Here is a 72,089-nt window from a genome sequence, read left to right as displayed (position 1 = left end):
GGAATCCAACAGCGGACCATGAAAATCCCTTCCATTCCAAGGAAAAGTATCTTTAACAAGATTTTGTAAAATTCAAATGAGACATAAACCATGGAAAGTATTGGCTACCTCAAGGCACAACTCAAGATTTTTACCTGTTTCACGAACTCTTTCCTGCCTGCCCCTCCCCTAGGCTTCTCAGCACTGATATTTCCATTACTTTGCATTTTTCTTGGTTCTAACCATGTACTGTGTCTTCCCTTAAATTATGTTCTCTATATATTCTCTCTAGGATGCAGGCACTGTCTTAGGGGAGGGACGCAAGAGGCCACTCAAGCTAGAGGAGACACACAAGGAAGGATGGTGTTGTTTTTTGTCAAGTTTACCACAGGGCATCAGAATGGACAGAGGCCGTAAGTCAGGGCACCAGACACAGACGGGGGGGGGGCGGAGGGGAGACAGGGCAGCACAGTTTTCTGTTAGAAGTGATGCCACAACTGCCCCTCCACTGTTCACCCAGGTGGAGTTCCTATTCCCAATGGCTTAGAGGTGGGGAGTCCCATTCCCACAACAAAGATTTTTCTGAGAGAACATGCAAATATAACATTTATTAAGTATTACATTTTATTTATATTATCCTTCAGTTCCATTAGGGATTACACAGTTTTTGTAGATCAGCCCAGGAACCTAACCACACGTAGCTTACATGCGGTGGGGGGGGGGGATCTTTACAAGATTACAAACTGTTAAAATACAAGTCATTCGTAAGTTAGAAACCACTTACATATGACCAAAGTGGCATTAATAAGTTGAATTTGGAAATATGCTTCCTCTCCCCTAACATTTTAAGGTTGTCTACTCTGAGAATAGGTCTTCTTCAAATCGAACAGGTTTTTTTAGGTTTTTAGCATATGCAAAAACAAAATCATTTACAACACTTCGGAAGGTGAATATTATAATCATGAACCGTTAAAATACAACCACCATTACCACCAAACTAACAGATGAAAAGAATTCTTAGAGGGGCGCCTGGGTGGCTCAGTGGTTTGGGCTGCTGCCTTTAGCTCCGGTCATGATCTCAGGGTCCTGGGATCGAGCCCCGCATCGGGCTCCCTGCTCCGCAGGAAGCCTGCTTCCCTCTCTCTCTCTCTCTGCCTGCCTCTCTGCCTACTTGTGATCTCCGTCTTTCAAATAAATAAATAAAATTAAAAAAAAAAATAATTCTTAGAGAAAAGCCGACGAGGACAAAAGGCGTCAGAGCAGACTGTTTTCATTAATTGGGGACTTACCAGAACTTCTCGTAACTGTCGCAAAGGCACAGAAAGAGGATTGAGGGCTTTGTCCATGCCAACCTAAAGGGGCACTTCCCCTCTACCACTGTTGCCAGACTAACCTTACCTATCCTGCAGGGTCAGGTTGGCCTGGCCCTTTATATGTTGCTCTCCCCTGAGTGGTTAGTTTTTCATAGAAACCGTGCTTTGCTTTTGTCAGGATTTACCCTGGATTATCAAAACCCTTTCCTTGTGCCAGTGAAGCCTAAGAAACAGTCCTAATGAGAGAACCAGGAACTCAAACAGATCATATTTATCCTGAATGTTCTGTCCAAAATGAAAAATTCGTTTCTGAGGAGCCTCAAGATCTCTGAGAAGGGAAGTTTCACCAACTCTGTCTTGTAGGGGCATCAATTCCGATTCTGTGTCAATTTTACTAATTTCCCAGCTAGTAATTCTCTACATCAGAAAGCCCACTCTCAACCGTTTCCTCTTTCAAAGGCAGTTGCTCTTAGAGTCTGCACATGGCACTTGGGGCCTGCTGGTCGTTGGCTACTGCCCTCTGTACCTTGGGTCTAACAGCTGCAAGGCTTCAAGATGAGCACGTCTCTTGTTCTAGGACTTAATATAGTTTGGGGCACATGGTAAGCAATAATCACTTCTTTAGTTGATCCAAGTGTTGGATCTTTCTTAATTATTCTACTACCACAATTTACTTGTTCTAAGATTTGTCCCCCCCTCCATTTTAATATCTCTTAAGGTGGCACTCACCTTGCACTTGATGACATATCGTACTTTAACTGACAGCATTTCTCTTTCTTAGTCGAACATAAACTATAGTGCATCTTACACTTGATGAAAGCTAGGATGCAATGAAATACTCTATTATGGTTACGATTCTGATATTTGAAATCCTCCGGTAGCTCCCTGTGCCCCCACGGTGTAGTACCTCACCTCCTCGCCATAGTATACAAACCTTCTCACCCCCAGTGTTAACCCCGGGGCTCAGCCTCCATCCCCAGGTGATGCTTCCAGATCAGCTGTCGGTTGTCATGAACTTGCTGTAGTTTCCCGAATGCACTGTGCTGCCTCCTGGCACTTTGAAACTTGACACACTCATCCGCATTCTTCGCTTTGCCCTTCTCTATCACCTCCCCTGACAATCTGTTCCTAAGTGGCTTTTCCCAGCTCCAACCTACCCTTGGCAGTCTTTTATCTCCCTGTGGTAAAGCCTGTCACACTGCATCATGGACATGCCCGTTGTCCCCCTGAGAAGAGAAAAGGGACAATGAGGGACCCAGCATTTGCAGCTCTAGTGCAGAGCCCCATGCCTGGCTTGCAGGAAATGCCAGATCATAAAGACAAACGGAGATCATCCTCTGGCTAAAACCAGCTCTTCTTTGCCTACCGGAGGATCTGGATCCATAAAGAGCAGCCAGTTATTATTGCTGTTTTTCTAGGGATTTTTACCCCATACATTTCCCAGGTCTCTACTCTTTTTGTAGCACTTTAATTCAGGCTTCAACCACTTCCTAGTCAGATCAGGTGAAATCATTTTCCTTCCCATACCCTCGATGTATTTCACATCTAGTAATTCTTTATTTAAAGATCTTATTGACCCATTTGACAGACAGATCACAAGTAGGTAGAGAGGGAGGCAGAGAGAGAGGGGGGAAGCAGGCTCCCCGCTGAGCAGAGAGCCCGATGTGGGGCTCCATCCCAGGACCCTGAAATCATGACCTGAGCCGAAGGCAGAGGCCTAAACCACTGAGCCACCCAGGAGCCCCCATATCTGGTAATTTTTAACCAACGTGGATTTGCTGCATCAAATAGTTCCTTCTTCTTCAAATATAAATATATAAATAAAGTGATCAAGTCACTCGCATGCCTTATGAGAATGTCATACCTTTAGTAACAAAATTGAAATCTTGGCCATTGGTTTTGATTTTTGTTTTGGTTAGATTTGGTTCGGTTTTTGTCATTTGAAAAATCCCTCCAGCCCTTGGCTCTGTCTGACCTGATTGCTTTCAGCTGTTTCTGCAACAAAATTGTCCGGGCAGCGAAAACTCTCATTGTTTACAGTGGCGCCCCCTTCTGAACACTTTGTTAATAAAAAGCTTTTTGTTTGTTTGTTTGTTTGTTTTTCGGCTATGGTAAATGTGGAACAACAATGAGGTACTTCAAAGAGGTGAACCACAGATAAATTTCTCTAAGGGTGGGGTGAGTGTTACTCAAAAAGGAACTTGACAAGGCTTTTAAAGATATCGACAATCATTATAACATAACGTGACTGATTGTTACCGCGCTCTTAACTGGGCAAACACTTGTTGGCTTCCAAGAAAAACTAACATAGTTGAAATGGTTCTAGTGGCCTTCTAGCACAGGGTATGATGGGGTAGGTATTCTAGCCACTGGCTGTGCAAGGCATGAGGCCTGTTAGTGATTCTATTTTTTCCTCTGCAGAATGGGTCTTTCTACATTCCAGGTCCTTTCTACCCCAATAAATAATGCGGCGATTCTCTCAGTGAGTTGTACTTTTGGTTTAAACAGCCAACTGTCTCTTAAAAAGGTCTTTTGTTTAAATTCCTTTAAAGAAAAGTCCTTTCAAAAAAATTTTTTTATTTTTTATTTTTAAATCCCATATGTTTACTCTGATCATGGAACTTTGTCATTTTAACCATCTCTGCTGATTAAAATATTCTTTTTTTTTTTTTTAAGATTTTCTGTAATTTATTTGACAGAGAGAGAAATCACAAGTAGGCGGAGAGTCAGGCAGAGAGAGATAGAAAAGCAGGCTCCTGCTGAGCAAAGAGCCCGATGTGGGGCTCAATCCCAGGACACTGAGATCATGGCCCGAGCCGAAGGCAGAGGCTTAATCCACTGAGCCACCCAGGCGCCCCTGATTAAAATATTCTTCATCATTAGCACCTACTGCTCTCCTCTCTTGGTGGTCTCTCCGGAAGGGGTCTTCTCTAGCTCTTCTAGCAGGAGATGGGCAGTTCCCAAATACCCCTGTTGCCAGACTAACCTTACCTATCCTGCAGGGTCAGGTAGGCCTGGCCCTTTATCTGTTGTTCTCCTCTGAGGGGTTAGTTTTTCATAGATACCGTGCTTTGCTTTTGTCAGGATTTACCCTGGATTATCAAAACCCTTTTCTTCTGCCAGTGAAGCCTAAGAAACTGTCCTAATGAGAAACCAGGAATTCAAACAGATCATATTTATCCTGAATGTTCTGTCCAAAATGAAAAATTCATTTCTGAGGTGCCTCAAGATCTCTGAGAAGGGAAGTTTCACCAACTCTGTCATGTAGGGGCATCAATTCCGATTCTGTGTCAATTTTACTACTTTCCCAGCTAGTAATTCTCTACCTCAGAAAGCCCACTGTCAACCGTTTTCTCTTTCAAAGGCAGTTGCTCTTAGAGTCTGCACATGGCACTTGGGGCCTACTGGTCGTTGGCTACTGCCCTCTGTACCTTGGGTCTAACAGCTGCAAGGCATCAAGATGAGCACGTCTCTTGTTCTAGGACTTAATATAGTTTGGGGCACATGGTAAGCAATAATCACTTCTTTAGTTGATCCAAGTGTTGGATCTTTCTTAATTATTCTACTACCACAATTTACTTGTTCTAAGATTTGTCCCCCCCCCCATTTTAATATCTCTTAAAGTGGCACTCACCTTGCACTTGATGACATATCCTACTTTAACTGACAGCATTTCTCTTTCTTAGTCGAACATAAACTATAGTGCATCTTACACTTGATGAAAGCTAGGATGCAATGAAATACTCTATTATGGTTACGATTCTGATATTTGAAATCCTCCGGTAGCTCCCTGTGCCCCCACAGTGTAGTACCTCACCTCCTCGCCATAGTATACAAACCTTCTCACCCCCAGTGTTAACCCCGGGGCTCAGCCTCCATCCCCAGGTGATGCTGCCAGATCAGCTGTCGGTTGTCATGAACTTGCTGTAGTTTCCCGAATGCACTGTGCTGCCTCCTGGCACTCTGAAACTTGACACACTCATCCTCATTCTTCGCTTTGCCCTTGTCTATCACCTCCCCTGAAAATCTGTTCCTAAGTGGCTTTTCCCAGCTCCCACCTACCCTTGGCAGTCTATTATCTCTCTGTGGTAAAGCCTGTCACACTGCATCATGGACATGCCCGTTGTCCCCCTGAGAAGAGTAAAGGGACAATGAGGGACCCAGCATTTGTATCTCTATTGCAGAGCCCCATGCCTGGCTGGCAGGAAATGCCAGATCATGAAGACAAACGGAGATCATCCTCTGGCTAAAACCAGCTCTTCTTTGCCTATCGCAGGATCTGGTCAATAAAGAGCAGCCAGTTATTATTGCTTTTTTTCTAGGGATTTTTACCCCATACATTTCCCAGGTCTCTACTCTTTTTGTAGCACTTTAATTCAGGCTTCAACCACTTCCTAGTCAGATCAGGTGAAATCATTTTCCTTCCCATACCCTCGATGTATTTCACATCTAGTAATTCTTTATTTAAAGATCTTATTGACCCATTTGACAGACAGATCACAAGTAGGTAGAGAGGGAGGCAGAGAGAGAGGGGGGAAGCAGGCTCCCCGCTGAGCAGAGAGCCCGATGTGGGGCTCCATCCCAGGACCCTGAAATCATGACCTGAGCCGAAGGCAGAGGCCTAAACCACTGAGCCACCCAGGAGCCCCCATATCTGGTAATTTTTAACCAACGTGGATTTGCTGCATCAAATAGTTCCTTCTTCTTCAAATATAAATATATAAATAAAGTGATCAAGTCATCTGCATGTCTTATGAGAATGTCATACCTTTAGTAGCAAACTTGAAATCTTGGCCATTGGTTTTGATTTTTGTTTTGGTTATATTTGGTTCGGTTTTTGTCATTTTAAAAATCCCTCCAGCCCTTGGCTCTGTCTGACCCGATTGCTTTCAGCTGTTTCTGCAACAAAATTGTCCAGGCAGCGAAAACTCTCATTGTTTACAGTGGCGCCCCCTTCTGAACACTTTGTTAATAAAAAGCATTTTTTGTTTGTTTGTTTGTTTTTGTTTTTCGGCTACGGAAAATGTGGAACAACCATGAGGTATTTCAAAGAGGTGAACCACAGATAAATTTCTCTAAGGGTGGGTGAAGGTTATTCAAAAAGGAACTTGACAAGGCTTTTAAAGATATCGACAATCATTATAACATAACGTGACTGATTCTTACCGTGCAATTAACTGGGCAAACACTTGTTGGCTTCCACGAAAGACTAACATAGTTGAGATTGTTCTAGCGGCCTTCTAGCACAGGGTCTCATGAGGAGGGATTCTAGCCACTGGCTGTGCAAGGCATGAGGCCTGTTAGTGATTCTCTTTTTCCTCTGCAGAATAGGTCTTTCTACATTCCAGGGCCTTTCTACCCCAATAAATAATGCGGCGATTCTCTCAGTGAGTTGTACTATTGGTTTAAACAGCCAACTGTCTCTTTAAATGACTTTTGTTTAAATTCCTTTAAAAAAAAGTCCTTTCAAAAAAATCTTTTTTTTTATTTTTTATTTTTTAATCCCATATGTTTACTCTGATCATGGAACTTTGTCATTTTGACCTTCTCTGCTGATTAAAATATTCTTCATCACCAGCACCTAGTGCTCTCCTCTCCTCCTCTCCGGAAGGGGTCTTCTCTAGCTCTTCTAGCAGGAGATGGGCACTTCCCCTCTACCGCTGTTTCCAGACCAACCTTACCTATCTTGCAGGGTCAGGTCAGCCTGGCCTGTTATCTGTTGTTCTCCTCTGAGTGGTTAGTTTTCATAGATACCTTGCTTTGCTTTTGTCAGGATTTACCCTGGACTATCAAAACCCTTTTCTTGTGCCCGTGAAGCTTAAGAAACAGTCCTAATGAGAGAACCAGAAACTCGAACAGTCATATTTATCCTGAAAGTTCTGTCCAAAATGAAAAATACATTTCTGAGGAGCCTCAAGATCTCTGAGAAGGGAAGTTTCACCAACTCTGTCATGTAGGGGCATCAATTCCGATTCTGTGTCAATTGTCCTACTTTCCCAGCTAGTAATTCTCTACCTCTCAAAGCCCACTCTCAACCGTTTCCTCTCTCAAAGGCAGTTGCTCTTAGAGTCTGCACATGGCACTTGGGGCCTGCTGGTCGTTGGCTACAGCCCACGGTACCTTGGGTCTAACAGCTGCGGGGCATCAAGGTGAGCACGTCTCTTGTTCTAGGACTTAATATAGTTTGGGGCACATGGTAAGCAATAATCACTTCTTTAGTTGATCCAAGTGTTGGACCTTTCTTATTTATTCTACTACCACAATTTACTTGTTCTAAGATTTGTCCCCCACCCCCATTTTAATATTTCTTAAGGTGGCACTCTCCTTGCACTTGATGACATATCCTAGTTTAACTGACAGCATTTCTCTTTCTTAGTTGAACATAAACTATAGTACATCTTACACTTGATGAAAGCTAGGATGCAATTAAATACTCTATTATGGTTTTGATCCTAATCCAATCCATTACTCTAACACTGACTACTACATAACCCTGTCATTGATACTAATGTGGACTTTAAACCAATACCTGATCCTGACTGTAAACCTGACCCTGGCTCTAGACTTCACCTGACCCTGACTAAGGAAAACACCAGAAACCTATCCCTGAACCTAAAAGTGACCCTGACCCTGACCCTAACACTAACCCTGACACTGAATGTGAGCCTGACCCTATCTCTAACCCTAAACCTAACCCTCCCTGACACTAACACGGGCCCTGACCCGAAACCCTACGCTGAACCTAACCCTAAAACTAACCCCTAACATTATCCCTGACACTGACCCTAACCCGGTCTAACCCTAACCCTCAACCTACCTCTACCCTAACACTAACCACACTTTTACAATAATCCCGGACCTCTCCCTGACCATGATCATAACCCTAACTCTGAAATTTGCCTTTGTCAGATCTTAAACTTAAACCTGACCCTAGCCTTGACCTTAACTCTGACCCTAACCCAGACTGTAATCCTAACTCTGACGCAAACCGTGATGCTGAACAGAATCATAACCCTAAAGCTAACCCTGATCCTGAACCTACTCATAAAACAGAACCTAAACATAAAGCTGACCTTACCATAACCATGAACCTAACCCTGACCCTGACCGTACCGTGACACTAAACCTGTCCTAAACCTAACCCTGAACTGACATGACCTTGCCCCCAAACAAAAACTTGAACCTGACCCTAAATCTGACCATCATCCTGAACCTGACACTAAACCTAATAGTCACCCTAACACTGACCGTGACCCTGACTCTGACCGAAACCCTAACCCTGACCCTACTGTGAGCCTGACCCTAAACCTAACCATGAACCTAACCCTAACCCTGACCCCTACCCTAAGCCTCGCTAACCCTGACCCCAACGAGGTCTAAACCTAAACCTGACCCTAAGTCTTTCTTCTCCCTAACCCTAACACTAACCTGGTCTAAACCCAGCTCTGTTCCCTCCAGTGGGGACAGCAGCTGCACCCAGGCCTCCCAAGGGCTGGGGGAAGGCTGTATGGGGGTCACTGGATGGGCACTGCATTGAGTGGAGTGTGAGCCTTGAGCAGCTTGGGGACCAGCAGCTCAGGGAGCTCTGGTGGAGCAGAAAGTTTGGTAAGGTGCCCCCAGGCAGTGGTGACCTTACTTCCCTGACGACAGAGCCCAACAGAATTGGAACCCACGTATCCAGGCACCCCATAAAGAGAAAACCCTCCTGTCCAGCTCATTTCTAGAAACATCCTAAAGAAAGCGACATGTTCTTCTGCTGTACTGAAGCCGAGAGGTTGCAGGGAGAAGAGAGCTCGCCGCTTGACACGTCCCCTCCCTGGCAGGTCATATCAGGTTTCACCAACGCCTCAGGCCCTTTGGCTAATAAAATCAAAAGGTGACACCAGGGGGCTCAGAGTCAGAGAGTCCCACACCTTCTGATCCACTGGTGTAGCCCTAGGTCTCTTCGCAGTCTCTCTCTCACTGTGTGTGTGTGTGTGTTTGTGTGTGTGTGTGTGTGTGTGCGCGCCTCTGAGTGTCTGTGTCTTTGTGTGTATAGAGGACCTGGCCATGCCATCATGGGTGGAGATGACCCAAGCAGGATCAGGCTGATGAGGGTTTAGATGTCTGGTGGGCAAGTCATGTTCACACCCCAGTTTAAGGCTGGTTAAGTGGGATCGGGTGTAGGGTCTACACCCTTCTGCCCAGGGATTATCCTGAGACCTTGAAGAGATGGGTCCATAGCCAGGAGCGGGGCTAACCCCAACAGTAACCACTAACCCTGACCCTGACACTGACTGTGAGCCTGCCCCAAACCCTAACCCAAGCCCTGACCCTGACCCTGTATGTGATCCTGACCTGAACCCTAAACCTAAACCTAAGCCTGACACTCACCCTGATATGGACCCTGAACTAAACTTACATCTGACCTTACCGTAACCATGACTCAAACCTAATCATGACACAGACCCTGACCCTAATCCTAACCCTGACGCTGACCTAACCCTGACACTAACCCTAACACAGACCGTGACTGTGAGCCTGACCCTTACCCTAAACCTAAAGGTAACTCTAACCATGACCCTAATACGGACCCGGAACCTAAACCTAACGCTGACCCTGACCCTAACACTAACCCCTACCCTAAACCAAACCCTAACACTGACCTTACGCTGTCTAACTTTAACCCTATCATAACCCTACTTCTAACTCTAACCCTAACCCCAATCCCAAACCCTACCGCCAAAACCTAACTGTGACACTGAACCGAACATTGACCCTAAACCAAAGCCTGACGCTAAACCTGACCCTGTCCCTGACCTTCACCTGACCCAGACCCTGACCCTAATCCTAACCATGACACTAACACTGACCACTACATAATCCTGTCCCTGACTGGAATGTGAACTTTAAACCAATACCTATACCTGACCCTAAACCTGACACTGGCGCTAAACTTCACCCTGACCCTGACCCAGACCATGACCATAAACATAACCCTGACCCTTACAGTGACCCTGACCCTGACCTGAACAACAAACTGACCCTGACTGTGAGCCTGACCCTAACACTAACCCTAAATGTAATCCTGACCCTGACATTAACACGGGCCCTCCCCAGAATCCTATCGCTGAACCCAACCCTAACACTAACCACTAACCCTACCACAGACCCTGATCCTAACAAGCTCTAACCCTAAACGTCAACCAAACGCTAACCCTAACACTAACCCTAACTTTAACAATAACCCTGACCCTATACCTGACTATGATCATAACCCTACCCTGATCTTTGCCTATACCAGACCCGGACCCTATATGTGACCCTGGCCCTGAGCCTAAACCTAACCATGACCCTAACACTGACCACTACATAACCCTGTCGCTGACCCGAATGTGGACTTTAAACCAATACCTGATCCTGACCGTAACCCTGACACTGGCCCAAGATTTCACCCTGACCCTGACCCAGACCATGACCATAAATCTTACCCTGACCCTAACAGTGACCCGTCCCTGACCTGAACACTGAACCTGACCCCGACTGTGAGCCTGACCCTAACTCTAACCCTAAACGTAACCCTGACCCTGACACTAACACGGGCCCTAACCCGAAACCTAACGCTGAACCTAACCCTAAAACTAACCCCTAACATTATCACTGACCCTGACCCTAACCCGGTCTAACCCTAACCCTCAACCTACCTCTAACCCTACCCCTAACCCCACTTTAACAATAATCCTGACCCTCTCCCTGAAATTGATCATAACCCTAACTCTGAACTTTGCCTATGTCAGCCCTTAACCTTAAACCTGACCCTGGCTTGGACCTTAACACTGACCCTAACCCTGACTGTAAACCTAACTCTCACCCAATCCATGATCCTGACAGAATCATAACACTAAAGCTAACCCTGATCCTGAACCTACACATAAAACAGAACCTAAACATAAAGCTGACCTTACCATAACCATGAACCTAACCCTGAACCTGAACCTAACCCTGACACTAAAACTGTCCCAAACCTAACCCTGACCCTGACATGAACCTTGCCCCCAAACCTAAACTTGAACCTGGCCCTAAATCTGACCATGACCCTGAACCTGAACCTAAACCTAACCGTCACTAACACTGACCCTGACCCTGACTCTGACCATAACCTTAACCGTGACCCTACTGTGAGTCTGACCCTAAACCTAACCATGAACCTAACCCTAACCCTGACCCCTACCCTAAGCCTTACGCTAACCCTGACCCCAACGAGGTCTAAACCTAACCCTGACCCTAAGTCTTTCTAAACCCTAACCCTAACACTAACCTAGTCTAAACCCAGCTCTGTTGCCTCCAGCGGGGACAACAGCTGCACCCAGGCCTCCCAAGGGCTGGGTGGAGTCTGAATGGGGGTCACTGGATGGGCACTGCATTGAGTGGAGTGTGAGCCTGAGCAGCTTGCGCACCGGTGGCTCAGGGAGCTTTGCTACAGCAGGAAGTTCGGTAACGAGCCCCCAGGCCATGGTGACCTCACTTCCCTGACGACAGAGCCCAACGGAATTGCAACCCATGTATCCAGGCAACCCATTACAGAGAAAAACCCCCTGCCCAGCTCATTTCTAGGCACATCCTAAAGGAAGCGACATGTTCTTCTGCTGTACTGAAGCCGGGAGGATGCAGGGAGAAGAGAGCTCGCCCGCCAGACACGTCGCCTCCCTTCAGGTCATATCATGTTTCCCCAATGCCTCAGACCCTTTGGCTAATAAAATCAAAAGGTGACACCAGGGGGCTCAGAGTCAGAGAGTCCCACACCTTCTGATCCACGGGTGTAGCCCTAGGTCTCTTCCCCGTTTCTGTGTGTGTGTGTGTGCCTCTGGGTGTCTGTGTGTCTGTGTGTAAAGAGGAACTTGCCATGCCATCGTGGGAGGAGATGCCCCAAGCAGGATCAGGTTGATGAGGGTTTAGATGTCTGGTGGGCAAGTTATGTTCACACACCAGTTTAAGGCTGGTTAAGTGGGATCGGGTGGAGGGTCTACACCCTTCTGCACAGGGTTTATCCTGAGACCCTGAACAGATGGGTCCATGACCCAGGAGCGGGGCTAACCCTAACAGTAACCACTAACCCTGACCCTGACACTGACTGTGAGCCTGCCCCAAACCCTAACCCAAACGCTGACACTGACCCTGACACATTATGCCCCGCCCATGCTTAAGTACGAAGAGGGCACAAACACGCATTTTGACCCTCAGCGTGAGTCCTGTCCTCTAGTAAGTCTTCTCAGTGGCTGGACCATTAGACGTCATAATGGGCTTGCCATGCCCCTAGGCCCCAAGTTTTAACCAGCTTTCTGGTTGTCCCCTCGCCCCTCCCCAGGGCTCTGCTCTGGAAACTCTCTTTTGGTGGGACACCTGAGGTAAAAACAAAACAAAACCAACTCCTCCCATCTCAAAGAATAACCCCAAACTCTTCGGATCGGGCCAAATGCCCAGAGAGGAAGACTCGTCCATGGCCCATGAGGCCACCCGGACATTCCACGGCCATCAGTGACACAATATCCAGAGACAAAATCTTGAGCAAGCGTCTCACACTTGCCCCCTTGTTCATATCCTGAAGAGTTCTCCTCACTGTCTGTAGATCAGTCCTGCAATACCTACGACCCGAAACCTAAGCCAAGTTTGTGTTTTCAGACAACTGTCCCCACAGCCCTGGCCCACAAAACCTACAGGCACAGGTTCTTAGAGCCAAACCTGAGGACTGTACCTGGGAATTCTGCCCATTCCATTGGCCACAAACCTAGAAATAGGATGATAAACCTCCAAAGTGCCCGGGGCCATCCCAATAGTGTTGACTGCCCAGGAAAAACAAGGGCGGTCTGACACCAGCTGAGCATCTACCTGCACTTAGACCCGTGGACAGATGTCCCCAGAGGTAAATTGCAGTGAGCAGGCCCCTAGATCCTAATCGGATCCATTGCTTTGTTGTCCAGGCATCTCTCCTCAGAGGCCTGGATTCCAATAGCAGCATATGGCTGTTTCTTGAGGCACCCATCAGAAGAAATCTCGTCTCCACGTGGGAATCTTGCACGTTGGAGCTGAGTCAAAGCCTCTGGTTAGGAGAACCCTTCAGGGACCCTGTGCCACTGCCTCATTCCAAGTTCTCCATGGACACAAACCCACATTAGGACCCATCCACAAGAGAGTCCATTTCAACTCAACCCTCTCAGTTTCTCCCCCAGATCCAGCAGATCTAACCTGTCTTGTCACTAGGACACAAGAGGAATGAGAGTCGGGCTCCCCAGCCATCCATCCTTAGAACCCTACTTGGAATCGATCCGTATGGGAAGTCCTGGAGCCAACCAACAGGTCTCAATCGCCCTGCAGAAGAATCTTTATGGTTTGGAGAATCTCACAACTCCTATCGTGGGAAAAATTCCATGGCCTCGTGATCCACCACCTCTTCATGAAGAGGGCCATAAGGGACAAAAAATCCAACCTGAGCGTTTGTCAGATCTTCACCTGATTTCAGATGCACGAGATCTTGTTTCATCTGCAGAGCGTACCTGCCATGCCCTTGCCCAGACCCTAAGATTCCTTGTGTTCTCAGACTTCTGTCCTCAACTCCTGGCCCACAAGCCCTCCAGTTTGGCAATTCCAGAACTACAATGCATCCCTCTGCCTGCCCTCCAGAAGAAAAAACATTGCCCTCTGGGGCTAACAAGAAACCCCCGAAATATATGGGGGAAATATCCCTAGAAAAACAGCTATAATAACTGGCTGCTCTTTATTGATCCAGATCCTGCGGTAGGCAAAGAAGAGCTGGTTTTAGCCAGAGGATGATCTCCGTTTGTCTTCATGATCTGGCATTTCCTGCTAGCCAGGCATGGGGCTCTGCACTAGAGCTGCAAATGCTGGGGGGGCCCTCACTGTCCCTTTTCTCTTCTCAGGGGGACAACGGGCATGTCCATGGTGCAGTGTGACAGGCTTTACCACAGGGAGATAAAAGACTGCCAATGGTAGGTTGGAGCTAGGAAAAACCACTTAGGAACAGATTTTCAGGGGAGGTGATAGACAAGGGCAAAGTGAAGAATGAGGATGAGTGTGTCAAGTTTCAAAGTACCAGGAGGCAGCACAGTGCATTCGGGAAACTACAGCAAGTTCATGACAACCGACAGCTGATCTGGCAGCATCACCTGGGGATGGAGGCTGAGCCCCGGGGTTAACACTGGGGGTGAGATGGTTTGTATACTATGGCGAGGAGGTGAGGTACTACACTGTGGGGGCACAGGGAGCTACCGGAGGATTTCAAATATCAGAATCGTAACCATAATAGTGTATTTAATTGCATCCTAGCTTTCATCAAGGGTAAGATGCACTGTAGTTTATGTTCGACTAAGAAAGAGAAATGCTGTCAGTTAAACTAGGATATGTCATCAAGTGCAAGGTGAGTGCCATCTTAAGAGATATTAAAATGGGGGGTGGAAATATCTTAGAACTATAAATTGTGGTACTAGAATAATTAAGAAAAGTTCGAACACTTGGATCAACTAAAATTGTGATTATTGCTTACCATGTGCCCCAAACTATATTAAGTCTTAGAACAAGAGATGTTCTCATCTTGATGCCGCGCAGCTGTTAGACCCAAGGTACAGAGGGCAGTAGCCAACGACCAGCAGGCCCCAAGTGCCATGTGAAGACTCTAAGAGCAACTGCATTTGAGAGAGGAAACGGTTGAGATTGGGCTTTATAAGGTAGAGAATCATTAGCTGGGAAAGTAGGAAAATTGACACAGAATCGGAATTGATGCCCCTACATGACAGAGTTGGTGAAACTTCTCTTCTCAGAGATCTTGAGGCTCCTCAGAAATGTATTTTTCATTTTGGACACAACATTCAGGATAAATATGATCTGTTCGAGTTCCTGGTTCTCTCACCAGGACTGTTTCTTAGGCTTCACTGGCACAAGAAAAGGGTTTTGATAGTCCAGGGTAAATCCTGACAAAAGCAAAGCACGGTATCTATGAAAAACTAACCACTCAGAAGAGAACAACAGATAAAAGGCCAGAACGACCTGATCCTGCAGGATAGGTAAGGCTGGTCCGGCAACAGGGGTAGAGGGGAAGTGCCCATCTCCTGCTAGAAGAGCTAGAGAAGTCCCCTTCTGGAGAGACCACCAGGAGAGGAGAGCAGTAGGTGCTGATGGTGAATATTTTATTCAGCCGAGAAGGTCATAATGACAAAGTTCCATAATCAGAGTAAACATATGGGATTAAAAAATTAAAAATAAGAAAAAGATTTTTTTTAAAAGACTTTTTTTTTAAGGAATTTAAACAAAAGTTCTTTTTAAGAGACAGTTGGCTGTTTAAACCAAAAGTACCACTCACTGAGAGAATTGCCGCATTATTTATTTGGGTAGAAAGGACCTGGAATGTAGAAAGACCCATTCTGCAGAGGAAAAAATAGAATCACTAACAGGCCTCATGCCTTGCACAGCCAGTGGCTAGAATCCCTGCCTCATGAGACCCTGTGCTAGAAGGCCGCTAGAACCATCTCAACTATGTTAGTCTTTCTTGGAAGCCAACAAGGGTTTGCCCAGTTAAGAGCACGGTAACAATCAGTCACGTTATGTTATAATGATTGTCGATATCTTTAAAAGCCTTGTCAAGTTCCTTTTTGAGTAACCCTCACCCCACCCTTAGAGAAATTTATCTGTGGTTCACCTCTTTGAAATACCTCATTGTTGTTCCACATTTATCATAGCCAAAAAAAAAAAAAAAAAAAGCTTTTTATTAACAAAGTGTTCAGAAGGGGGCGCCACTGTAAACAATGAGAGTTTTCGCTGCCTGGACGATTTTGTTTCAGAAACAGCTGAAAGCAATCAGGTCAGACAGAGCCAAGGGCTGGAGGCATTTTTAAAATTACAAAAACCGAATCAAATCAAACCAAAACAAAAATCAAAAATCAAAACCAATGGCCAAGATTTCAAGTTTGCTACTACAAGCATGACATTCTCCTAAGACATGCGAGTGACTTGATCAATATATTTATATATTTATATTTGAAGAAGAAGGAACTATTTGATGCAGCAAATCCACGTTGGTTAAAAATTACCAGATATGGGGTCTCCTGCGTGGCTCAGTGGTTTAGGCCTCTGCCTTCGGCTCAAGTCATGATTTCAGGGTCCTGGGATTGAGCCCCACATCGGGCTCTCTGCTCAGCGGGGAGCCTGCTTCCCCCCTCTCTCTCTGCCTCCCTCTCTACCTACTTGTGATCTGTCTGTCAAATGTGTAAATAAGATCTTTAAAAAAAGAATTACTAGATGTGAAATACATCGAGGGTATGGGAAGGAGAATGATTTCACCTGATCTGACTAGGAAGTGGTTGAAGCCTGAATTAAAGTGCTATAAAAAGAGTAAAGACCTGGGAAATATATGGGGTAAAAATCCCTAGACAAACAGCAATAATAACTGGTAGCCCTTTATTGATTCAGATCCTGCGGTAGGCAAAGAAGAGCTGGTTTTAGCCAGAGGATGATCTCCGTTTGTCTTCATGATCTGGCATTTCCTGCAAGCCAGGCATGGGGCTCTGCACTAAAGCTGCAAATGCTGGGGGGCCCTCACTGTCCCTTTTCTCTTCTCAGGGGGACAACGGGCATGTCCATGATGCAGTGTGACAGGCTTTACCACAGGGAGATAAAAGACTGCCAAGGGTAGGTTGGAGCTGGGAAAAGCCACTTAGGAACAGATTGTCAGGGGAGGTGATAGAGAAGGGCAAAGCGAAGAATGCGGATGAGTGTGTCAAGTTTCAAAGTGCCAGGAGGCAGCACAGTGCATTCGGGAAACTACAGCAAGTTCATGACAACCGACAGCTGATCTGGCAGCATCACCTGGGGATGGAGGCTCAGCCCCGGGGTAAACACTGGGGGTGAGATGGTTTGTATACTATGGCGAGGAGGTGAGGTACTACACTGTGGGGGCACAGGGAGCTACCGGAGGATTTCAAATATCAGAATCGTAACCATAATAGTGTATTTAATTGCATCCTAGCTTTCATCAAACGTAAGATGCACTATAGTTTATGTTCGACTAAGAAAGAGAAATGCTGTCAGTTAAACTAGGATATGTCATCAAGTGCAAGGTGAGTGCCACCTTAAGAGATATTAAAATGGGGGGGTGGAAAAATCTTAGAACTATAAATTGTGGTACTAGAATAATTAAGAAAAATCATACAAGAACACTTGGATCAACAAAAAAATTGATTATTGCTTACCATGTGCCCCAAACTATATTGTCTCCAAAAATTTTATATCATTTGATAGGTCAGATATATATAAAATTACATTTAAAGTTTTAAAAATATCAGCAAATATTTTCATTTAAATGCAAATTTCAAAGAAAATCTACTTTTCCAAACACGACTTTTTATCCTATTGTTTTTTAATTTTGTCGACAACTGATAAAAAGTTTAGCGAGACTATAAATGTTTGATCGAAAAAAATGATTAATACATGTAGGTTCAAATTATTATGTTCCATTAAAAATGATTTATTTTTTGATGAACATCTGTTTGGTAATATGTTGTATCCAGATATAGTAAATTAATGACATATATAAAATTATAGGGAAATGACACCTTCCGTTCCATTATGAGTAGAGCTTTTAAAATGCTATTTGTCACAACCTGTCATCTTGTCATTATGTAGCATTACGTAACATTTAAAAAATGTATACTCTTCACTTTGAAGTCTTTTAGAAATCTAAAATATGACTTTCTATGGTTTGTGTTTCCATATTCCTTTATTGCCAGTTTGAACAAATCCACATGCTTTGATTCAAAGGTAATAAATTCCTCTTATTTGGAAAAATGATGTTTATTTTTGTTCTCTCCCCCTTCGCAGGTGGTTTCATTTTAGCACACTTCAGAGTTATAATTTCATGCTTATTGAAAACATTTATTATGATCTACGTAGATGAATGAAACTTTTATTTATTAAATTATTTGCCAAAAAAAATCTGTCATTTTTAAAAATGTATTTCCTTTGAAGGGTTATTTTAGAGCATTCAGAGAGGATTGAGGAGTGTGGTATTATGCAATTTTTAAGTAGGTATGAAATGGTTATTTATATGATTGTTTCTTTAAGGCTTATGTATATTGTCCATTATATGCTATAAAATATTTTGAAAGTAAATTTAAGGCATGTTTTACATAGTTTCTTTTTTGGAAAAAAATATTGAAATGACTTATGAAATTCAGTATACTCTCAACATTATTTTTTTCTGAAATTTACAAATTGTCTACTGAACCTATTATATGGCAGATATTTTCCAAAGTGGTGGTATCATGATATATGCCAACAACAGTTTAGATTTTTTGTTGCTTCTCAATCTAGCTCAGACGAAGTACAATTAGCCTTTATAATTTTAGCCATTCTAATAGATATGTAAGCATGTCTCATTATGATTTTAATTTGTATTTCTTTAATGTCTAAATGTTGAGAAATTTGTCATGTGCTTATAAGCCATCCATAACCTTTTGGTGACATGTCTCTGCAATAATTTTCTTCACATGTAAAATTGGATACTCTGTTTGGTTATTAGTAAGGTTTTTTATTTTTATTCATTTTTTAATAATCAGAATAGATGTCCATTATCAGATATATAATTTGCAAATCCCTTCTCCATCTTTACGGTTTCTCAACGGAGCTTTGATAGCTGTGTCTTTCAAGAAATATGCTACTTCTTTCCTGGTACACGGATGTATGACTAGAATATTATCAATGTTGACCTTTGCAAAGAAAATCAAGGCTTAAGATATATGTAGTCTGCGGTTGTTGGGAGTGTTCTGTAATATCAAGCATATCTAGTTAGTTGATAATTTTGTTCAAGTCTTACATATCTTACCAATTTGATGACCATTTGTCTATATAATCTTAAAATAAAGGTGTTGAAATTTTTTTCCATTTCTCTTCTAAGGTAGAAGTTATGATTTTTGTTCTTAGTTTTTCCCTATATATCCCCAAATCTGTTATTAAGTATTAAAAGTCAAGAATTATTATACTCCCTGAGGAATTCATCCTTTTACTATTCTGTAATTTTGACTTGATCTTTATGTCTGATAATGAAATTTGCTTTAAAATCACTTTTCATTATCTTGATATAACCACCAAAGTTATAGTGTGATTAGTGTTAATATAGCATATTTTTTCTTTTACTTTTTAAAGCACTTCTATATTTAATCCGGACAAAAAAAAAAAAAACAAAACAGCTTTTTAGCTCTGGAAGCACATTTCTAAATTATCTTTTTTTTTTTAAATGAAGCAGTAGCAATTTTTGTTAAGGGACCTAAACTGAAAGTAGGTTTAGAAATTTATTTATTTATTTATTTATTTATTTATTTATTTATTTATGAAAAGATTTTATTTTGTTTATTGACAGCAAGAGAGAGAAAGAGAGAGAGAGAGTGGAAGCGCACAAGCGGGGGGAATCACGTGCAAAGGGAGAGGAAGAAGCAAACTCCTTGGGGTGCAAGTAGTCCCATGCAGGGCTGGAGCCCTGTACACTGGAATCATGACCTCAGCCAAAGGCAAACATCTGCTTAAACAACTGAGTCATCCAGGCACCCCTAGAAAATTAAAAAAAAAAAAGACTTTTTAAAAACATTTTGTTTCTTTCTTTTTTTAAAATATTTTATTTATTTGAGAGACAGAGAGATAGGAAGAGGAACTATAAGCAGGGCAGAGGGAAAAGGAGAAGCAGGTTTCCCACTGAGCAGAGAGCCTGATGTGGGGCTCCATCCCAGGACCCTGGGATCATGACCTGAAAAGAAGGGACACTTATGGAGGAAGCCACCCAGACACCTCTTTTCTTTGTTTTTAATATATGGCAACTGATGCTTCCCAGCCACGAGGAGCATATTACCCATTGATTAAATCTTTTATAACAACCTATTTAAAAAGGTGTGTAAATATATACTTACAGCTTATGACGTAATCTGGACAGGAGTAATAGGGATACTAGTCATTTGAGTCCACCATTGGCAAGCTTGGCTGGGTGTCAGGGCAGATAGGCCTCTCTGGGCAACGGCACATGAGAGAAGGTGGAATTCTTCTCTGAGGAGCAGGTGGAGCTTCAGGTGTTGGGAAAGCATAGACAGTATTGTTCCAGGGCCAAGGACAGGTCCAGGTACTCCTGGTTGGAGGTCAAGGCCACAGTATGATCCAGGTCTTCTACCAGAAGCTTGAAGGAACCACATGCCAGCCACCCCTCATTATTGTGTATAACTGGTGCACTTATTGGCTTATCCATCAAATGACTCCTTCAGCAGCTTGAAAGCCACCTCCACAGGCACTCCAGGATATGGGAAGCTTCCAGATTGAAGATTTTGCACAGGATCACCCCAAAAGACCAGAAGTCAGTCTGGTGGATGTAGCTCTGGTCAAACATGGCCTTAGGGACCATCCACTTCACAGGCAGTCCACTGTTGGTTGTCTTTTTATAGTAACTGATGTGGTGATATCTCTGGCTAGGCTGAAGTCTGAGATCTTCATCATGTTGTCCTTTGTCACCAGCACTTCCCAGGTCTTGGTGTATGCACTTCTTGGAGGCAAGGTACTCTATGCCTCAGGCTACCTGATAGGCACAGGATACCAGGTCCTTGGAGGAGAGTTGCTCTGCTGCATTGCGGCTGATATTGTAACAGTACTCCAGGTCAGGAGGCCTCTGGGCCTGCAGGTACTCCTGTATGTTGTCTTTGGAGGCATATTCCATGAGAGTGTACGAAGGACCATCCTGTGTGCAGAACCCAGCAGGTTGATGGTGTCCTTGTGCTATCCAATCATCTTCATCATCTCCATTTCTGAGATTAGATTTAACAGGTCTTTCTCTGTTGCATCTGACTTCAACATCTTCACAGACACTTTAGTCAAATGGTTGGATTTGTCTTTGTCCAGCCCAATGGCCTCCTCCAACACCACCTGCCCAAAGTAGGCCTGTCTTAGGGGTCTGCCTAAACTGCCTACAACCAGCCTGTCTCAAGGCAGTTATGAACTCTAGATTATCCTCAAAAACATTAAACCACAAGCTAAAAATTCTATTCACTAGGTCTCTCTCGCAGTTCTAATTTTCTTATCTTTCATCATTTATCTTTTTCCTAATTCTTATTTTCAGTATAGTTTATTTTGCTTCCAGGTGTTTCCCCTGGTTTCTGTATGCTGTTTCATAGGGAAGAATTATCCTGTCATAAAATTATTTCTTGAGCATTCATTACATCTCTCAGTTAAAATGGGTTCTTTTATGGTATTGATTCATTTGAGTTTTCTCAAAATGGGAAGAATTTTCAAAATGGTGTTTTCCTCAAGGTTCAGAGTATGTCTTAGCCTCATCTTTAAGCTTTTTGAAATTCACTTTACAAATTCTTGTCCCTCTTTTTATCTTTTTAAAATAAAATGTTTTATTTTTACTATTTTTTTATTTGAGTATAGTGATATTCAGTGTTACATTGGTTTCAGGTTTTCAATATCTCCATACATTATTCTATGATTACTATAAATATAGCCACCATCTGTCACCATATAACACTATTATAATATCATTGATTATATTCTCTACATTGTCCCAGATCTCTTTTTAAAATCTCTAATTTTTATGTTTTCTGTTATTCCAATTTTCAACCATCATTTTACATGGTTACTTTAATAAAATATGCCTGATTACACACTCTTTACTGAAAACCATAGCATTTGATTTATAGTAGTCTTCTTCTTCCTCTTTTTTTTTTAAATTAACATATATTATTAGCCCCAGGGGTACAGGTCTGTGAATCGCCAGGTTTACACACTTCACAGCACTCACCACAGCACATACCCTCCCCAATGTTCATAACCCCACCACCCTCTCCCTACCCTCCCCTCCCCCCGGCAACTCTCAGTTTGTTTTGTGAGATTAAGGGTCTCCTATGGTTTGTCTCTCTCCTGATCCCATCTCGTTTCATTTACTCTTTTCCTGTCCCCCAAGCACCCACATTGCACCTCTAGTTCCTCATATCAGAGAGATCATAAGATAGTGTCTTTCTCTTGTTGACTTATTTTGCTAAGCATAATACCCTCTAGTTCCATCCATGTCATCGCAAATGGCAAGATTTCATTTCTTTTGATGGCTGCATAGTATTCCATCATATATATATATATATATATATATATATATATATATATATATATAATTCATTTGTTGATGGACATCTAGGTTCTTTCCATAGTTTGGCTATTGTGGATATTGCTGCTATAAACATTTGGTGCACGTGCCCCTTTGGATCATATACTAGTCTTCTTTACCTCTATCAGAAGCCCAGGAAGCTTTATTTATTTATTTACTCACACAAACACATGATCCAACACAACGTTTTTTGTTGTTCAAATGTATTATAATATCTTACCGCTTAACACTATGCTTACTGTTCTCTTTCACTGTCTGACTAAATCCTCATCATCACTATGCCATTTAATGACAAAGAACAATTGAACTCAGAGTTCTCTCCATATCAGGGAATGAAGACTCCACCCTTCTGTTTGTGCAGGTAAAATAAATGTTGATATTGTCTGTCCTGCACATACCCCATCCTGTTCACCGGAATATTCACCATCAAAATATATACAAAATAAAAACCATACCTCACCACTTCTATTACCACCCAGCATGCTAAAAACACCATCATATGTTCCTGAATTATTGACTTGATTGATAGCCCCACTTCCACACATACTGCACTCCTTTCTCCCTGCAAATTTATTTTGGTACAGCAACTTAACCTAAAAATCAAATCAGATGATTTTATTCTGCTGTTGAAAGTCTTTTGGTATCTTCCACTTTCATATTAAATAAAAACTGAAGGCATTTCAATGTACTAGAAGGTACAATACGTTCTTCCTCTCTCCACCACTATGAACTCCTCATTGGCCTCCTTGCTTTTCCTCAAAAGTAACAGACAAGCTTTTCACACAAAGTATATATACTTACTTGCTCTGCCTAGAGCAATCTTTTCCTTTGATATTTGTATAACACCCTCCTTCACTTCCTGGGTCTTTGTGCAAATAACATCTCCTAAATGAGATATAACCACCCGACACAAAATAAAATTAACTTTCATCCCAGCATTCTCCAATGGCTTTTACCTTTCTTGTATTTCTTTGTAACACTTATCGCCATCAACCATCAATCATTATTCTATTACTGGTTTATTTCCTTATTTGAGACAGAGAGAGAGAGAATTGGGAGGGTGCGCAGAGGAAGAAGAAAACACCCCACTGCCTAGAAAGCCTGCTGCGGAGTTACATCCCAGGACCCTGAGATCATGACCCAAGCCAGAGGCAGTCACTCAATGGACTGAGCCACTGAAGCGCCCCTCTATTATTGGTTTATTTCACTATTATATTTCAAAAGAATGTAAGCTCTTTGTGGTCAGCTATTTTATATGTTTTATTAATTGAAGTATTCTCAGAAAGGTAGCTGGCAGATTGTAAGGGATCACTAAACTGTATTTTGTTGTTATTATTGGGCTCCTTTATGGGCTTTACCTCTTACGCTAGAAGTCTATCCTTCAGATGTAAGCAATAAGAATAGAACCCTGCTGCCGGGTTCAAATGAGTAAAAAGCCTGTATTAAGTGGATATTTTAAAAGCTAAATGAATGGCTTAATAATTGTATATAGGGAGAAAGGGAACATATTTTCCACAGTTTAGAAGTGGAGTTCTTTTATAGAGTTCTTGTACAAGCCTACACTATTGAACGCTAATGGGCAGTTGTACATTACAATTATACAAACACTTTGGTATTTATATCATTTTTTTGTAATTCATGACTGGATCATTTGATTCCTTAGGAGCATTACAGCATTTCAACTTTTCACGTTCAATAAACTTATTGGAGTTGCTACCTTTTTTATTCAAATGGAGAAATAGTCATGATTTAATCTAAATAAAGTGTTATTGATTGTGTTGTTTTCTAGGAATGAGTCGCACATGCTAGTTTAAAAGTTTTGTTAAATTCCCAAGTCGGTCACCGATAAAAGCCTTTTGTAGATTATTAACTTGATCAAAACAGAAAAGTTATGTAACACTCAATTGTTATACTATCTTTGTTTCCATCTTGCATTGTAATAACGCCCATCTTAACTCTATTTAAGACAAGTCATCGACAGATGGCTTTCTGGCATTCATGGCATGATATGAAATCTAGTATAACTAAAAGTTTTTGGTTTTAGTAGCATATAAATCAATTTAGAAAAATATATGTATTTGAATATAAGATAAAGTTTTAAATTATTTGGCAATAGTAAACTAAACATTTTTTTTGTAAATTTTTTTTCTAAAATTTCATTGAGCTCTTTTGCATATTGAAACAAGTTACAAAAAGTTAAGGTTTATTTACCCCAATTCAAAATTATTAGGAATATAATCATAGAGGTTGAAGTATTTAAAATATTGAACCCAAAATATTTTATTAGGTAAATTCATGAATGCTGAGCATTCACTGTTAAAATATACTAATACTATTGATAGACTGGTAGAAGCCTAAAATCAAATATTTATTAAATATTTATATCCATATCTTTTCATGGCTTGGTAATTCATTTCTCTAGCATTAAATAATATTCCATTGTTTGCATGTACTACACTTTATTTGACCTTTCACCTGTGGAATGATATCCTGGTTGCTTCCAAGCTTTTGTCAGTTATGAATAAAACTACTATAGACCTCTTTGTGGGTATAGATTTCATCTTCTTTGGATAAATACCAAGAACTGCTACTGCTGAATCATCTGGCAAGAATATGTTTAGTTTTGTAAGAAACTGCCAAGTTTTTTTCCATTCTTTATTCTCAATAGACATGGAAGAACATTCTTGTTGCTCCACATCCTCACCAACATTTCGTGTTCTGTTTTCAGTGTTCTGAATTCTGGGTATGTACGGGTGTCTCTTTTTTGTTTTAATTTGCATTTTCCTGATGACATATGATGTGAAGCATCTTTTTATATGCTTATTTGCCATCTGTAATATTTTCTTTTGTGAGGTATCTGCTAAGGTCTTTGGCTCATTTTTAATCAGGTTTTTCCCCCATTGTTGAGTTTTAAGGGGTCTTTGTGTATTTTTGATTAACAGTCCTTTGCCAGATGTGTATTTTGCAAATTTTTTCTCATAGTCTGTGCTTTGCCTTTTCATTCTCTCGGCATTGTGTTTCACAGAGTAGACATTTTAAAATTCAGTGCTTGTGCTTTTGTAGCTAAAGTTATTGCCAAAACCAAGGTCATTTAAATTTTCTTCTATATTACCTTCTACATGTTTCATGTTTAGGTTTATAATCCAATCTGAGTTAATTTTTGTGAAGAGTGTATGATATCTGCCTGGATTTATTTTATTTTATTATTTTATTTTATTTTTATTTTATATTTTTACATTTAGCTTCACCATTACTCCAGAACCATTTGTTTAAAAGATTGTATTTTGCTCTCTTGTATTGCTTTTGCTTTTATATTAAATATAAAATATAATTGATAATATATATTCGGTTCCTTTAATCTAGTCTTTCTGTGGTATTACAATATCTTGCTTACAATTATCATTATGGTCAACTTTTTTTTAAAAAGATTTTATTTATTTATTTGACAGAGAGGGATCACAAATAGGCAGAGAGACAGACAGAGAGAGAGATGAGGAGAAGCAGGCTCCCTGCTGAGCAGAGAGCCCAATGCAGGACTCGATCCCAGGCCCCTGGGATCATGACCTGAGCCGAAGGTAGAGGCTTAACCCACTGAGCCACCCAGGCGCCCCATCGTTATGGTAAACTTTGAAGTCAGTCCTCAGTCTTTGTTCTCCTTCAACACTATGTTGACTATTGTGAGTCTTTGCCTCTTCATATAAACTTTAAAGTAAGTTTGTTAATATTAAAAAACAAAGAACTTGCTGGAATGCATTAATTGTATAGATAAACTTGGAAACCAGTGACCTCTTGAGCTTAGAAGGAGATAGACCATGGTTATCAGTTGTCACAGTGGTGCCTCTGGCAGAACCTTTTGCAAATCCCTAGGTAAAACGAGACGTCAAGGATCTGAGAGATGTCTAAGAAGTACTTGATACATCCCTTGGGTATGGTTTATTGAAGTGTCCACCTGTCTGAAAGCTGGGGAATCTAGATAAGGGAGGGAAAATTAGTTATGATAAAACATATCAACAAACATGAATAAATTTTGTAAAACTAATTGTCATGGCTCATATACAGTATGACCAACAGAGGGACAATCAAAAGGAAAGCATCAGTTATGTTTATTGTGAAATTTTTTTTTATTCAAAATAAAGCAATGTGAGTGGAACACACTATGAGAAAATTACCATTTTTTAAATGGTAAATATCTTACCAAATGGAATAGGTTTTATATTCTAAGTAGTATATTGAACAGTAAAACATTGGGGTGCCTGGGTGGCTCAGTGGTTTGGGCTGCTGCCTTTGGCTCGGGTCATGATCTCAGGGTCCTGGGATTGAGCCCTGCATCGGGCTCCCTGCTCCGCAGGAAGCCTGCTTCCCTCTCTCTCTCTCTCTGCCTGCCTCTCTGCCTACTTGTGATCTCCGTCTTTCAAATAAATAAATAAAATCTTTTAAAAAAAAGAAAAGAAAATTAAAACATTAAAAAATAAAATTTTAATTTAAAAAATTATGTAATTTTTAAAAAATGTTAAAAATAGCAGAACCATTTTTCTTATAACTGGAAAATACATTGTATATATAGCTATCAAAAATAACTTGTCATGGGGGCGCCTGGGTGGCCCAGTGGGTTAAAGCCTCTGCCTTCGGCTCAGGTCATGATCCCAGGATTTTTGGATAGAGTCCCACATTGAGCTCTCAGCTCAGCAGGGTTCCTGCTTCTTCCTCTCTCTCTGCCTGACTCTGCCTACTTGTGATCTCTGTCAAATAAATAAATAAAATCTTTTATAAAAAAATTTAAAAAAATAACTTGTCATGTCTGGAATCAGGAGCATATGGAAAAAAATAATATCTGAGGACAATACTTCTGCCGTTTTGTGCCTTGTTAATATTTTTAAACAGTCAGGCAACTTTTAGCTTTATTGAAATACCTGCTAAGATACCAGCAGTGCCTTTTGGAGCCCTATGACTATAAAAATTAATTGCAAATATTCAAAATGTTTACTATGGTGTCACTATTTAGGGCCACCACCAAGTATGTTTCAGAAGTAAGCATAACTGTTACTCTTCTGTAAGGCAAAAGGGCATATTTTCAGGAGTTCCATCTGCTGTACCAGGAGGTGAATCAAGTAATGATTTTGTCTATAAAATAATTCACTTTTCAATCTAACATTTCTTATTCCACATTATAATAATAAAAACCAAGAGGAGACTAAAACAAACAACTACAACTACAACAACCAGCTTTTCCTTCAGTGGAAAAGTAAATAGAACCTTATGAGTAGCCTGAAATTTATTTTTAAATATTTTTAAGATAAACGTTTTTGTTAGAAAACCATATATTTTATATTACTAAGAAGTAACAGGCAAAGTTTTATTAACTTCTAAAAAGTCTAGTTACTTCTATTTATCTATTAACTCATCTCTTTTTGAAGTAGAACATGATCACACCTATTGTATCTACCCAAGTTTGTATGCTTTGGTTATTTTATGTTTGCTATTTCCTTGCTTAATTTTTACAATATTTGATACATAATAGTATCTTTAAGTCCATCTATGGTTTCACAGAATTTGTTTGAACTTCATAAAAATGTACCATACTTTTTGCACTGCCCTTGTTTTACTTCTCTATTAACTTTCCAAGATTTATTCACTTTAGAGTGTGTAGCTATCATTTATTTTTATTCCTCCATAATGCTATGTTTACAAATTTGTATTTATCTGTACTTTTAAAATTATCTTAATTATAAACCATTTCTCATCTCACGTAACACTCATGTTACTTCTACACTTATCAGATATTATGTAACTGAAAACCACAACTCAGCAACAATATAGCACCATTTTTCAAAATTAAATGGCTTACCAGAATTCTTTAATTCTATCCTTTATTTGTATTAGATGACCCTTTATTCTGGTATTTGGCATTTTTCATATGGAGGAAAGCTTATAAGTTGATATTCCATAAATAGAAGGATTTATTATGATTGATTAATTATTTTCATTTAGAATGCATAGAATATGGTTGATTTACTATTTCTTTCTTACTCTCTGCCTGGAACATAGTGCTATCTATGTAATAGCCACTAAAATATTAAGTTAATCACCTAGACTTTAAACTGCATATTAATAGGAATAACATACAGAACTCTTCTCAGATTGGGACACCTGGGTGGCTCAGTCAGTTAAACGCCTGAGCCTTTAGCTCAGGTCATGATCTTAGGGTCCTGGGACTCAGTTCTGCAACAGAATCCCTGCTTAGCCGGGAGTTTGCTTCTCCCTCACCCTGCTGCTCCCCCTGCTTGTGCTCTCTCTCACTCACAAATAAATAAAATTAAAAAAACAAATTCTTCTCAGATAGCTAATATAGAATATCGTCTTTGTATTCATCAAAGGGAAAGTGCCATATAATAATGAAATTCAGACTACTTCAAATTCATTTTTTAACCAGTAAGAAAGTACTGGAAACAAGCCAAAAATGTCTTTAATGAATCAAAGAAATAGATTGATTTTCAATATCTTAATGTTTCTAAAATAAATTGCAAGATTTTTATACTAGATATCAGTGTAAATATTCATTATACAAGGATATTCTAAAAACAAACGTGAGAAAACTACTTGTCATATATGATGACAAAAACGAGTTTGACAAAAGTCAGTTTGGGTAAAACTTACAACACCTACCACCTGAAACTCTTGTTCTATAATTTAATTATTTTAATTTACAAAAATACAAAAATAATATATCAGAGTAAGTCTATTAATAGCTTTGAAGGTATGCTCTGGTTGTGCACTGTTTACTATTGAAAGGGGAATCAAATATGTGATGCTTATGGTGTGACTATATTAAAATTCAACAAGTTCAGAAGCATGCGAGGAATAGAATAAAGACAAAAGATGACCCTTACTTATCCTAAAGATAGACAATGGTATATATGTGTTAGTTGGGGAGAGAATCCAGTCAGTAGATGGAGGATGTGGTAGTGGAAAAAAAAAGACACAACGTTTTGGTTGAACGTTTAGCACTATATTTAACAAAGTGAAATTGTGAGTTAATAGCCTTGAATAAAATCCAAAAAATATTTTCAATTCATTGAAGATTATTTAGGAAAAACTTGAAAAATACAACTTGATAAGGATTCCAATAAAAGATTCATAAGCAATACAAGTTTCAGAATTTTTAGTATATTTTCCCTAAAAAGCCATTTGATTTAAATTAAAAAGAATTCTATTTACCTGCCACTTAAATAAGAGGAAATTATTTGGTTTTGTAATACGTCAATAAAATAAATTAACATATCTTTAGAAAACAGATATGCACACTAATTTAAAAATAATAGTGCTTAAGCTGTTCAGCAAACATTTGTAAAATTCCTTGCCATCAGCTAGCTCTGGAGTTCTGCTAGGTGAGTAAGGCCATGTATGTTACTGCTCAGAGTACTGACGCAAAGCAATTGTCCCCTTCACATCCATTTTTTGCTGTTGATAGGTCATGCTATGTTGTTTAGAGATACATAGATGGCCCTACATGAAGGCCTTTTTTTGTGTGTATACGGGTGACTGTGATTTAACTTTCAAATAAGATGGCTCCTGATTTACAATGATTCAACTTACAATATATTTGGCAATAATGTGAAAGTGAAAGTGATTCAGTAGAAACTGTACTTTGAATTTTGAATTTGGGTCTTTATAAAAAGGGCCAGTGACAATGGGTATGGTGCCGTCTTGTGATGCTGGGCAGGGGCAGTGAGCCACAGCTCCCAGTCAGCTAGAAGATTACAGGGATGAACACCTGATATTCTTACAACCATTCTATATAGAACCATTCTTCTTTTTTTTAGTGTAATATTTAATAAATTGCATGTGATATTTGATACTTTGTTATAAAATAGGCTTTGCTTAAGATGATTTTGCCCAAATGCAGGCAAATGTAAGTGTTCTGAGTATGTTGAAATAAGCTTAAGGTAAGCTATGATATTTGATAGTTTAGGGGTATTAAATGCATTTTCAGTTTTTTATGTGTTTCTCTGTACATAGCCCCCTTGTAAGCTGAGGAACATCTCTATATGTATATGTAGCCTTGGTATGGCTTACATATTATTGGCATGAAACATCTAGAACAGTACGTGTGCCATATAATTGTCTACAACATCCAACAAGTTTCTTGAAAACTTGTGCCAAAGGGGTTATGTCTTTAAGGATTCTTATTTCAGAAGGGTTCTCTCAAACGTAAGATTTTTCAGAAGTTAAGTGAAATTCTGACCAAACTAAACATTTTTCCATTTTCCCTACTGAGCAAAGATAGCTAAAATCTATCTGCCATTTTCAACACTGTACTCAACGATTGTAATTCTAATTTAAGAACAGATGATTTATATCAAAACCACATGTTGGCCTAATCTTATACAATATTCATAAATCTCACTCAGAGCCTTGGACATTTTTATTTGTTGAGTCTATATGGTACTACGGACATTCATCTTTTTTGACCTCATAGCTTCATGTATGTCTATACTTTTGAAAATACATGCATCATAGTTCCATTGTAAAATGTCTGGGTTATAAAATGTGCTATGCTATCAAAATGGTAATAAGAACATACAAATGACCTGATGTAATGAACTGGACCAGATTGCCAGATATCACATTTCATACCAGAAAGATTCAGTGGTAAGTTTTAAAATGGCCAGCTATACTTCGACTGAATTATAACTCATTTAACTTCTTTCTTTGTGTACAGTATTATACATTAGTCAGTATGATAGTAAATAAGTACTTTGGACAGATGTAAATATGCTGTAATAAAAAATGTTTTTCTTCTTTCTTTTAGTCCTTTTTACTTTTAAGACTAGCCACAAATACCATGCCTCCTCCCAAATAATTTGCAATCTAAATTTATCTCTAAATGAATTTATTGCACAGAAAAAAAAAATATATATATACACTTACAGTAGACATGTTCAAAAATAGTTACACAACAGCAGGGCCCTAAATGTAAGCAGTATAGTTGTTTTGTTTTGTTTTTTTTTTTTCTTTTAAAAAAGAGGTTATGTGAAATATTGGAATTTTATTTCGAGGCCTAGTATTTCAAGACAGTTAACCACACTTACGATGTCAACAGCCTCTTGTTGGCAGTATGATTTTATTGGCTCCATGGAATAACAGCAAGAATTTACTATTGCTTCTTTCTTTTATTACACACACAGAAAAAAAATAGACACATTTGCTCAAGACCATCCAGAATCATTTTAACCTATCAAAATTGATGGGAGGCCTTCACTGCCAAAGTCACTGCTGGGTTTTCACAATTCATTGCAGACAATCTGCTACTCCCATTATGATAAAGGAGAGAAGAGTCATAATCAGGGAAGAAAGCTAGATTAATACTTGTAATTATCATTGAATTATTTAGCCTGCTATAGGATTATTATTATTAGTGTCATTTGATAATTTTCTCTCATTTTATTAAACACAACTGTGAGTAATTACCCTACCTAATATTTCTCTGTATTGGCTGACTAGCTAGCAAACATTTATGAAAATATCCATTAGCCACACATATAAAATGCTGCATTATGATGCTGTTGAATCAGAACATACCACTACCTGATCCTGTAGCTCTTTGAGGATTTGCAAATCAATTAATTATATGTTTCTTTGATTCTTCCCATACAATTAGAAAATTTATAATAGAGTCCATAAACATTATTAGTTTTACCATTTTAAACCAGCAATCACACTTTGATTTTTACAACAAAAGCAGAAATATAAACACACACATTTGGGTCAGTTTTCTGTTAGTCTGTCTGGACTTCAAAATTCTATTCCTCAAGATAATGCACACCAAAGTTCTGGATTAAACAAGAAATTAGATGGCACCTGAACACTTGGTTTCATATTCTCAAAAGGACTATGCAACCTATTTCTTACATTATGACATTGTTTTACAAAGATCCACACTTTTATAATGTACTAACATTATTTTTAATCATGATTAAAAATCAAACATAAAAATTTCTACTTTTTGCTTTTGCCCCCTCCATTTAGAACTTATTTATAGCCTGATAATTCAAAGGTCCCTATGTTTATGAAAATCTGGACAGAAATAGCTCTAAGATCCCATTCAGAACTTGATATTAATCTAAGTCTTTTGGCTCCATTTATCCTGAGAGCAAAGAGTAGGACAAAGGATTTGAGTACTGTTAGTTTATCTGGGAGATTATCCAAGGTAGAAAAGAATGGGAAAGTGATACAGTGAAGAAACAACTTTGTCAAAGAGGTTCATTGTTGATATAATTGTTGTGGATAGAAAATGAAGGCTTGCATTTACTGAAAGGTCCTGAGAAACTTCTTTAAGTTGTCCTCATGAAGACCTGAAAACTGACAATTTTATCTATGGCTCTTATTTCCACTTCACTGAGAGCTGTCCTCAGAGGACATTAACTCTCCTACACTTTTGGGTTGTGTTGGAGACATTCTAAAATGAGAGAGAGAACATGAGATGCTATCAGTGTTAAGTAACTGCAATTTCCCATGGAACTATCCACCACAGGTTTGGCTATAATCAAGTGTTGGGCCTTGATATCAGAGGGATTTGAGGCAGTATCATTTTAGGTTAATCATTATATCTGAAATTTCCAAACACTTCAACTGATGAAACTTTGATTATAAATCTATAAATATAACAATAAATCTACAGTATTCAAATTATTATCATAGAAATACACAGACAAAGCATCAATTGATTAATATTTAAATGTTACAAAATACTGAACTGAAAGGATTTGGTCATAGAACAACGTGTAAGAAGTAGAACTTAGGTTTAGGTTAGAACTCAGGATGCATTTGAGACTCAGTTAAGAAATTGAATGGAGGGACGCCTGGGTGGCTCAGTGGGTTAAGCCACTGTCTTCGGCTCAGGTCATGATCCCAGGGTCCTGGGACCGAGCCCCAAGTCGGGCTCTCTACTCAGCAGGGAGCCTGCTTCCTCCTCTCTCTCTGCCTGCCTCTCTGCCTGCTTGTCATCTCTCTCTGTCAAATAAATAAATAAAATCTTAACAAAAAAGAAATTGAATGGATGTCTGACTATCTTATAGGTTTGCTAAAAATCAGTGACTTTGTGTTCACGTGTGGCTATGCAGGAATTTTTAACTTTCTCTAAGAAGTCATTAGATTTGATTATATAATGGCAGTAAAGGATGGGGAAAAGCAAAGTACAAACCCCATAAAGACAAAGACACTGAGTATGAGAAAAGAGTAATAGATAAGAAGAATCAATGCATTTGAGGAAAATGGGAATTGAAATACACAATGATTGTTGATTTTTTTAGATGGAGAAAACAAAACTAGCTTGCAAGAAGGAAATAACAGAAGACATGTTGTGATGTGAGACAGAATCCCGGACAAGGCAGTAACGTGGAATAAAGGAGTAGGGAGAGCATATCAGGTAATTTGGATAGGAAGGAGTTAGGAGATAATTGCTTGATAAATTTTATATGGCCCACTTAAATGCACAGATTTCTCTTCTTTAATTTATATGGAGAACAGGGTGTCCTTTCTCTTCCCTTTCTGAGCACCAGAGGTGTACTCTTTCAGACTGAAAACCTGAAAAGCTCAGGACTCAGTTGCTTAAGCACAGCTGAGAGGACATATTTCAATTAAGATTTACATTTTGCTGTAGGTAGTAGACTTTCAAAAGTGGTTTAACCATATTTTTTCATTTAACAAGAAGACTACAGAGAGTGTTTTCTGGTGTTGGTTCAGCGTCTTAAGAAAGTGAAGTGAACTATCTTAGAGGTTTTCATGGCTTTTTATTCACAGTTGCAAAAATTGCTGTTGGAGTTCTCACTATTAAGCCCACATTTCTGGCAGAAAGATAGAGGTAAAGAGAATGATATATTGTACGACTGATACTTTGTCATGTGGTTACAATATAAATAGAAAAGAGACAATAAAATATTTGATGTTGTTTTAAGTTTCCTTGTTGTCAATCCCTCAGTGCTTTCTGAGATTCAAGGAAAAAGTAAATGGATATTGACCTGGCAACTATCAACACCTGTCAGTCTCTCTTGGATAACCAATATCTCTATAATCTCTTCTTCCCAGTAAAAAAAATAAAATATATTCATAACCCACACTGTGCCATATCAAGTTACTGCACCAAGATAAAATTACAATGATTTTCAGTTGTTCCAAATGGACAGAATACCCTTCCTTATGATACCATGTCTTATAAGATAGATAATTGGCTTGCTACCAATATACCCAGATGTGACTGTGGAAGAGACAGGAAAAAAATAATATTTATTTATTCCTTGGGTTGACTCTGTTTACACAGATGCATTAGTATTAGAAAAGGTTGGTTTCGGACATTGGAATGAATTTACTTAATGGGTCTGATGTAATTGTGTTGGAGGAAATTTTTAATTTCTACAAAAATTATTAGAATTCTATCTTATTATCTTTTGTTAATTTTCACATGTTAACAAAGCCAATGTTTTTTCTAGAAGACAAGATCTTAAATCCTAACAAAACTCAATTTTTTCCTTTTTTTTTTTTTAAGTTTGAGAGCCTCATGTTCTCTCATGCTGCTTTAAATACCACTCAAAAAAAAGGAGCTAAATGGGGCAGTAAGACCAGACTTTTTATTTTATTTTATTTATCTTATTTTTAATTAAAAAATTAAAGATTGTATTTATTTATTTATTTGAGAGAGAGAGAGAGCATGAGTGGGGCAGGGGGAGGTAGCTGCAGAGACAGACTGAGAAGTATACTTCCTAATGAGCAAAAAGCCCGATATGGAGCTCGATCCCAGGATCCTGACTGAGATCATGACCAGAGACAAAGGCAGATACATGTGCAAAATCCCTTTTTTTCTGGGAAACAATACTTTACAAGAGATGTTTGAAAAAGTACTGGGAAATCCACTTTAATAGGAGATACAAAAATTTTATTGACTTTTGTAAAGCTACAGGGATCCAAATGATGGAAATCCCAGCCCGTTTAGGTTGTGGACCACAGAGTATTCCTCTCTGTAATATTTTATTTTCTTCCATGTCTACTAACTCCAGTCCAAGTTCACTGATCTCTTTTTAGATAGTGCAAAACATGGCAAAGAATACCAAACGAGTGCCCAATATTCTACATTTCTTATATCATTTCTAACATATAGAAGTGTGTTATCAAGGCTGGTTCTGTGAACAAACATAGTTACGTTAAAGTGTGTTTTGTTCTCCAAGAAATTAAATGCATGATTATCACACAATTATAAAATACTTGTGTCAAGAATTTTTATTCAAAAATTAATAAGAAGCAGATATTAAAACTAGTTCACATGGTTATTTGGGATATAAGCAGAGTTGTGCAGCAGAAGTGCTCTGGGCCCATCATTTGGGTTATAGAATTTATGTTTTCTAATGAAATATCACTAACTTGCATTATTGTTAACAAGAATCTTGTGCATTACCATCAGTTTTCTACATTATAACCTCTTGCTCTACAGTTTGTAAATAACTTTGTCAATAGCAAGCTAGTAAACAGGGTGACTCCAATGGATTGAGATAATCTCCAGAGTTTCTGCTACATAATGCCCAGGACTCCATTGAAAGGACACCTAAGAATTTATTTTGCCCAAAAATTTGATCATTTTTTTCACTGTCCTTACCTATTTTCCAAACCTAGTCCTTTTGCTTCACCTTTGAGTCTACGAACAACCCTGTATCTGACTGACTTGTTAATTCTGGGAATGTCTTGCAGATTAGTTTGCTTGCCAGAGGTGGTTCCTCTAATTGATGTCTAAGAACCCTAATTAGTTAAGAAAACTTTTTTTAACATTTTCATTGCTATTTATTATTATTATTATTATTATTATTATTGCTAATATCTCTATTATAAATAATTCACAAGGGCATCTTTCTGACAAAAGACAAAGAGCTGGCTACTAGTAGAAAAAGTACTTTTGACTCTGTCAGTGAAAGTGGTAAAGGGATTTGAGAAAATAAGGCAAAGCACTGGAATTATGTGTTAAAACTTTAAATATTATAGACACATTTACTTAATTTCTAATACTGTTGTGCTTATAATTAAATAAGATGTTTTCCATGAACCACGCATTACAGCAAATATATTGTTTATACAGATTAAATTTTCATCAAAAGGGACGCCTGGGCGGCTCAGTTGGTTAAGCAGCTGCCTTTGGCTCAGGTCATGATCCCAGCATCCTGGGATCGAGTCCCACATTGGGCTCCTTGCTCGGCCGGGAGCCTGCTTCTCCCTCTGCCTCTGCCTGCCATTCTGTCTGCCTGTGCTTGCTCTCTCGCCCACTCTCTCTAATAAAGAAATAAAATCTTAAAATAAATAAATAAATTTTCATCAAAAAATAGTAAGTGTATTTTATTGTAGGATCATGATCAGCATTTTGCAGATGAGAAAAGTGAAATTTAGAAAAGTATGTCTCTTCAAATCCCTCATACAATATCTGGCCTAGATAGAAGGATATACTATCACAATTGAGGAAGATAATTGAGATTACTTAAAATGATAAACTTTACTGTATAGGGTTTTTAAAAGTTTGCCACAGATTCAGATTCTTTTAAAATATATATCTATTTTGTGTAAAGAGAATGCACTGAGAAGTAAAAAGAAAGTGATATATCAGTGCTACCAACTAATGGCTATAATATCATCACCTTATTTATGAACAATGAAACAGTGTGCAATATTTAAATAAATTTAAATAAATTCCTATTTATTTTATATATTTATAAATTTAAATAAATTCCTATTTATTTATTATTAAAGAAATTCCTCTTACAAACAGTATGTTTTGAAGGTTGCTAGCAGGAAAGTGTTGTACTACATGGAAGTAATCAGAAAATATGATCTAAATTTCTGCTTTCAAGGGCGCCTGTGTGGCTCAGTGGGTTAAAATTCTGCTTTCAAGAAGCTATAACAGTAAGTACTGAGCATTAGCTATTATATGCTATGGATGAATAACTGAAATCTACATTTGAAACTAATGGTACACTATATGTTAACTAATTGAATTTTAAAAAGTTAATAAAAAAACCACTATTTTATAAAACAATATTCCCAACAGGCTCTTTTGCTTTAAAATACTCACTCTGTAATGAGAGTCATTACTTTTGTCCAGCAAATTCTTACATCACTGTTTATCCCTTCCCTGCTTTATCCCTTCCCAGTATCAATAAAGGCTCACTTGGATTACCTAGAAGCCATGAGAAAGCTTGTAATAGATCTGGCTGGTTTTCACCAACAATTTGACCACCATGTGCACAGGGAAGTCTATTGATAAAGGCTTTATTGCAATAAATTGCAAATACATGGATGATTTTGAATTCTCTTTCTTGAGGTCTTGTTTCATGATAATAAATGTAGGGTGGCTTATTGGAATGGATGTTATTAACATATCTTCATAGTTCTAAGTACATGGAATTGTAAAATAGATTAATGAAAGTGGCATTACTGACAACCGTCCTCATTTTGAAATCAAATTACAGTGTACTGAGCTGAGGAGGCAAAGCAGATTTGGGATTATGAGTGAAATAATTTTAAAAAATCTTAGGGGTATGATCAGACTATTGGGTAATTCAGTAGGAAAATATCAACTGATTGAGATTCTGTGTTCCCTGATTTCAGAGAGACGTTAAGATAAATAAGTAACACGAGGAGACTAGGAAGCCAAACATAAGTGATACTTTTGTGCCAGGGTGTGTATACATCTGTTTATCTTCTTGCTTTACCACTAAGGTTGCTCCTAGAGGAGAGTTTAAATATGTGTTGGAGCTAATCTCTGTGGATTACACAAGAAACCACATCCTATAGCTCTCCCTGAAACACCGCTTATGATTTCAATGTAATTTGGTTTTTGCATTTTTAGAAATAACAAAATACTTTGCAAACTCATCTACTTTATTACCACCACAAGTGAGTCAGCTGACTCCACATTTTAACACAGTGACAGTCACAGAGGAATGGAGGAGTGAGTAGAGTTATCAATATATGTGCTTTAAAGAAGTATGACAGGGTAGCAGCTATTTCCAGGAACCAAAACATGGGTCAGCAGCTGTGCAGGAAAAGTGATGGAATAAATGACTCATTTCAGAGGAGTTCTATAACATATTAGTTCTATAATGGATCTTCAGCACCCAATTACCCGCTTTGATCTAAAGATAAGGATTTACAGTTAAGATCTCATTTATGATTTGTCTGGTAGGGTCTGAATCATGTTTACTATTGTTTTGACTATTACTTGAAACCTATAGTAGTACTTGGGATATGTGTTGTGTATTCTGTGAACATGTGCTATTTTTAGATTAGATAATTCCTGTCTCGAACCCCTGTTAATTTGTTTGCTTTTGTTTATTTGATAGTGCTTTCAGTAAATGGATATATCTGAAAAATTGCAAAGCCATTATTAAAATAAGTTATTATTATATATAGCATGGAATTGCACATTCCTCCTTTGAATCCGACAGAGCTTCACCATATCCTTAACAATTTGGGAAAAACACGCTATTATTTTTCTTCATAAAATTTCTCCTGTTAGGCTGTGATGGTTGTCATCAGCAGTAACTCCTCTGAAGGCTTTGTCAAAAGAGTTGAAAAAATTGGAAAGGTGTGAATGAAGCTGTTTGCTGAATATAAAGAAAAGAGCATTGAAGTACAATTCACACTCTTACTTCTCCTTCTATGCTTTCAGATGTTTGACATTTGAAAATTTTGCTTCTAGAAGAGATGCCCTATATAATTCTTACTTAAAGGAGCAAGTTGCTTTAATAATTTTTTTTATTATTCTACCATTCCAGTATTTCCATTTAAATGAAATTCAATACCATTTAAAAAAAATCAAAAGTGCAGCCAGTATTCAATTCCTGGGCTAAATAATTTTAGAAAGCTTTGTGTTATTGAACCTACGGGGTTTTTCTGTAGTTTTAACTCTTTCTTTCTGTGATTTTTCCCATTAGTCACATAAGTGACTGCAATATAACAGACATTGAGGATAAAGGACTGAATAGAACAATCCTTGGCCTCATGAAGTTGAGAATCTAGCAAGGGAGTCAAACAATTCAATCATTCAGAGACAATTTATTGAGTGTCTGGCCTAAGATGAGCACAACAAAACCCCAACCCAGAGGAATCATTTTAATGGGAGAGATAGATAATAGGTAAGCCAACTTTAAAAAGAAAAAAATAGTACTGGTTTTTCTTTAATAGTGATGCATATTTGAACTAAATAAGCACATTTTATATAAGAGCAGTGATTGAGAAGAGGTTTTGTAACTGAGTGGTCCGAAAGGGCCTCCCTGAAAAAGTCTGTTTTGAACAGATTTCTGAATAATATCAGCCAGGAAGCTGCGTAAAAATCTCAGGGATGGGTGATTTTTCCAGTCAAAAAACTGTAAAGGCTCCAAAGTCACAATACAGCTGTAAGTTTCTCTAATAAAGTAACTTCTGACAAAGAATGAGAAGAAATAACTAACCCAGGTTTGAAAGAAAAGGGACAGAATTCTATGGAATTCATATTTAATTAAAGCTCTAAAGGACAAAAATACAATAGAGCAAAATTCTGGTCCCGCTGATATACCTAATGAAAGTTCATAAACAAGGTGTGGGTAGCAAAGAGTGTGTGGGAATGTTGGTAAGGACAGTGGGCAAGAGTCATCCCTGAACATGTTCTTAAATGAAGCAATTCTTGTGTTGTTTTAAAGGGTAACTTGGAGTTTGCCTAAGTGATTAGAAAAGGATGCCTCGGCTTATGGAAGTTCAAAGCCATAAAGATGTGATAAACTACTGCAGATATTTTCATGTATATTTGTTGTTGCTTCTAGTAATGGTGATCTAAAAACTCCTACTTAAGACAACTTAAAAATCCAGACAAAATAGCTTTTAAAGTTAAAAATATCAGAATGATTATAAAAATAAGTGAGGGATTACTGGGCCAATACGAAACACAATGAGAGCCTAGAGATATATGCCCTGAAGCCATTTTAGCTATGAGAGCATTAGAAACTGCTAAAACACACTGAGCTGTGTTTTTAATAGACACTTGATACTAGAGAAAAAAAATTCAAATCCAGCAGCAATCAAATTTGAGGACTTTGGTACAACCCAAATTTAAGTTGAGATCCCCAAAGCACAAGGAGAAGCAGAAATAAGACTAGAGCCTACCTTGCCTTCTGTGTAAACTGAGAAAGTCAACCACTGAATTTGGAGTATGATTGTCTTGTAAAGTCTCAGATATAAGAGAAAATCCTGCCAAGGAGGACCATACCATTATTATAGCTCTTAATTATTCCTACTCAATAAGAGTTTCAAATATAATGTCTTGAACATACCAAAATGTAACAAAGCACACAAAGAAAAACCATTAACAAGATTTGATAGACAAAATGGGATTAAGTATGATATTAAAATGATCAATAAAGATTGTAAAATGGCTTGATTACTCTGCTCAAAGAAATGAGAGGGGAAGCAAATTGAACAAAAAACTGAAACTAAAAAATGATATTGAGAAAGATTTTATAAGTGAACCAAATGGATACTCTAGAACTTTAAAGATATGACAGCCAATTTAAGATACCACAGAGGTGCCTGGGTGGCTCACTTAATTAAACCTCCAATTCTTTTTCCTTTTTTTTTAACACCTTAATTTTATTTTATTTCTTTCATTTTGGCTCAGGTCATGATGTCAGGCTTGTGAAATAGAGCCCAGAGTTGGGCTCTGTGCTGAGCCTGGAGCCTGCTTAAGATTCTTTTCCCTTCTTTTTCTATCCCTCCCTGTGCTCTCACTCGCTCGCTCTCTCTTGCTTGCAAATAAATAAATAAATAGATAGATAATAGACAAAGCAAAATAAAAGCAGATTATGAAAATAAATATAAAGTTTTTGAAATGAAAACAAGTTCAAAATAAAATAGAGGAGACCTACACAGCTAAAAGTTTATTCAGGAAATCTATTATTAAAGAAGTCAGTATGACACAATGTTAAGATATCAAAAGATTGGAGCATGTACTTTACAGAAAGGGTAATCCAAATGGCCACTCATAGGTAAAAACTGTTTATCTTTATTATGAATCTGGAATTAAATTAAATTAAATTAAAAATAAATTAAAACCTAGAATGGCATACTATTACACACTTACCATATTGGGAAACAGTAAAAATGTCTTGCAAGAATGTGAAAGAATGACAGTGCCCATAATAAAAACATTTGAGGTAGGTTGGACAATATTTAGAAAACTTAAAAATTAAAAAAAAAAATTTGGTCCATTCCTGGAAATACAACATTGAATTAAATGAATATTTTCACCAGGATATGAAAACAGATGATTATAGTTATTTCATTCATAACGGCAGATCAGCAGTGGTCTATTTGCACAATGTTACATTAAATAAGAGAGAATATTAACAAACTGGGAGAAGGGGCTAGGTTGTTATCATAAACAGATCTTCTATGGTGCTGATTATGTTCTATTTCTCAAAATCTTTAAGTTAAAAAATTTTCAAATTTATATCTAAATAGATAGATAGATAGATAGATAGATAGATGATAGATTGACAGATATCCCAAAAGCTGCAATGCTAGGCTAAGACCAGGCTTTAAAGGGCTTTTCTATATTCTACTAAATACTTTAAACCATTCATTATATTATAGCTCAGTGTTCGAATCTCCATTTGTTTCCTCAGTTTTCTAATATTTATCTTAAGGTGACCTGATCCAGACTTTTGATCACCTTTGTCTGAATATTTCTATTTTAACAAAGTCCTTTTTAATACTCAGAGACTAAAACTTAGAAAAACACTCTGATTTTTATCTCACTAGAGTGGAAAATATATGGTTACCCATTAACTAATGATATCCATGTCTACATTAGCTCCATGACATTTTTCATTCTTGGGAGCTTTTGGTTAAATGAATTTTTTTAAGCTTCCTTTAAATGAAGCTTTAAGCCATCACCACATGAATAAAATTAAAGAACTAAATGAAAACAAGCCAAGTAATAGAGTAATAGAATGTGCAGTGGAAAGAGTACAATTCTGAAATCATAAAGCCTAAATTAGTGTGATGCATCTTTACTAGCCATGTAATCATAAACCAGTTATCTAAATGTGTTAGCCTCAGTTTTTTCACCCATGAAATGGTGATGATAATACTTATTATGCAGAGTTGTTGTGTGGATGTGATGAAGCATGGAGCATGAGAGTCTCATATTCCATGCTAAAATGATAGCTATTTTTTACTTATAATAATTTAATAATAGTAATTAAATTGTTCAAAATGATAATATTCATTTATATTGAGGCATTGTATTGACTATTCATAGACACATTAACCAAAATAAATTTCATTTTACTTTACCCCCTCTGAGGCTATATATTCCTTAATTCAATATGAATCTTATTATGAATAATAATTACCATCATAAATATGCTGATTTTTCTTCTATTTAATTTTAGGGAAGTATCCTTTACTGTTGAACATAAAGAAACTTAAGCAAGTCTGTCTTATTCAAAATTTGCATGCTGCTTTCTTATGAAACTAGATTATAGAGTTGTATGAAATAAATTCATGCAGTTAAGACATTTATGTTTGGAAAACTGGGTGGTCAGTTTAGTATTTCAAAAGAAGATTTTAAATTTAAACCTTAAAACTGAGCTCTTTCAGCCTTATTTATAGATCATCCTTCATGCTTCATAAGTATTCCTTCATTGTAAACTAACTAATAGTGTTTGTCACAGTGTATATAACTAAAATGGATTTTGTATTCTATTATTTCAGAGTTAGTTGCAGTTTCTACTTCCTTACTTCCTCTTTTGAAAAATAGATTAATTCTACAAAAGGTTATTTCCAGCTTTATTGAAAAATAATTGACATATTATAATTTGTAAATTTAAGAAATGATTTCTTATAACACTGCAAACTTTTAACATTGTGTAAATTTTGTACCATTTGATAAATTGGTATACATCTGCATTGCAATATAATCTACATAAAAATGTTAATACATCTACTATCTCATATAGTTGCCTCTGTTTTTTATGCATGTATTGTAAGGAATTTTAAGATCTACTCTCTTAGCAACTTTTATGTATATAGTACAGTAGAGATAAACTTCAGAGGTCTTGTGGGTTTTGTTCCAGACCGCCTCAATAAAGTGATTATTTCAATAAACTAAGTCAAATCATTATTATTATTTTTTGGTTTCCCAGTGCAAATAAAAAATTATGTTTCCCAGTGCATATAAAAAATAAACACTATACTGTACTGTTCAAAAGCATTATGTCTTTAAAGAAAAACAATGTATATACCTTAAGTAAACTAGTTCTGAGTTTTCAGTGGGTCATAAATACTGATCACAGATCACCATAACAAATACAATAATAATGAAAAAACTTGAAATATTGCAAGAATTACCAACATGTGACAAAGAGACACAAAATGAACAAATGGTGTTAGAAAAATGGTGGCAGCAGACCTATTTTATACAAGATTGCTATAAACTTTCAACTTGTAAGAATGTGATATATGCAAAATTTAATAAAGGGAAGCACAATTAAAAAAGTATGTATATATTATTAACTATGACCATCATGCTGTACATTAGATCCCCAGAACTTTTTCCTATTATAGTTGCAAGTTTGTACCCTTTGACCACCTTATTCCACCCCAGGTTCACCCCTTGTCAACTCAACTCTAAGTTTCCATTAGTTTGCTTTTTCTTCAGATTCTGTATGTAAGGGATATCGTAATACATAAATTAAAAAATATATAAAATCTTTGAAATATTTCACTTAGTATAACACCTTCAAGATCCATCCATGGTATTGTAAATGGCAGTATTTCTTAATTTTTCATGGTTAAGTAGTATTCCATAGTATATATTTACCATACTTATTTTATTCATTCATCCATTAATGGATACTGAAGTTATTTCCATCTCTTGCTTAGAGTTAATAATTTTATAATGAACATAAGTGTGCAGAGATGTCTTCGAATAGTGACTTCGTTTCCTTTAGCTATATCCCTAGAAGTGGGATTACTGAATCATATGGTAATTTTACTTTTAATAATATGAATAGTCTTCATACTGTTTTCCATACAAATTTATATCCCTATCACAGTGCATAAGTTCCCCATTTTCCCCAATATTTACCAAAATTTGTTAGTTTTAATTTTTTGGTAGTATATATTCTAATAGGTAGTAATATCTTGCTGTGTTTTTCAGAGGTAAACAAAAACAACAACATAATGACTTTGCCCTGAGTTTTTTACGTTGAGCACTTTTTAATGCTCCTGTTGGTCATTTATATAACTTTTTTGAAAAAAAAGTCTATTGAGATCCTTTTGCTATTTTTTTAATTATATAGTTTTTTCTTTTTGTATCTGTTAGTTGGTTAGGGTTTGGCGTAGGCTCACAGTCAGTGTCAGGGTCAGGGTTAGTGGTTACTGTTGGGGTTAGCCCCGCTCCTGGCTATGGACCCATCTCTTCAAGGTCTCAGGATAATCCCTGGGCAGAAGGGTGTAGACCCTACACCCGATCCCACTTAACCAGTCTTAAACTGGGGTGTGAACATGACTTGCCCACCAGACATCTAAACCCTCATCAGCCTGATCCTGCTTGGGTCATCTCCACCCATGATGGCATGGCCAGGTCCTCTATACACACAAAGACACAGACACTCAGAGGCGCGCACACACACACACACACACACAAACACACACACACACACAGTGAGAGAGAGACTGCGAAGAGACCTAGGGCTACACCAGTGGATCAGAAGGTGTGGGACTCTCTGACTCTGAGACCCTGGTGTCACCTTTTGATTTTATTAGCCAAAGGGCCTGAGGCGTTGGTGAAACCTGATATGACCTGCCAGGGAGGGGACGTGTCAAGCGGCGAGCTCTCTTCTCCCTGCATCCTCTCGGCTTCAGTACAGCAGAAGTACATGTCCCTTCCTTTAGGATGTTTCTAGAAATGAGCTGGACAGGAGGGTTTTCTCTTTATGGGGTGCCTGGATACGTGGGTTCCAATTCTGTTGGGCTCTGTCGTCAGGTAAGTCAGGTCACCACTGCCTGGGGGCTCCTTACCAAACTTTCTGCTCCACCAGAGCTCCCTGAGCCGCTGGTCCCCAAGCTGCTCAAGGCTCACACTCCACTCAATGCAGTGCCCATCCAGTGACCCCCATACAGCCTTCCCCCAGCCCTTGGGAGGCCTGGGTGCAGCTGCTGTCCCCACTGGAGGGAACAGAGCTGGGTTTAGACCAGGTTAGTGTTAGGGTTAGGGAGAAGAAAGACTTAGGGTCAGGTTTAGGTTTAGACCTCGTTGGGGTCAGGGTTAGCGAGGCTTAGGGTAGGGGTCAGGGTTAGGGTTAGGTTCATGGTTAGGTTTAGGGTCAGGCTCACAGTAGGGTCAGGGTTAGGGTTTCGGTCAGAGTCAGGGTCACGGTCAGTGTTAGGGTGACTATTAGGTTTAGTGTCAGGTTCAGGATGATGGTCAGATTTAGGGTCAGGTTCAAGTTTTTGTTTGGGGGCAAGGTCATGTCAGTTCAGGGTTAGGTTTAGGACAGGTTTAGTGTCACGGTAGTGTCAGGGTCAGGGTTAGGTTCATGGTTATGGTAAGGTCAGCTTTATGTTTAGGTTCTGTTTTATGAGTAGGTTCAGGATCAGGGTTAGCTTTAGGGTTACGATTCTATTCAGCATTACGGTTTGCATCAGAGTTAGGATTACAGTCTGGGTTAGGGTCAGAGTTAAGGTCAAGGCCAGGGTCAGGTTTAAGTTTAAGATCTGACAAAGGCAAATTTCAGAGTTAGGGTTATGATCATGGTCAGGGAGAGGTTCGGGATTATTGTTAAAGTGTGGTTAGGGTTAGGGTAGAGGTAGGTTGAGGGTTAGGGTTAGACCGGGTTAGGGTCAGTGTCAGGGATAATGTTAGGGGTTAGTTTTAGGGTTAGGTTCAGCGTTAGGTTTCGGGTCAGGGCCCGTGTTAGTGTCAGGGAGGGTTAGGTTTAGGGTTAGAGTTAGGGTCAGGCTCACATTCAGTGTGAGGGTTAGTGTTAGGGTCAGGGTCAGGGTCACTTTTAGGTTCAGGGTTAGGTTTCTGGTGTTTGCCTTAGTCAGGGACAGGTGAAGTCTAGAGCCAGGGTCATGTTTACAGTCAGGATCAGGTATTGGTTTAAAGTCCACATTAGTATCAACGATAGGGTTATGTAGTAGTCAGTGTTAGAGTAATGGATTGGATTAGGATCATAACCATAATAGAGTATTTAATTGCATCCTAGCTTTCATCAAGTGTAAGATGCACTATAGTTTATGTTCGACTAAGAAAGAGAAATGCTGTCAGTTAAAGTAGGATATGTCATCAAGTTCAAGGTGAGTGCCACCTTAAGAGATATTAAAATGGGGGTGGGGGACAAATCTTAGAACAAGTTAATTGTGGTAGTAGAATAAATAAGAAAGGTCCAACACTTGGATCAACTAAAGAAGTGATTATTGCTTACCATGTGCCCCAAACTATATTAAGTCCTAGAACAAGAGACGTGCTCATCTTGATGCCCCGCAGCTGTTAGACCCAAGGTACAGTGGGCTGTAGCCAACGACCAGCAAGCCGCAAGTGCCATGTGCAGACTCTAAGAGTAACTGCTTTTGAGAGAGGAAACGGTTGAGAGTGGGCTTTGAGAGGTAGAGAATTACTAGGTGGGAAAGTAGGACAATTGACACAGAATCGGAATTGATGCCCCTACATGACAGAGTTGGTGAAACTTCCCTTCTCAGAGATCTTGAGGCTCCTCAGAAATGTATTTTTCATTTTGGACAGAAGATTCAGGATAAATATGATCTGTTCGAGTTCCTGGTTCTCTCATCCGGACTGTTTCTTAAGCTTCACTGGCACAAGAAATGGGTTTTGATAATCCAGGGTAAATCCTGACAAAAGCAAAGCAAGGTATCTATGAAAACTAACCACTCAGAAGAGAACAACAGATAACAGGCCAGGCCGACCTGACACTGCAGGATAGGTAAGGTTGGTCTGGAAACAGGGGTAGAGGGGAAGTGCCCATCTCCTGCTAGAAGAGCTAGAGAAGACCCCTTCCGGAGAGACCACCAGGAGAGGAGAGCAGTAGGTGCTGATGATGAAGAATATTTTAATCAGCAGAGAAGGTCAAAATGACAAAGTTCCACGATCAGAGTAAACATATGGGATAAAAAATAAAAAATAAAGAAAAAAGATTTTTTTGAAAGGACTTTTTTTTAAAGGAATTTAAAAAAAAGTCCTTTTAAAGAGACAGTTGGCTGTTTAAACTGATAGTACAACTCACTGAGAGAATCGCCACATTATTTATTGGGGTAGAAAGGACCTGGAATGTAGAAAGACCTATTCTGCAGAGGAAAAAATAGAATCACTAACAGGCCTCATGCCTTGCACAGCCAGTGGCTAGAATCCCTGCCTCATGAGACCCTGTGCTAGAAGGCCGCTAGAACCATTTCAACTATGTTAGTCTTTCTTGGAAGCCAACAAGTGTTTGCCCAGTTAAGAGCGCGGTAACAATCAGTCACGTTATGTTATAATGATTGTCGATATCTTTAAAATCCTTGTCAAGTTCCTTTTTGAGTAACCCTCACCCCACCCTTACAGAAATATATCTGTGGTTCACCTCTTTGAAATACCTCATTGTTGTTCCAAATTTACGATAGCCGAAAAAAAAAAAAAAAAAAGCTTTTTATTAACAAAGTGTTCAGAAGGGGGCGCCACTGTAAACAATGAGAGTTTTCGCTGCCGGGACAATTTTGTTGCAGAAACAGCTGAAAGCAATCGGGTCAGACAGAGCCAAGGGCTGGAGGTATTTTCAAAATGACAAAAACCGAACCAAATCTAACCAAAACAAAAATCAAAACCAATGGCCAAGATTTCAAGTTTGCTACTAAAGGTATGACATTCTCCTAAGACATGCGAGTGACTTGATCACTTTATTTATATATTTATATTTGAAGAAGAAGGAACTATTTGATGCAGCAAATCCACGTTGGTTAAAAATTACCAGATATAGGGGCTCCTGGGTGGCTCAGTGGTTTAGGCCTCTGCCTTCGGCTCAGGTCATAATTTCAGGGTCCTGGGATGGAGCCCCACATCGGGCGCTCTGCTCAGTGGGGAGCCTGCTTCCCCCCTCTCTCTCTGCCTCCCTCTCTACCTACTTGTGATCTGTCTGTCAAATGGGTAAATAAGATCATTAAATAAAGAATTACTAGATGTGAAATACATCAAGGGAATGGGAAGAAAAATGATTTCACCTGATCTGACTAGGAAGTGGTTGAAGCCTGAATTAAAGTGCTACAAAAAGAGTAGAGACCTGGGAAATATATGGGGTAAAAATCCCTAGAAAAACAGCAATAATAACTGGCCGCTCTTTATTGACCAGATCCTGCGATAGGCAAGGAAAAGCTGGTTTTAGCCAGAGGATGATCTCCGTTTGTCTTCATGATATGGCATTTCCTGCAAGCCAGGCATGGGGCTCTGCACTAGAGCTGCAAATGCTGGTGGCCCTCATTGTCCCTTTTCTCTTCTCAGGGGGACAACGGGCATGTCCATGATGCAGTGTGACAGGCTTTACCACAGGGAGATAATAGACTGCCAAGGGTAGGTGGGAGCTGGGAAAAGCCACATAGGAACAGATTTTCAGGGGAGGTGATAGACAAGGGCAAAGCGAAGAATGAGGATGAGTGTGTCAAGTTTCAGAGTGCCAGGAGGCAGCACAGTGCATTCGGGAAACTACAGCAAGTTCATGACAACCGACAGCTGATCTGGCAGCATCACCTGGGGATGGAGGCTGAGCCCCGGGGTTAACACTGGGGGTGAGAAGGTTTGTATACTATGGCGAGGAGGTGAGGTACTACACTGTGGGGGCACAGGGAGCTACCGGAGGATTTCAAATATCAGAATCGTAACCATAATAGAGTATTTCATTGCATCCTAGCTTTCATCAAGTGTAAGATGCACTATAGTTTATGTTCGACTAAGAAAGAGAAATGCTGTCAGTTAAAGTAGGATATGTCATCAAGTGCAAGGTGAGTGCCACCTTAAGAGATATTAAAAAGGGGGGGGGGACCAATCTTAGAACAAGTAAATTGTGGTAGTAGAATAAATAAGAAAGATCCAACACTTGGATCAACTAAAGAAGTGATTATTGCTTACCATGTGCCCCAAACTATATTAAGTCCTAGAACAAGAGACGTGCTCATCTTGATGCCCCGCAGCTGTTAGACCCAAGGTACAGTGGGCTGTAGCCAACGACCAGCAAGCCGCAAGTGCCATGTGCAGACTCTAAGAGTAACTGCTTTTGAGAGAGGAAACGGTTGAGAGTGGGCTTTGAGAGGTAGAGAATTACTAGGTGGGAAAGTAGGACAATTGACACAGAATCGGAATTGATGCCCCTACATGACAGAGTTGGTGAAACTTCCCTTCTCAGAGATCTTGAGGCTCCTCAGAAATGTATTTTTCATTTTGGACAGAAGATTCAGGATAAATATGATCTGTTCGAGTTCCTGGTTCTCTCATCCGGACTGTTTCTTAAGCTTCACTGGCACAAGAAATGGGTTTTGATAATCCAGGGTAAATCCTGACAAAAGCAAAGCAAGGTATCTATGAAAACTAACCACTCAGAAGAGAACAACAGATAACAGGCCAGGCCGACCTGACACTGCAGGATAGGTAAGGTTGGTCTGGAAACAGGGGTAGAGGGGAAGTGCCCATCTCCTGCTAGAAGAGCTAGAGAAGACCCCTTCCGGAGAGACCACCAGGAGAGGAGAGCAGTAGGTGCTGATGATGAAGAATATTTTAATCAGCAGAGAAGGTCAAAATGACAAAGTTCCACGATCAGAGTAAACATATGGGATAAAAAATAAAAAATAAAGAAAAAAGATTTTTTTGAAAGGACTTTTTTTTAAATTCCTTTAAAAAAAAGTCCTTTCAAAGAGACAGTTGGCTGTTTAAACTGATAGTACAACTCACTGAGAGAATCGCCACATTATTTATTGGGGTAGAAAGGACCTGGAATGTAGAAAGACCTATTCTGCAGAGGAAAAAATAGAATCACTAACAGGCCTCATGCCTTGCACAGCCAGTGGCTAGAATCCCTGCCTCATGAGACCCTGTGCTAGAAGGCCGCTAGAACCATTTCAACTATGTTAGTCTTTCTTGGAAGCCAACAAGTGTTTGCCCAGTTAAGAGCGCGGTAACAATCAGTCACGTTATGTTATAATGATTGTCGATATCTTTAAAATCCTTGTCAAGTTCCTTTTTGAGTAACCCTCACCCCACCCTTACAGAAATATATCTGTGGTTCACCTCTTTGAAATACCTCATTGTTGTTCCACATTTACGATAGCCGAAAAAAAAAAAAAAAAAGCTTTTTATTAACAAAGTGTTCAGAAGGGGGCGCCACTGTAAACAATGAGAGTTTTCGCTGCCGGGACAATTTTGTTGCAGAAACAGCTGAAAGCAATCGGGTCAGACAGAGCCAAGGGCTGGAGGTATTTTCAAAATGACAAAAACCGAACCAAATCTAACCAAAACAAAAATCAAAACCAATGGCCAAGATTTCAAGTTTGCTACTAAAGGTATGACATTCTCCTAAGACATGCGAGTGACTTGATCACTTTATTTATATATTTATATTTGAAGAAGAAGGAACTATTTGATGCAGCAAATCCACGTTGGTTAAAAATTACCAGATATAGGGGCTCCTGGGTGGCTCAGTGGTTTAGGCCTCTGCCTTCGGCTCAGGTCATAATTTCAGGGTCCTGGGATGGAGCCCCACATCGGGCGCTCTGCTCAGTGGGGAGCCTGCTTCCCCCCTCTCTCTCTGCCTCCCTCTCTACCTACTTGTGATCTGTCTGACAAATGGGTAAATAAGATCATTAAATAAAGAATTACTAGATGTGAAATACATCAAGGGAATGGGAAGAAAAATGATTTCACCTGATCTGACTAGGAAGTGGTTGAAGCCTGAATTAAAGTGCTACAAAAAGAGTAGAGACCTGGGAAATATATGGGGTAAAAATCCCTAGAAAAACAGCAATAATAACTGGCCGCTCTTTATTGACCAGATCCTGCGATAGGCAAGGAAAAGCTGGTTTTAGCCAGAGGATGATCTCCGTTTGTCTTCATGATCTGGCATTTCCTGCAAGCCAGGCATGGGGCTCTGCACTAGAGCTGCAAATGCTGGTGGCCCTCATTGTCCCTTTTCTCTTCTCAGGGGGACAACGGGCATGTCCATGATGCAGTGTGACAGGCTTTACCACAGGGAGATAATAGACTGCCAAGGGTAGGTGGGAGCTGGGAAAAGCCACATAGGAACAGATTTTCAGGGGAGGTGATAGACAAGGGCAAAGCGAAGAATGAGGATGAGTGTGTCAAGTTTCAGAGTGCCAGGAGGCAGCACAGTGCATTCGGGAAACTACAGCAAGTTCATGACAACCGACAGCTGATCTGGCAGCATCACCTGGGGATGGAGGCTGAGCCCCGGGGTTAACACTGGGGGTGAGAAGGTTTGTATACTATGGCGAGGAGGTGAGGTACTACACTGTGGGGGCACAGGGAGCTACCGGAGGATTTCAAATATCAGAATCGTAACCATAATAGAGTATTTCATTGCATCCTAGCTTTCATCAAGTGTAAGATGCACTATAGTTTATGTTCGACTAAGAAAGAGAAATGCTGTCAGTTAAAGTAGGATATGTCATCAAGTGCAAGGTGAGTGCCACCTTAAGAGATATTAAAAAGGGGGGGGGGACCAATCTTAGAACAAGTAAATTGTGGTAGTAGAATAATTAAGAAAGATCCAACACTTGGATCAACTAAAGAAGTGATTATTGCTTACCATGTGCCCCAAACTATATTAAGTCCTAGAACAAGAGACGTGCTCATCTTGATGCCCCGCAGCTGTTAGTCCCAAGGTACAGAGGGCAGTAGCCAACGACCAGCAGGCCCCAAGTGCCATGTGCAGACTCTAAGAGCAACTGCCTTTGAGAGAGGAAACGGTTGAGAGTGGGCTTTGAGAGGTAGAGAATTACTAGCTGGGAAAGTAGGACAATTGACACAGAATCGGAATTGATGCCCCTACATGACAGAGTTGGTGAAACTTCCCTTCTCAGATATCTTGAGGCTCCTCTGAAATGAATTTTTCATTTTGGACAGAACATTCAGGATAAATATGATCTGTTTGAGTTCCTGGTTCTCTCATTAGGACTGTTTCTTACGCTTCACTGGCACAAGAAAAGAGTTTTGATAATCCAGGTAAATCCTGACAAAAGCAAAGCATGGGATCTATGAAAATCTAACCACTCAGAGGAGAACAACAGAAAAAGGGCCAGGCCGACCTGACCCTGCAGGATAGGTAAGGCTGGTCTGGCAACAGGGGTAGAGGGGAAGTGCCCATCTCCTGCTAGAAGAGCTAGAGAAGACCCCTTCCGGAGAGACCAGCAGGAGAGGAGAGCAGTAGGTGCTGATGATGAAGAATATTTTAATCAGCAGAGAAGGTCAAAATGACAAAGTTCCACGATCAGAGTAAACATATGGGATAAAAAATAAAAAATAAAGAAAAAAGATTTTTTGAAAGGACTTTTTTTTAAAGGAATTTAAACAAAAGTCCTTTTAAAGACACAGTTGGCTGTTTAAACCGATAGTACAACTCACTGAGAGAATCGCCACATTATTTATTGGGGTAGAAAGGACCTGGAATGTAGAAAGACCTATTCTGCAGAGGAAAAAATAGAATCACTAACAGGCCTCATGCCTTGCACAGCCAGTGGCTAGAATCCCTGCCTCATGAGACCCTGTGCTAGAAGGCCGCTAGAACCATTTCAACTATGTTAGTCTTTCTTGGAAGCCAACAAGTGTTTGCCCAGTTAAGAGCGCGGTAACAATCAGTCACGTTATGTTATAATGATTGTCGATATCTTTAAAAGCCTTGTCAAGTTCCTTTTTGAGTAACCCTAACCCCACCCTTAGAGAAATTTATCTGTGGTTCACCTCTTTGAAATACCTCATTGTAGTTCCACATTTACGATAGCCGAAAAAAAAAAAAAAAAGCTTTTTATTAACCAAGTGTTCAGAAGGGGGCGCCACTGTAAACAATGAGAGTTTTCGCTGCCAGGACAATTTTGTTGCAGAAACAGCTGAAAGCAATCGGGTCAGACAGAGCCAAGGGCTGGAGGGGTTTTTAAAATGACAAAAACCGAACCTAATCTAACCAAAACAAAAATCAAAACCAATGGCCAAGATTTCAAGTTTGCTACTAAAGGTATGACATTCTCCTAAGACATGCGAGTGACTTGATCACTTTATTTATATATTTATATTTGAAGAAGAAGGAACTATTTGATGCAGCAAATCCACGTTGGTTAAAAATTACCAGATATGGGGGCTCCTGGGTGGCTCAGTGGTTTAGGCCTCTGCCTTCGGCTCAGGTCATGATTTCAGGGTCCTGGGATGGAGCCCCACATCGGGCTCTCTGCTCAGCGGGGAGCCTGCTTCTCCCCTCTCTCTCTGCCTCCCTCTCTACCTACTTGTGATCTGTCTGACAAATGGGTAAATAAGATCTTTAAAAAAAGAATTACTAGATGTGAAATACATCGAGTGTATGGGAAGGAAAATGATTTCACCTGATCTGACTAGGAAGTGGTTGAAGCCTGAATTAAAGTGCTACAAAAAGAGTAGAGACCTGAGAAATATATGGGGTAAAAATCCCTAGAAAAACAGCAATAATAACTGGCTGCTCTTTATTGACCAGATCCTGCGATAGGCAAAGAAGAGCTGGTTTTAGCCAGAGGATGATCTCCGTTTGTCTTCATGATCTGGCATTTCCTGCAAGCCAGGCATGGGGCTCTGCACTAGAGCTGCAAATGCTGGGTCCCTCATTGTCCCTTTTCTCTTCTCAGGGGGACAACGGGCATGTCCATGATGCAGTGTGACAGGCTTTACCACAGGGAGATAATAGACTGCCAAGGGTAGGTGGGAGCTGGGAAAAGCCACTTAGGAACAGATTTTCAGGGGAGGTGATAGACAAGGGCAAAGCGAAGAATGAGGATGAGTGTGTCAAGTTTCAGAGTGCCAGGAGGCAGCACAGTGCATTCGGGAAACTACAGCAAGTTCATGACAACCGACAGCTGATCTGGCAGCATCACCTGGGGATGGAGGCTGAGCCCCGGGGTTAACACTGGGGGTGAGAAGGTTTGTATACTATGGCGCGGAGGTGAGGTACTACACTGTGGGGGCACAGGGAGCTACCGGAGGATTTCAAATATCAGAATCGTAACCATAATAGAGTATTTAATTGCATCCTAGCTTTCATCAAGTGTAAGATGCACTATAGTTTATGTTCGACTAAGAAAGAGAAATGCTGTCAGTTAAAGTAGGATATGTCATCAAGTGCAAGGTGAGTGCCACCTTAAGAGATATTAAAATGGGGGGGGGGACAAATCTTAGAACAAGTAAATTGTGGTAGTAGAATAATTAAGAAAGATCCAACACTTGGATCAACTAAAGAAGTGATTATTGCTTACCATGTGCCCCAAACTATATTAAGTCCTAGAACAAGAGACGTGCTCATCTTGAAACCTTGCAGCTGTTAGACCCAAGGTACAGAGTTCAGTAGCCAACGACCAGCAGGCCCCAAGTGCCTTGTGCAGACTCTAAGAGCAACTGCCTTTGAAAGAGAAAACGGTTGACAGTGGGCTTTCTGAGGTAGAGAATTACTAGCTGGGAAAGTAGTAAAATTGACACAGAATCGGAATTGATGCCCCTACATGACAGAGTTGGTGAAACTTCCCTTCTCAGAGATCTTGAGGCACCTCAGAAATGAATTTTTCATTTTGGACAGAACATTCAGGATAAATATGATCTGTTTGAATTCCTGGTTTCTCATTAGGACAGTTTCTTAGGCTTCACTGGCAGAAGAAAAGGGTTTTGATAATCCAGGGTAAATCCTGACAAAAGCAAAGCACGGTATCTATGAAAAACTAACCCCTCAGAGGAGAACAACAGATAAAGGGCCAGGCCTACCTGACCCTGCAGGATAGGTAAGGTTAGTCTGGCAACAGGGGTATTTGGGAACTGCCCATCTCCTGCTAGAAGAGCTAGAGGAGACCCCTTCCGGAGAGACCACCAAGAGAGGAGAGCAGTAGGTGCTAATGATGAAGAATATTTTAATCAGGGGCGCCTGGGTGGCTCAGTGGATTAAGCCTCTGCCTTCGGCTCGGGCCATGATCTCAGTGTCCTGGGATTGAGCCCCGCATCGGGCTCTTTGCTCAGCAGGAGCCTGCTTTTCTATCTCTCTCTGCCTGACTCTCCGCCTACTTGTGATTTCTCTGTCTGTCAAATAAATACAGAAAATCTTTAAAAAAAAAAAGAATATTTTAATCAGCAGAGATGGTCAAAATGACAAAGTTCCATGATCAGAGTAAACATATGGGATTTAAAAATAAAAAATAAAAAAATTTTTTTGAAAGGACTTTTCTTTAAAGGAATTTAAACAAAAGACCTTTTTAAGAGACAGTTGGCTGTTTAAACCAAAGGAAAACTCACTGAGAGAATCGCCGCATTATTTATTGGGGTAGAAAGGACCTGGAATGTAGAAAGACCCATTCTGCAGAGGAAAAAATAGAATCACTAACAGGCCTCATGCCTTGCACAGCCAGTGGCTAGAATACCTACCCCATCATACCCTGTGCTAGAAGGCCACTAGAACCATTTCAACTATGTTAGTTTTTCTTGGAAGCCAACAAGTGTTTGCCCAGTTAAGAGCGCGGTAACAATCAGTCAAGTTATGTTATAATGATTGTCGATATCTTTAAAAGCCTTGTCAAGTTCCTTTTTGAGTAACCCTCACCCCACCCTTAGAGAAATTTATCTGTGGTTCACCTCTTTGAAGTACCTCATTGTTGTTCCACATTTACCATAGCCGAAAAACAAACAAACAAAAAAAAAAGCTTTTTATTAACAAAGTGTTCAGAAGGGGGCGCCACTGTAAACAATGAGAGTTTTCGCTGCCCGGACAATTTTGTTGCAGAAACAGCTGAAAGCAATCAGGTCAGACAGAGCCAAGGGCTGGAGGGATTTTTAAAATGACAAAAACCGAACCTAATCTAACCAAAACAAAAATCAAAACCAATGGCCAAGATTTCAAGTTTGCTACTAAAGGTATGACATTCTCCTAAGACATGCGAGTGACTTGATCACTTTATTTATATATTTATATTTGAAGAAGAAGGAACTATTTGATGCAGCAAATCCACGTTGATTAAAAATTACCAGATATGGGGGCTCCTGGGTGGCTCAGTGGTTTAGGCCTCTGCCTTCGGCTCAAGTCATGATTTCAGGATCCTGGGATGGAGCCCCACATTGAGATCTCTGCTCAGCGGGGAGCCTGCTTCCCCCCTCTCTCTCTGCCTCCCTCTCTACCTACTTGTGATCTGTCTGTCAAATGGGTAAATAAGATCTTTAAAAAAAGAATTACTAGATGTGAAATACATCGAGGGTATGGGAAGGAAAATGATTTCACCTGATCTGACTAGGAAGTGGTTGAAGCCTGAATTAAAGTGCTACAAAAAGAGTAGAGACCTGGGAAATATATGGGGTAAAAATCCCTAGAAAAACAGCAATAATAACTGGCCGCTCTTTATTGATCCAGATCCTGCGGTAGGCAAAGAAGAGCTGGTTTTAGCCAGAGGATGATCTCCGTTTGTCTTCATGATCTGGCATTTCCTGCAAGCCAGGCATGGGGCTCTGCACTAGAGCTGCAAATGCTGGGTCCCTCATTGTCCCTTTTCTCTTCTCAGGGGGAAACGGGCATGTCCATGATGCAGTGTGACAGGCTTTACCACAGGGAGATAATAGACTGCCAAGGGTAGGTGGGAGCTGGGAAAAGCCACTTAGGAACAGATTTTCAGGGGAGGTGGTAGACAAGGGCAAAGTGAAGAATGAGGATGAGTGTGTCAAGTTTCAGAGTGCCAGGAGGCAGCACAGTGCATTCGGGAAACTACAGCAAGTTCATGACAACCGACAGCTGATCTGGCAGCGTCACCTGTGGATGGAGGCTGAGCCCCGGGGTTAACACTGGGGGTGAGAAGGTTTGTATACTATGGCGAGGAGGTGAGGTACTACACCGTGGGGGCACAGGGAGCTACCGGAGGATTTCAAATATCAGAATCGTAACCATAATAGAGTATTTCATTGCATCCTAGCTTTCATCAAGTGTAAGATGCACTATAGTTTATGTTCGACTAAGAAAGAGAAATGCTGTCAGTTAAAGTAGGATATGTCATCAAGTGCAAAGTGAGTGCCACCTTAAGAGATATTAAAATGGGGTGGGGACAAATCTTAGAACAAGTAAATTGTGGTAGTAGAATAATTAAGAAAGATCCAACACTTGGATCAACTAAAGAAGTGATTATTGCTTACCATGTGCCCCAAACTATATTAAGTCCTAGAACAAGAGACGTGCTCATCTTGAAGCCTTGCAGCTGTTAGACCCAAGGTACAGAGTTCAGTAGCCAACGACGAGCAGGCCCAAGGGCCATGTGAAGACTCTAAGAGCAACTGCCTTTGAAAGAGAAAACGGTTGACAGTGGGCTTTCTGAGGTAGAGAATTACTAGCTGGGAAAGTAGTAAAATTGACACAGAATCGGAATTGATGCCCCTACATGACAGAGTTGGTGAAACTTCCCTTCTCAGAGATCTTGAGGCACCTCAGAAATGAATTTTTCATTTTGGACAGAACATTCAGGATAAATATGATCTGTTTGAATTCCTGGTTTCTCATTAGGACAGTTTCTTAGGCTTCACTGGCAGAAGAAAAGGGTTTTGATAATCCAGGGTAAATCCTGACAAAAGCAAAGCACGGTATCTATGAAAAACTAACCCCTCAGAGGAGAACAACAGATAAAGGGCCAGGCCTACCTGACCCTGCAGGATAGGTAAGGTTAGTCTGGCAACAGGGGTATTTGGGAACTGCCCATCTCCTGCTAGAAGAGCTAGAGAAGACCCCTTCCGGAGAGACCACCAAGAGAGGAGAGCAGTAGGTGCTAATGATGAAGAATATTTTAATCAGGGGCGCCTGGGTGGCTCAGTGGATTAAGCCTCTGCCTTCGGCTCGGGCCATGATCTCAGTGTCCTGGGATTGAGCCCCGCATCGGGCTCTTTGCTCAGCAGGAGCCTGCTTTTCTATCTCTCTCTGCCTGACTCTCCGCCTACTTGTGATTTCTCTGTCTGTCAAATAAATACAGAAAATCTTTAAAAAAAAAAGAATATTTTAATCAGCAGAGATGGTCAAAATGACAAAGTTCCATGATCAGAGTAAACATATGGGATTTAAAAATAAAAAATAAAAAAAATTTTTTGAAAGGACTTTTCTTTAAAGGAATTTAAACAAAAGACCTTTTTAAGAGACAGTTGGCTGTTTAAACCAAAGGAAAACTCACTGAGAGAATCGCCGCATTATTTATTGGGGTAGAAAGGACCTGGAATGTAGAAAGACCCATTCTGCAGAGGAAAAAATAGAATCACTAACAGGCCTCATGCCTTGCACAGCCAGTGGCTAGAATACCTACCCCATCATACCCTGTGCTAGAAGGCCACTAGAACCATTTCAACTATGTTAGTTTTTCTTGGAAGCCAACAAGTGTTTGCCCAGTTAAGAGCGCGGTAACAATCAGTCAAGTTATGTTATAATGATTGTCGATATCTTTAAAAGCCTTGTCAAGTTCCTTTTTGAGTAACCCTCACCCCACCCTTAGAGAAATTTATCTGTGGTTCACCTCTTTGAAGTACCTCATTGTTGTTCCACATTTACCATAGCCGAAAAACAAACAAACAAAAAAAAAAGCTTTTTATTAACAAAGTGTTCAGAAGGGGGCGCCACTGTAAACAATGAGAGTTTTCGCTGCCCGGACAATTTTGTTGCAGAAACAGCTGAAAGCAATCAGGTCAGACAGAGCCAAGGGCTGGAGGGATTTTTCAAATGACAAAAACCGAACCTAATCTAACCAAAACAAAAATCAAAACCAATGGCCAAGATTTCAAGTTTGCTACTAAAGGTATGACATTCTCCTAAGACATGCGAGTGACTTGATCACTTTATTTATATATTTATATTTGAAGAAGAAGGAACTATTTGATGCAGCAAATCCACGTTGGTTAAAAATTACCAGATATGGGGGCTCCTGGGTGGCTCAGTGGTTTAGGCCTCTGCCTTCGGCTCAAGTCATGATTTCAGGATCCTGGGATGGAGCCCCACATTGGGATCTCTGCTCAGCGGGGAGCCTGCTTCCCCCCTCTCTCTCTGCCTCCCTCTCTACCTACTTGTGATCTGTTTGTCAAATGGGTAAATAAGATCTTTAAAAAAAGAATTACTAGATGTGAAATACATCGAGGGTATGGGAAGGAAAATGATTTCACCTGATCTGACTAGGAAGTGGTTGAAGCCTGAATTAAAGTGCTACAAAAAGAGGAGAGACCTGGGAAATATATGGGGTAAAAATCCCTAGAAAAACAGCAATAATAACTGGCCGCTCTTTATTGATCCAGATCCTGCGGTAGGCAAAGAAGAGCTGGTTTTAGCCAGAGGATGATCTCCGTTTGTCTTCATGATCTGGCATTTCCTGCAAGCCAGGCATGGGGCTCTGCACTAGAGCTGCAAATGCTGGGAACCTCATTGTCCCTTTTCTCTTCTCAGGGGGACAACGGGCATGTCCATGGTGCAGTGTGACAGGCTTTACCACAGGGAGATAATAGACTGCCAAGGGTAGGTGGGAGCTGGGAAAAGCCACTTAGGAACAGATTTTCAAGGGAGGTGATAGACAAGGGCAAAGCGAAGAATGAGGATGAGTGTGTCAAGTTTCAGAGTGCCAGGAGGCAGCACAGTGCATTCGGGAAACTACAGCAAGTTCATGACAACCGACAGCTGATCTGGCAGCGTCACCTGTGGATGGAGGCTGAGCCCCGGGGTTAACACTGGGGGTGAGAAGGTTTGTATACTATGGCGAGGAGGTGAGGTACTACACCGTGGGGGCACAGGGAGCTACCGGAGGATTTCAAATATCAGAATCGTAACCATAATAGAGTATTTCATTGCATCCTAGCTTTCATCAAGTGTAAGATGCACTATAGTTTATGTTCGACTAAGAAAGAGAAATGCTGTCAGTTAAAGTAGGATATGTCATCAAGTGCAAGGTGAGTGCCACCTTAAGAGATATTAAAATGGGGTGGGGACAAATCTTAGAACAAGTAAATTGTGGTAGTAGAATAATTAAGAAAGATCCAACACTTGGATCAACTCAAGAAGTGATTATTGCTTACCATGTGCCCCAAACTATATTAAGTCCTAGAACAAGAGACGTGCTCATCTTGAAGCCTTGCAGCTGTTAGACCCAAGGTACAGAGGGCAGTAGCCAACGACCAGCAGGCCCCAAGTGCCATGTGAAGACTCTAAGAGCAACTGCCTTTGAAAGAGAAAACGGTTGACAGTGGGCTTTCTGAGGTAGAGAATTACTAGCTGGGAAAGTAGTAAAATTGACACAGAATCGGAATTGATGCCCCTACATGACAGAGTTGGTGAAACTTCCCTTCTCAGAGATCTTGAGGCACCTCAGAAATGAATTTTTCATTTTGGACAGAACATTCAGGATAAATATGATCTGTTTGAATTCCTGGTTTCTCATTAGGACAGTTTCTTAGGCTTCACTGGCAGAAGAAAAGGGTTTTGGTAATCCAGGGTAAATCCTGACAAAAGCAAAGCACGGTATCTATGAAAAACTAACCCCTCAGAGGAGAACAACAGATAAAGGGCCAGGCCTACCTGACCCTGCAGGATAGGTAAGGTTAGTCTGGCAACAGGGGTATTTGGGAACTGCCCATCTCCTGCTAGAAGAGCTAGAGAAGACCCCTTCCGGAGAGACCACCAAGAGAGGAGAGCAGTAGGTGCTAATGATGAAGAATATTTTAATCAGGGGCGCCTGGGTGGCTCAGTGGATTAAGCCTCTGCCTTCGGCTCGGGCCATGATCTCAGTGTCCTGGGATTGAGCCCCGCATCGGGCTCTTTGCTCAGCAGGAGCCTGCTTTTCTATCTCTCTCTGCCTGACTCTCCGCCTACTTGTGATTTCTCTCTCTGTCAAATAAATACAGAAAATCTTTAAAAAAAAAAAGAATATTTTAATCAGCAGAGATGGTCAAAATGACAAAGTTCCATGATCAGAGTAAACATATGGGATTTAAAAATAAAAAATAAAAAAATTTTTTTGAAAGGACTTTTCTTTAAAGGAATTTAAACAAAAGACCTTTTTAAGAGACAGTTGGCTGTTTAAACCCAAAGTACAACTCACTGAGAGAATCGCCGCATTATTTATTGGGGTAGAAAGGACCTGGAATGTAGAAAGACCCATTCTGCAGAGGAAAAAATAGAATCACTAACAGGCCTCATGCCTTGCACAGCCAGTGGCTAGAATACCTACCCCATCATACCCTGTGCTAGAAGGCCACTAGAACCATTTCAACTATGTTAGTTTTTCTTGGAAGCCAACAAGTGTTTGCCCAGTTAAGAGCGCGGTAACAATCAGTCAAGTTATGTTATAATGATTGTCGATATCTTTAAAAGCCTTGTCAAGTTCCTTTTTGAGTAACACTCACCCCACCCTTAGAGAAATTTATCTGTGGTTCACCTCTTTGAAGTACCTCATTGTTGTTCCACATTTACCATAGCCGAAAAACAAACAAACAAAAAAAAAGCTTTTTATTAACAAAGTGTTCAGAAGGGGGCGCCACTGTAAACAATGAGAGTTTTCGCTGCCCGGACAATTTTGTTGCAGAAACAGCTGAAAGCAATCAGGTCAGACAGAGCCAAGGGCTGGAGGGATTTTTCAAATGACAAAAACCGAACCAAATCTAACCAAAACAAAAATCAAAACCAATGGCCAAGATTTCAAGTTTGCTACTAAAGGTATGACATTCTCCTAAGACATGCGAGTGACTTGATCACTTTATTTATATATTTATATTTGAAGAAGAAGGAACTATTTGATGCAGCAAATCCACGTTGGTTAAAAATTATCAGATATGGGGGCTCCTGGGTGGCTCAGTGGTTTAGGCCTCTGCCTTCGGCTCAGGTCATGATTTCAGGGTCCTGGGATGGAGCCCCACATTGGGATCTCTGCTCAGCGGGGAGCCTGCTTCCCCCCTCTCTCTCTGCCTCCCTCTCTACCTACTTGTGATCTGTCTGTCAAATGGGTAAATAAGATCTTTAAAAAAAGAATTACTAGATGTGAAATACATCGAGGGTATGGGAAGGAAAATGATTTCACCTGATCTGACTAGGAAGTGGTTGAAGCCTGAATTAAAGTGCCACAAAAAGAGTAGAGACCTGGGAAATATATGGGGTAAAAATCCCTAGAAAAACAGCAATAATAACTGGCTGCTCTTTATTGATCCAGATCCTGCGGTAGGCAAAGAAGAGCTGGTTTTAGCCAGAGGATGATCTCCGTTTGTCTTCATGATCTGGCATTTCCTGCAAGCCAGGCATGGGGCTCTGCACTAGAGCTGCAAATGCTGGGGGCCCTCATTGTCCCTTTTCTCTTCTCAGGGGGACAACGGGCATGTCCATGGTGCAGTGTGACAGGCTTTACCACAGGGAGATAATAGACTGCCAAGGGTAGGTGGGAGCTGGGAAAAGCCACTTAGGAACAGATTTTCAAGGGAGGTGATAGACAAGGGCAAAGCGAAGAATGAGGATGAGTGTGTCAAGTTTCAGAGTGCCAGGAGGCAGCACAGTGCATTCGGGAAACTACAGCAAGTTCATGACAACCGACAGCTGATCTGGCAGCGTCACCTGTGGATGGAGGCTGAGCCCCGGGGTTAACACTGGGGGTGAGAAGGTTTGTATACTATGGCGAGGAGGTGAGGTACTACACCGTGGGGGCACAGGGAGCTACCGGAGGATTTCAAATATCAGAATCGTAACCATAATAGAGTATTTCATTGCATCCTAGCTTTCATCAAGTGTAAGATGCACTATAGTTTATGTTCGACTAAGAAAGAGAAATGCTGTCAGTTAAAGTAGGATATGTCATCAAGTGCAAGGTGAGTGCCCCCTTAAGAGATATTAAAATGGGGGGGGGGACAAATCTTAGAACAAGTAAATTGTGGTAGTAGAATAATTAAGAAAGATCCAACACTTGGATCAACTAAAGAAGTGATTATTGCTTACCATGTGCCCCAAACTATATTAAGTCCTAGAACAAGAGACGTGCTCATCTTGAAGCCTTGCAGCTGTTAGACCCAAGGTACAGAGGGCAGTAGCCAACGACCAGCAGGCCCCAAGTGCCATGTGCAGACTCTAAGAGCAACTGCCTTTGAAAGAGAAAACGGTTGAAAGTGGGCTTTCTGAGGTAGAGAATTAGTAGCTGGGAAAGTAGTAAAATTGACACAGAATCGGAATTGATGCCCCTACATGACAGAGTTGGTGAAACTTCCCTTCTCAGAGATCTTGAGGCACCTCAGAAATGAATTTTTCATTTTGGACAGAACATTCAGGATAAATATAATCTGTTTGAATTCCTGGTTTCTCATTAGGACAGTTTCTTAGGCTTCACTGGCAGAAGAAAAGGGTTTTGATAATCCAGGGTAAATCCTGACAAAAGCAAAGCACGGTATCTATGAAAAACTAACCCCTCAGAGGAGAACAACAGATAAAGGGCCAGGCCTACCTGACCCTGCAGGATAGGTAAGGTTAGTCTGGCAACAGGGGTATTTGGGAACTGCCCATCTCCTGCTAGAAGAGCTAGAGGAGACCCCTTCCGGAGAGACCACCAAGAGAGGAGAGCAGTAGGTGCTAATGATGAAGAATATTTTAATCAGGGGCGCCTGGGTGGCTCAGTGGATTAAGCCTCTGCCTTTGGCTCGGGCCATGATCTCAGTGTCCTGGGATTGAGCCCCGCATCGGGCTCTTTGCTCAGCAGGAGCCTGCTTTTCTATCTCTCTCTGCCTGACTCTCCGCCTACTTGTGATTTCTCTGTCTGTCAAATAAATACAGAAAATCTTTAAAAAAAAAAAGAATATTTTAATCAGCAGAGATGGTCAAAATGACAAAGTTCCAGGATCAGAGTAAACATATGGGATTTAAAAATAAAAAATAAAAAAATTTTTTTGAAAGGACTTTTCTTTAAAGGAATTTAAACAAAAGACCTTTTTAAGAGACAGTTGGCTGTTTAAACCAAAGGAAAACTCACTGAGAGAATCGCCGCATTATTTATTGGGGTAGAAAGGACCTGGAATGTAGAAAGACCCATTCTGCAGAGGAAAAAATAGAATCACTAACAGGCCTCATGCCTTGCACAGCCAGTGGCTAGAATACCTACCCCATCATACCCTGTGCTAGAAGGCCACTAGAACCATTTCAACTATGTTAGTTTTTCTTGGAAGCCAACAAGTGTTTGCCCAGTTAAGAGCGCGGTAACAATCAGTCAAGTTATGTTATAATGATTGTCGATATCTTTAAAAGCCTTGTCAAGTTCCTTTTTGAGTAACCCTCACCCCACCCTTAGAGAAATTTATCTGTGGTTCACCTCTTTGAAGTACCTCATTGTTGTTCCACATTTACCATAGCCGAAAAACAAACAAACAAAAAAAAAAGCTTTTTATTAACAAAGTGTTCAGAAGGGGGCGCCACTGTAAACAATGAGAGTTTTCGCTGCCCGGACAATTTTGTTGCAGAAACAGCTGAAAGCAATCAGGTCAGACAGAGCCAAGGGCTGGAGGGATTTTTCAAATGACAAAAACCGAACCTAATCTAACCAAAACAAAAATCAAAACCAATGGCCAAGATTTCAAGTTTGCTACTAAAGGTATGACATTCTCCTAAGACATGCGAGTGACTTGATCACTTTATTTATATATTTATATTTGAAGAAGAAGGAACTATTTGATGCAGCAAATCCACGTTGGTTAAAAATTACCAGATATGGGGGCTCCTGGGTGGCTCAGTGGTTTAGGCCTCTGCCTTCGGCTCAAGTCATGATTTCAGGATCCTGGGATGGAGCCCCACATTGGGATCTCTGCTCAGCGGGGAGCCTGCTTCCCCCCTCTCTCTCTGCCTCCCTCTCTACCTACTTGTGATCTGTCTGTCAAATGGGTAAATAAGATCTTTAAAAAAAGAATTACTAGATGTGAAATACATCGAGGGTATGGGAAGGAAAATGATTTCACCTGATCTGACTAGAAAGTGGTTGAAGCCTGAATTAAAGTGCTACAAAAAGAGTAGAGACCTGGGAAATATATGGGGTAAAAATCCCTAGAAAAACAGCAATAAAACTGGCTGCTCTTTATTGATCCAGATCCTGCGGTAGGCAAAGAAGAGCTGGTTTTAGCCAGAGGATGATCTCCGTTTGTCTTCATGATCTGGCATTTCCTGCAAGCCAGGCATGGGGCTCTGCACTAGAGCTGCAAATGCTGGGAACCTCATTGTCCCTTTTCTCTTCTCAGGGGGACAACGGGCATGTCCATGATGCAGTGTGACAGGCTTTACCACAGGGAGATAATAGATTGCCAAGGGTAGGTGGGAGCTGGGAAAAGCCACTTAGGAACAGATTTTCAGGGGAGGTGATAGACAAGGGCAAAGTGAAGAATGAGGATGAGTGTGTCAAGTTTCAGAGTGCCAGGAGGCAGCACAGTGCATTCGGGAAACTACAGCAAGTTCATGACAACCGACAGCTGATCTGGCAGCGTCACCTGTGGATGGAGGCTGAGCCCCGGGGTTAACACTGGGGGTGAGAAGGTTTGTATACTATGGCGAGGAGGTGAGGTACTACACTGTGGGGGCACAGGGAGCTACCGGAGGATTTCAAATATCAGAATCGTAACCATAATAGAGTATTTCATTGCATCCTAGCTTTCATCAAGTGTAAGATGCACTATAGTTTATGTTCGACTAAGAAAGAGAAATGCTGTCAGTTAAAGTAGGATATGTCATCAAGTGCAAGGTGAGTGCCACCTTAAGAGATATTAAAATGGGGTGGGGACAAATCTTAGAACAAGTAAATTGTGGTAGTAGAATAATTAAGAAAGATCCAACACTTGGATCAACTAAAGAAGTGATTATTGCTTACCATGTGCCCCAAACTATATTAAGTCCTAGAACAAGAGACGTGCTCATCTTGAAGCCTTGCAGCTGTTAGACCCAAGGTACAGAGGGCAGTAGCCAACGACCAGCAGGCCCCAAGTGCCATGTGAAGACTCTAAGAGCAACTGCCTTTGAAAGAGAAAACGGTTGACAGTGGGCTTTCTGAGGTAGAGAATTACTAGCTGGGAAAGTAGTAAAATTGACACAGAATCGGAATTGATGCCCCTACATGACAGAGTTGGTGAAACTTCCCTTCTCAGAGATCTTGAGGCACCTCAGAAATGAATTTTTCATTTTGGACAGAACATTCAGGATAAATATGATCTGTTTGAATTCCTGGTTTCTCATTAGGACAGTTTCTTAGGCTTCACTGGCAGAAGAAAAGGGTTTTGATAATCCAGGGTAAATCCTGACAAAAGCAAAGCACGGTATCTATGAAAAACTAACCCCTCAGAGGAGAACAACAGATAAAGGGCCAGGCCTACCTGACCCTGCAGGATAGGTAAGGTTAGTCTGGCAACAGGGGTATTTGGGAACTGCCCATCTCCTGCTAGAAGAGCTAGAGAAGACCCCTTCCGGAGAGACCACCAAGAGAGGAGAGCAGTAGGTGCTAATGATGAAGAATATTTTAATCAGGGGCGCCTGGGTGGCTCAGTGGATTAAGCCTCTGCCTTCGGCTCGGGCCATGATCTCAGTGTCCTGGGATTGAGCCCCGCATCGGGCTCTTTGCTCAGCAGGAGCCTGCTTTTCTATCTCTCTCTGCCTGACTCTCCGCCTACTTGTGATTTCTCTCTCTGTCAAATAAATACAGAAAATCTTTAAAAAAAAAAAAGAATATTTTAATCAGCAGAGAAGGTCAAAATGACAAAGTTCCATGATCAGAGTAAACATATGGGATTTAAAAATAAAAAATAAAAAAATTTTTTTGAAAGGACTTTTCTTTAAAGGAATTTAAACAAAAGACCTTTTTAAGAGACAGTTGGCTGTTTAAACCCAAAGTACAACTCACTGAGAGAATCGCCGCATTATTTATTGGGGTAGAAAGGACCTGGAATGTAGAAAGACCCATTCTGCAGAGGAAAAAATAGAATCACTAACAGGCCTCATGCCTTGCACAGCCAGTGGCTAGAATACCTACCCCATCATACCCTGTGCTAGAAGGCCACTAGAACCATTTCAACTATGTTAGTTTTTCTTGGAAGCCAACAAGTGTTTGCCCAGTTAAGAGCGCGGTAACAATCAGTCAAGTTATGTTATAATGATTGTCGATATCTTTAAAAGCCTTGTCAAGTTCCTTTTTGAGTAACCCTCACCCCACCCTTAGAGAAATTTATCTGTGGTTCACCTCTTTGAAGTACCTCATTGTTGTTCCACATTTACCATAGCCGAAAAACAAACAAACAAACAAAAAGCTTTTTATTAACAAAGTGTTCAGAAGGGGGCGCCACTGTAAACAATGAGAGTTTTCGCTGCCCGGACAATTTTGTTGCAGAAACAGCTGAAAGCAATCAGGTCAGACAGAGCCAAGGGCTGGAGGGATTTTTCAAATGACAAAAACCGAACCAAATCTAACCAAAACAAAAATCAAAACCAATGGCCAAGATTTCAAGTTTGCTACTAAAGGTATGACATTCTCCTAAGACATGCGAGTGACTTGATCACTTTATTTATATATTTATATTTGAAGAAGAAGGAACTATTTGATGCAGCAAATCCACGTTGGTTAAAAATTATCAGATATGGGGGCTCCTGGGTGGCTCAGTGGTTTAGGCCTCTGCCTTCGGCTCAGGTCATGATTTCAGGGTCCTGGGATGGAGCCCCACATCGGGCTCTCTGCTCAGCGGGGAGCCTGCTTCCCCCCTCTCTCTCTGCCTCCCTCTCTACCTACTTGTGATCTGTCTGTCAAATGGGTAAATAAGATCTTTAAAAAAAGAATTACTAGATGTGAAATACATCGAGGGTATGGGAAGGAAAATGATTTCACCTGATCTGACTAGGAAGTGGTTGAAGCCTGAATTAAAGTGCCACAAAAAGAGTAGAGACCTGGGAAATATATGGGGTAAAAATCCCTAGAAAAACAGCAATAATAACTGGCTGCTCTTTATTGATCCAGATCCTGCGGTAGGCAAAGAAGAGCTGGTTTTAGCCAGAGGATGATCTCCGTTTGTCTTCATGATCTGGCATTTCCTGCAAGCCAGGCATGGGGCTCTGCACTAGAGCTGCAAATGCTGGGGGCCCTCATTGTCCCTTTTCTCTTCTCAGGGGGACAACGGGCATGTCCATGGTGCAGTGTGACAGGCTTTACCACAGGGAGATAATAGACTGCCAAGGGTAGGTGGGAGCTGGGAAAAGCCACTTAGGAACAGATTTTCAAGGGAGGTGATAGACAAGGGCAAAGCGAAGAATGAGGATGAGTGTGTCAAGTTTCAGAGTGCCAGGAGGCAGCACAGTGCATTCGGGAAACTACAGCAAGTTCATGACAACCGACAGCTGATCTGGCAGCGTCACCTGTGGATGGAGGCTGAGCCCCGGGGTTAACACTGGGGGTGAGAAGCTTTGTATACTATGGCGAGGAGGTGAGGTACTACACCGTGGGGGCACAGGGAGCTACCGGAGGATTTCAAATATCAGAATCGTAACCATAATAGAGTATTTCATTGCATCCTAGCTTTCATCAAGTGTAAGATGCACTATAGTTTATGTTCGACTAAGAAAGAGAAATGCTGTCAGTTAAAGTAGGATATGTCATCAAGTGCAAGGTGAGTGCCACCTTAAGAGATATTAAAATGGGGTGGGGACAAATCTTAGAACAAGTAAATTGTGGTAGTAGAATAATTAAGAAAGATCCAACACTTGGATCAACTAAAGAAGTGATTATTGCTTACCATGTGCCCCAAACTATATTAAGTCCTAGAACAAGAGACGTGCTCATCTTGAAGCCTTGCAGCTGTTAGACCCAAGGTACAGAGGGCAGTAGCCAACGACCAGCAGGCTCCAAGTGCCATGTGAAGACTCTAAGAGCAACTGCCTTTGAAAGAGAAAACGGTTGACAGTGGGCTTTCTGAGGTAGAGAATTACTAGCTGGGAAAGTAGTAAAATTGACACAGAATCGGAATTGATGCCCCTACATGACAGAGTTGGTGAAACTTCCCTTCTCAGAGATCTTGAGGCACCTCAGAAATGAATTTTTCATTTTGGACAGAACATTCAGGATAAATATGATCTGTTTGAATTCCTGGTTTCTCATTAGGACAGTTTCTTAGGCTTCACTGGCAGAAGAAAAGGGTTTTGATAATCCAGGGTAAATCCTGACAAAAGCAAAGCACGGTATCTATGAAAAACTAACCCCTCAGAGGAGAACAACAGATAAAGGGCCAGGCCTACCTGACCCTGCAGGATAGGTAAGGTTAGTCTGGCAACAGGGGTATTTGGGAACTGCCCATCTCCTGCTAGAAGAGCTAGAGAAGACCCCTTCCGGAGAGACCACCAAGAGAGGAGAGCAGTAGGTGCTAATGATGAAGAATATTTTAATCAGGGGCGCCTGGGTGGCTCAGTGGATTAAGCCTCTGCCTTCGGCTCGGGCCATGATCTCAGTGTCCTGGGATTGAGCCCCGCATCGGGCTCTTTGCTCAGCAGGAGCCTGCTTTTCTATCTCTCTCTGCCTGACTCTCCGCCTACTTGTGATTTCTCTCTCTGTCAAATAAATACAGAAAATCTTTAAAAAAAAAAAAGAATATTTTAATCAGCAGAGAAGGTCAAAATGACAAAGTTCCATGATCAGAGTAAACATATGGGATTTAAAAATAAAAAATAAAAAAATTTTTTTGAAAGGACTTTTCTTTAAAGGAATTTAAACAAAAGACCTTTTTAAGAGACAGTTGGCTGTTTAAACCCAAAGTACAACTCACTGAGAGAATCGCCGCATTATTTATTGGGGTAGAAAGGACCTGGAATGTAGAAAGACCCATTCTGCAGAGGAAAAAATAGAATCACTAACAGGCCTCATGCCTTGCACAGCCAGTGGCTAGAATACCTACCCCATCATACCCTGTGCTAGAAGGCCACTAGAACCATTTCAACTATGTTAGTTTTTCTTGGAAGCCAACAAGTGTTTGCCCAGTTAAGAGCGCGGTAACAATCAGTCAAGTTATGTTATAATGATTGTCGATATCTTTAAAAGCCTTGTCAAGTTCCTTTTTGAGTAACCCTCACCCCACCCTTAGAGAAATTTATCTGTGGTTCACCTCTTTGAAGTACCTCATTGTTGTTCCACATTTACCATAGCCGAAAAACAAACAAACAAAAAAAAAAGCTTTTTATTAACAAAGTGTTCAGAAGGGGGCGCCACTGTAAACAATGAGAGTTTTCGCTGCCGGGATAATTTTGTTGCAGAAACAGCTGAAAGCAATCAGGTCAGACAGAGCCAAGGGCTGGAGGGATTTTTAAAATGACAAAAACCGAACCAAATCTAACCAAAACAAAAATCAAAACCAATGGCCAAGATTTCAAGTTTGCTACTAAAGGTATGACATTCTCCTAAGACATGCGAGTGACTTGATCACTTTATTTATATATTTATATTTGAAGAAGAAGGAACTATTTGATGCAGCAAATCCACGTTGGTTAAAAATTATCAGATATGGGGGCTCCTGGGTGGCTCAGTGGTTTAGGCCTCTGCCTTCGGCTCAGGTCATGATTTCAGGGTCCTGGGATGGAGCCCCACATCGGGCTCTCTGCTCAGCGGGGAGCCTGCTTCCCCCCTCTCTCTCTGCCTCCCTCTCTACCTACTTGTGATCTGTCTGTCAAATGGGTAAATAAGATCTTTAAATAAAGAATTACTAGATGTGAAATACATCGAGGGTATGGGAAGGAAAATGATTTCACCTGATCTGACTAGGAAGTGGTTGAAGCCTGAATTAAAGTGCCACAAAAAGAGTAGAGACCTGGGAAATATATGGGGTAAAAATCCCTAGAAAAACAGCAATAATAACTGGCTGCTCTTTATTGATCCAGATCCTGCGGTAGGCAAAGAAGAGCTGGTTTTAGCCAGAGGATGATCTCCGTTTGTCTTCATGATCTGGCATTTCCTGCAAGCCAGGCATGGGGCTCTGCACTAGAGCTGCAAATGCTGGGGGCCCTCATTGTCCCTTTTCTCTTCTCAGGGGGACAACGGGCATGTCCATGGTGCAGTGTGACAGGCTTTACCACAGGGAGATAATAGACTGCCAAGGGTAGGTGGGAGCTGGGAAAAGCCACTTAGGAACAGATTTTCAAGGGAGGTGATAGACAAGGGCAAAGCGAAGAATGAGGATGAGTGTGTCAAGTTTCAGAGTGCCAGGAGGCAGCACAGTGCATTCGGGAAACTACAGCAAGTTCATGACAACCGACAGCTGATCTGGCAGCGTCACCTGTGGATGGAGGCTGAGCCCCGGGGTTAACACTGGGGGTGAGAAGCTTTGTATACTATGG

This window comes from Mustela nivalis, assembly GCF_964662115.1.
Source record: "Mustela nivalis genome assembly, contig: HAP1_SCAFFOLD_263, whole genome shotgun sequence".
Classification (NCBI taxonomy): domain Eukaryota; kingdom Metazoa; phylum Chordata; class Mammalia; order Carnivora; family Mustelidae; genus Mustela; species Mustela nivalis.
This window is presented reverse-complemented; position numbering follows the sequence as displayed.